The sequence below is a fragment of the Danio rerio genome, chromosome 11, assembly GCF_052040795.2.
Source record: "Danio rerio strain M-AB ecotype USA chromosome 11, GRCz13ab, whole genome shotgun sequence".
Taxonomy (NCBI): Eukaryota; Metazoa; Chordata; class Actinopteri; order Cypriniformes; family Danionidae; genus Danio; species Danio rerio.
Genome location: NC_141031.1, coordinates 15830444 through 15902532, shown reverse-complemented (window position 1 = coordinate 15902532; position 72089 = coordinate 15830444). Strand labels below are relative to the sequence as shown.

The 72089-nt window shown below is 36.0% G+C and overlaps 1 protein-coding gene and 1 pseudogene across 3 annotated transcripts; one reads left to right on the top strand and one right to left on the bottom strand.

Annotated features, from left to right (window-relative positions):
• Nucleotides 1-27355: 27355 nt before the first annotated feature.
• slc1a8a (solute carrier family 1 member 8a) lies at nt 27356-53848 on the top strand. 3 transcript variants are annotated; one of them, XM_087272756.1, is made up of 12 exons: nt 27356-29055; nt 29161-29488; nt 40869-40948; nt 41045-41260; nt 42213-42255; nt 42414-42621; nt 42711-42810; nt 48324-48557; nt 48638-48832; nt 49021-49155; nt 49357-49453; nt 53255-53848. In XM_087272756.1, exons 2-12 carry the CDS (start codon nt 29165-29167, stop codon nt 53417-53419), a joined length of 1797 nt encoding a protein of 598 aa, XP_087128882.1. In that variant the 5' UTR covers nt 27356-29055; nt 29161-29164; the 3' UTR covers nt 53420-53848.
• Nucleotides 53849-55870: 2022 nt separating this feature from the next.
• LOC147834771 (uncharacterized) lies at nt 55871-56849 on the bottom strand (annotated as a pseudogene).
• Between the last annotated feature and the right edge of the window lie 15240 nt (nt 56850-72089).

The following is a 72089-nucleotide window of genomic DNA, read 5'->3' as shown; positions in this document are numbered from 1 at the left end:
GCTCAGCCAGCAGAGAGGTCAAATCACAGTAATGCAAACTCAGTCAGAGACATAGATTTTCACTTGCAACTTGCTTTAACATGTTTAACAGTGCATGAATTGTTGTCTAAAACAAAAAAGAATGATGCATTTTATGGCTGGATCTGTTTTTATCACTTTCTGAATTGGACGTTGAAAATTAGCTTATCTCAGCCAGCAGAGAGGTCAAATCACAGTAATGCAAACTCAGTCAGAGACATAGATTTTCACTTGCAACTTGCTTTAACATGTTTAACAGTGCATGAATTGTTGTCTAAAACAAAAAAGAATGATGCATTTTATGGCTGGATCTGTTTTTATCACTTTCTGAATTGGGCGTTGAAAATGAGCTTTTTTCAGCCAGCAGAGAGGTCAAATCACAGTAATGCAAACTCAGTCAGAGACATAGATTTTCACCTGCAACTTGCTTTAACATGTTTACCAGTGCATGAATTGTTGTCTAAAACAAAAAAGAATGATGCATTTTATGGCTGGATCTGTTTTTATCACTTTCTGAATTGGACGTTGAAAATGAGCTTATCTCAGCCAGCAGAGAGGTCAAATCACAGTAATGCAAACTCAGTCAGAGACATAGATTTTCACCTGCAACTTGCTTTAACATGTTTAACAGTGCATGAAATGTTGTCTAAAACAAAAAAAGAATGATGCATTTTATGGCTGGATCTGTTTTTTCACTTTCTGAATTGGACGTTGAAAATGAGCTTTGCCTCAGCCAGCAGAGAGGTCAAATCACAGTAATGCAAACTCAGTCAGAGACATAGATTTTCACTTGCAACTTGCTTTAACATGTTTAACAGTGCATGAAATGTTGTCTAAAACAAAAAAGAATGATGCATTTTATGGCTGGATCTGTTTTTATCACTTTTTGAATTGGACGTTGAAAATGAGCTTTGCTCAGCCAGCAGAGAGGTCAAATCACAGTAATGCAAACTCAGTCAGAGACATAGATTTTCACTTGCAACTTGCTTTAACATGTTTAACAGTGCATGAATTGTTGTCTAAAACAAAAAAGAATGATGCATTTTATGGCTGGATCTGTTTTTATCACTTTCTGAATTGGACGTTGAAAATTAGCTTATCTCAGCCAGCAGAGAGGTCAAATCACAGTAATGCAAACTCAGTCAGAGACATAGATTTTCACTTGCAACTTACTTTAACATGTTTAACAGTGCATGAATTGTTGTCTAAAACAAAAAAGAATGATGCATTTTATGGCTGGATCTGTTTTTATCACTTTCTGAAATGGACGTTGAAAATGAGCGTTTTTCAGCCAGCAGAGAGGTCAAATCACAGTAATGCAAACTCAGTCAGAGACATAGATTTTCACTTGCAACTTGCTTTAACATGTTTACCAGTGCATGAATTGCTGTCTAAAACAAAAAAGAATGATGCATTTTATGGCTGGATCTGTTTTGATCACTTTCTGAATTGGACGTTGAAAATGAGCTTATCTCAGCCAGCAGAGAGGTCAAATCACAGTAATGCAAACTCAGTCAGAGACATAGATTTTCACTTGCAACTTGCTTTAACATGTTTAAGAGTGCATGAATTGTTGTCTAAAACAAAAAAGAATGATGCATTTTATGGCTGGATCTGTTTTTATCACTTTCTGAATTGGACGTTGAAAATAAGCTTATCTCAGCCAGCAGAGAGGTCAAATCACAGTAATGCAAACTCAGTCAGAGACATAGATTTTCACCTGCAACTTGCTTTAACATGTTTAACAGTGCATGAAATGTTGTCTAAAACAAAAAAGAATGATGCATTTTATGGCTGGATCTGTTTTTATCACTTTCTGAATTGGACGTTGAAAATGAGCTTATCTCAGCCAGCAGAGAGGTCAAATCACAGTAATGCAAACTCAGTCAGAGACATAGATTTTCACTTGCAACTTGCTTTAACATGTTCAACAGTGCATGAATTGTTGTCTAAAACAAAAAAGAATGATGCATTTTATGGCTGGATCTGTTTTTATCACTTTCTGAATTGGACGTTGAAAATGAGCTTTGCTCAGCCAGCAGAGAGGTCAAATCACAGTAATGCAAACTCAGTCAGAGACATAGATTTTCACTTGCAACTTGCTTTAACATGTTTAACAGTGCATGAATTGTTGTCTAAAACAAAAAAGAATGATGCATTTTATGGCTGGATCTGTTTTTATCACTTTCTGAATTGGACGTTGAAAATGAGCTTATCTCAGCCAGCAGAGAGGTCAAATCACAGTAATGCAAAATCAGTCACAGACATAGATTTTCACTTGCAACTTGCTTTAACATGTTTAACAGTGCATGAATTGTTGTCTAAAACAAAAAAGAATGATGCATTTTATGGCTGGATCTGTTTTTATCACTTTCTGAATTGGACGTTGAAAATGAGCTTTTTCAGGCAGCAGAGAGGTCAAATCACAGTAATGCAAACTCAGTCAGAGACATAGATTTTCACTTGCAACTTGCTTTAACATGTTTAACAGTGCATGAATTGTTGTCTAAAACAAAAAAGAATGATGCATTTTATGGCTGGATCTGTTTTTATCACTTTCTGAATTGGACGTTGAAAATGAGCTTTTTCAGGCAGCAGAGAGGTCAAATCACAGTAATGCAAACTCAGTCAGAGACATAGATTTTCACTTGCAACTTGCTTTAACATGTTTAACAGTGCATGAATTGTTGTCTAAAACAAAAAAGAATGATGCATTTTATGGCTGGATCTGTTTTTATCACTTTCTGAATTAGACGTTGAAAATGAGCTTATCTCAGCCAGCAGAGAGGTCAAATCACAGTAATGCAAACTCAGTTAGAGACATAGATTTTCACCTGCAACTTGCTTTAACATGTTTAACAGTGCATGAAATGTTGTCTAAAACAAAAAAAGAATGATGCATTTTATGGCTGGATCTGTTTTTATCACTTTCTGAATTGGACGTTGAAAATGAGCTTTGCTTAGCTATTGCATTATTACAATTTAAAGGTATGCTTGTTAACATTAATGTTAATGCACTGTGATTAAACAAGAGTAACCAATAATTTTATTTCCATTAATTTATGAATACTGCACAGCAAATTTATTGGTGTTAAATTTCAAGTGTTGTGGTAATTCAGAGTAAAGTGTTAAAATTCTAGAGTTAGACAAAGGTAAAGTAACCCTTTCAGCGTTAGAAGCTGATTTGCCTCCTTGTCACACAGAGTAACATGTATCTACCTTTGTAGAAAACCCTTGTATTTGAGAAACTAATCAGAGTGTCTGAAATCTCGCCACACCCTCATTCACCTGGCCCTTAAATTGGTCAATTAGTCTAGTCCACTAGACAGAGGGAATGACCACAAATAAGTGAATTTAGACACCTGCTGTTGAACACCTGCTGTTAACAAGCACAATCACTGAAGGAATAAGAAATTGAAGGAAGAAATAAAACTACAGAAAGAGCCTCACACCAAACCAACTGAATTAAAACAGAGGATTATACAACTCCATTAAATAATAGTATGAGCAGCTTCACTGATTACAGTTTGACTTCATTTCTGTAAGAATATTTGACAATGAACAGAGGCTTATATTTTTTTATTAAAAATATTTCATTTGTCCTCGCCATCATAGAGATCAGAGGCTGCTTATTTGAGCTCTTGAAGCTTTACTCTTGTATTCTAATGTTTCTCTGACTGTTATAGCTGTGTTTCTAAATTGCATCAGCTATAGCAAGATAGGTCAAGAGAAATTATACTGTTTATGCTTTATTGTTATTGATATAATCTCAGGTGTTTAATAAGTTGGTTCATAAAATATGTAAATATAATTGTATTAAAAATGCATGGGATTATACTAATGGTATTCTGCTGCACTTCATAGAAGATTCATCAAACAATTAGGATGCAATTAATAATTAGACTGTCATACACTTAACATTCAAGCTCCAGCTTGATCACTATACCTGCGTCCCAAATGGCACTCTATACACTCATGCACTATGTACTTATGCACTTACACACTCAACAGGAAAGTATATGTATGTAGTGTTGTCCCAAATGGCACACTAATGTTTTTTTACTAAGCGGAAATTCAAACCGTTTCCCTGATGACGTTTGACGGTTGCCAAATCATTGAAATAAATGACCAAACTATCAAATAAAACCTGCCGTAAGTATTGCCGCATTCACCATCAGGAGGCGCTATAATCACTCTCGTAGGAGAACTTTGCTTTCACCATCCAAAATAAATAAAGTTATTCAACATGTGCGTCCGATAGCTCTGCCCCTTCCGCTACGTAAGCAAACCTGCGGTCGTTGAGTGCGTGAAGTGTCCATCATTACACACTTCATTTAAGCGGCCGTAATTGAAGTGCTCTTATTATTTTTAGTGTTTTCAGCGTGAACGCACTACTTACACTATTTATACTACAAAATGGCGTGGAATAGTGCATAAGTATGCGATTTAGGACGCAGCTTATGACACAGGCATCAAGAATGAGGATATGAACCTCAACTGTGGTTGTTGCATAGTTCATGCCGCAATGCATGCTGGGTGCCAGCATAGTACAAAGCTCCCAGCATGCATTGCAGCATGAATAAATTATGAAGCTTTATGTTCTTACAATCTCTTTCTTTTCCTTTATTTTGTGTTGTTTTTTGGGAGGTGATATTTCAGTAAAGTTTTTTTTTTTTACATTTTTTTTATTGAGATACAAAGACTAATTGTTGATGTCTGTGTGTTTTTAAGTTCTGCCATTGATCAAACATTCTCATTGTAAATACTGGTTTAAACCTGCTATAAAGTTATTAATTATTGGAGGTTCAGTGGTTTCATTTATGCATATTATTTACTTCTCACACAGAACTAATATGATACTGAATTAGAGAACAAGCAGGAAAGGATGGCTATGATATCATAAATAATCTCTTCATTCTGACACTTTCATTTTCTTTTGGCTTTCCATGTTATATGTATAAATAGTGTAATTAACACTAATTACAGCAGTCAAAATAAAAGCCATTTATAGCATGAAGTTAAAGAGCCTAACTAAAGTAGACTCTGTCCTCCATCATGGTGACTTCAAATGAACAACAGAAATTTCATTAAGAGCTTTTGTTCACATGACAGAAATAAAGTCAAAGGTCAGTAATAGGTGAAGCCCCATGATGAGTTGTTTAATGTGATGAGTTTTTTTTAAAGATGTTGAAAAAAAATTGTTTTTTTTAATTGTGTAATTAGTTTTATTTTTATTGATTATTATTTTATTTACATTTTTTTTTTTTTCTCAGTTGATTTCATCTTTGGTTTTGGCTTGTGTTTTTCTGTCCTTCAGTGATTCTGCTTGTTAACAGTTGTTCATCAATAATTCTCAATCCTCCTTCAATTAGACACTTAATTTTCTAAGAGTGTTCAGCCCTCTGTAGTGAGGACACTAGTTAGGATTTTGCTCTGGAATTTAAGGTTTAAGTGCGTTCGAATGAAAAATACAGACTATGGGATGTATTTTTAACAGAAATATTCTGAAAACTGAATTTATGAATGTAAAATGTTGAAAACAGCAGATTACTGGCAACCACTGCTGCCAGTATTTTGACATACATTTAACAGATATTTTACACAATAAGAGTTTGCTAATTAACACTCTCTGAGTGTTAAAAATTTTAACACTTTCAAAAGTGTTATTTTAACACTTATAGTGGTTCCCATATAAACACTGAGGGAGTGTTAATTTTAACTCTAAGGTAGTTAAATCTACCAAATCTAAAATTTGCAGTGTGAGTTCGATAAAAAATACAGACTGTTGAATGTGCTTTTAACAGAAATATTCTGTAAACTGAATTTATGAATGTTAAAAACAGCAGATTACTGGCAACCACAACTGCTGGTATTTTTCCGTAAAATCTAAAAATGAAAAAAAAAAAGAAAAATAGCTAAACGGTTTTTGTGTCACCATTGTGGAGGATAATAGCGTCTCTGTTCAAGTCCAAGATGAACTAAGAGTATTTGATGTTATGCTGCATCTTTTTTTTTGTTTAAAGGTAACTGTGTTGTTACTAATGCAGTCAAAATCTGTTTGCTAATTGCAATCACACATGAAAACATTATTGTATCTGAAGACTTTACATTTTTTTTGCACTTAGCTATGATTTTGTGAACTGAACATTGTATTAGTTCATGAAATATGGTTATTTTTTGTAAATTTATACAATTATATAAAACTTCTATGTTTTTCACAGAAAGATTCTGGCAACCACAGCTGCTGGTATTTTTTCGGAAATTTAACAGATATTTTACACTATAAGAGTTTGCTAATTAACACTCTCTTGGTGTTGACAATGTTAACCCTTTCAAAAGTGTTATTTTTAACACTTATAGTGGTTTCTATATAAACTCTGAGGGAGTGTTAATTTTAACTCCAAGGTAGTTAAATCTACTATCTAAAATTTGCAGTGTACAAACACAAATTATATATCATTAGAAAGAAGACACTTTGAGCTTTTGAAGTTACATGTTAAAAAATATAAAAAAAGTTATACATTATGAAGTCATAAGGTAAAAAAAAATGTACTGTGTTCAATATTTGTTTTTCATATAAAAACACAGGAAAACATTAATGTAATGTCCTAGAAAAAAATATGACTTGAAAGCCAAGTATTTCATGAGTTTCTTTTTTAAATTTGATGACGATAGCATGCAAAATTAGATTTCTGTAAAAAGTTTTCTGAGGCTATGTCGATGTCCTTCTCTCCCTCTCCCTCACCAAGAGCACTTTCTCCAAAAATATCTTCCCAAATCTAAAACATTTGCAGTTGCTGAATGATTTGGTCTACATTCACAATTTATGTTTCATTGGAAAGAAGACACTCTGGGCTTTTGTTGCAAAGGGCTCTTTATTCACCCTTCTTAAGGACTGTGGACTGTTGCTGGCCCCTTGTGGAAAGACTGAGTATGTTTAGAATGTTCCAGAAAGTTTACCATGCGTGTGTCAGTCGGTAATAGTCTGCAGAGCATGGAGCACATGAGAAACGTCCTCCTTTTCTAGCGGTGTTATTTAATTGTGTGCGTGCATCTAAATAGCCACACACACACCCTTACCCCAACACTTATATATCTGCTTATACTAATGGAAATAAATCCAAGTGAGACAATAAGCATCTTCATAGCGTTTTGATCAGACGTACCACAGTGATTAATTCAACTTAACCACATATCAGCTACAGTACATTGGTCCTTCGAGCCGGAGTCAGTCATTGCTGTGGATTTAGAAGATGTTTCCAGAACAGAGGTTTAGAGAAGGACAAAGGAGTGATGTGCGTCCTAAACGTCGAATACAACCTCTAGCCTGGTTAGAGGATTATGAGGTTTCTCTTCCTCAATATAACCAACAATCTCCAGCTGCTCACACATTGCCTCATCGAGAACCACAGTAGCCTTACATCGAAAGGGTAGCCGAGATGACCCCTCTCATTTATCAGCCACAAAGCGATTATGCTTTAAGGGCAGACCAGAGATTCATTAACCACTCATTACATATGGGGCCAAGATATGAGAGCACACCTGTATCTCAGCCAGTCACACAGGAAGATGTATCGGAGATTTTGAGAACAGTTCAGGAGCTTAGACGAGAAAATCAACAGCTTCAGTTTGTCATGCAAGATATGCAACAGAAAATGAGCTTAAATAGAGCACCTCCCCTTCAACAAAGAGCAGAGACCTTGCCATATGACAGAACCCAGTCAAAGGCAAGTCCAGCCCCATTACATGATAATGATGAATGGCCACTACCACCTCCACCTGTAGTAGATGATGGGTTTCTCCCTTTGGCTGTGGATATACCACCCCCACTTCGGAGACATATGTCTAATTTTGTGGATGAGTTAACATCTCGACTCAGGAACTTAAAAACAAAGGATCATCTTCTCTCATGCCCATCAACCCCAGAGTACTGTGAACCTGAGAGTTTCTCCATGGCATTACCTCCACAACAAAGGACACGTGAATACCCACTGTCTCAGTACCCTCAAACAGCACCTATCAGCAGTAAGCCATTCTGTATGGACCCTGAACAGCACCCTTATTACCCTCAACAAGAAAGGATGTACAGAGGCCCAAAGCCCACAATCCCTGACTTTACTAAAGGAGACCCCCGGGAATTTGCACGACTGAAAGTCTCATTGGACAATCTTTTACCCGAGGATTCTACGGAAAGGTTTAAATATCAAATACTTCTAGAACTCTTGAAGTTTGAGGATGCTCTTCTCATTGCAGACTCCTACATCAATTCCAGTAGACCGTATTCAGAGACCATGGCCTCTCTCGCAGAACAATATGGGCAGCCCCACCAGCTAGCTTTGAGGCGAATTGCTGACTTAATGGAAGATCCTACCATACGTAGTCAAGATACTAGTGGATTCAAGAGGTTTGCATTGAAAGTAAGAGCTCTAGTAGGCATGCTGAACCAATTGGGAGATAGTGGCCGAGTTGAGCTTAAGTGTGGCTCACATGTAACACGGCTGTTGTCCAAGTTGCCCCATGACTTACGAGCAGATTTCAAACGGTATGTGTACCCCCTAAATGTTCACATTCCCACTCTGTTACACTTTGCAGACTGGCTTGAATATGAGCTGAAAATACAGGCGAGTGGATTTGAGTTTCTTGGTGGAGACCGAAGGGAACGTCCTGACCAGAGGAGAGACAGGAGTAAAGACTTTAAGTCCACAAAGACAGCAGCTGTATTTCATAGCACAGACCCTGCTTTAAATACTACAGCTCCAGGAGAGTCCAGTTTGAGTGCTGCTAAAACTCAGGGCAAACCAAGAATATTTTGCCCCTACTGCACAAATACCCAGCATCATCTGAATCAGTGTCAAAATTTCAGCCAGCTCACCAAAGAACAAAAAACAAACTGGGTGAAAACCAATAAGAGATGTTGGCGTTGTGGTCGAGCTCATCAGGCAGCACAGTGCAATTGAAAGACAAGCTGTAAGGTCTGTAAAGGCAAACATCTAGATGCACTCCATGAGCTGAATGAAAGGCCAGTTTCTGAGAACACTTGTCTTGTCAACAACGCCAATGAAGTTCTATACCTGGACAGACCATTAGGCTGCAGTCAAGTACAGCTAAAGGTTACAAAGGTAATTCTTCGGAATGGGGAACATACCCTTGAGACATATGCCATTTTGGATGATGGCTCAGAACGCACAATCCTTCTGCAAGCGGCCGCCCAGGAACTGAAGTTACAAGGCAAACCAGAAAACCTTGCTCTCAGAACTGTCAGACAGGACATGAAAATCATACATGGTACTACAGTCTCCTTAACCATCTCCCCTGCCTGCCAGCCTCACAAAGTCTTTAAGATACATAGAGCATTTACTGCAGACCATTTGGGGCTTGCTGAACACACATGCCCAGCTACCACCTTACAGCATTAATACAGACACCTCAGGGGACTGCCAATCCCATCCCTTAACAGTGTTCAGCCCCTCCTTCTAATTGGTTCTGACTATCCCTACCTAATCACTCCCATCGAGCCTGTACGCCTGGGGCCTCCTGGCAGACCCGCAGCAATGAAAACGCGACTAGGCTGGACAGTCCAGGGGCCTACTAAGCTTGTGCGGCATCAGCTTTTGACCCAGCAGTGTCTCAATATATCCATCTGTAGCCCTTCTAATGAGCTGTTCAGACACATTGAGAAACTCTGGCAACTAGATGTACTGCCCTACAGAAGCGAGAAACTTGCGACTAGATCTAAGCAAGATCAAGAAGCTGTCGACCTGTTAGAGGCAAAGACAACTAGAATTGATGTCAATGGGACACAACGATATGCCACACCTCTCTTAAGGGTTAAGGATAAGCCAAATTTACAAGCTACTAAACAAGCTGTAATGCCGAATCTGCGCAGCACCGAAGCCCGCCTAGCCAAAGATCCAATAAAGTCAGAGGCATACAGAGCTGAAATTCAAAGACTGAAAGAAGCAGGTTATGTGGTTGAAGTACTCGACCAGAAACTAAAGAAGAAAGAGGAAGAATCATGGTTCATTCCCCACCATATGGTGAGCCATAATGCCAAAAACAGAGTTGTATTCAACTGCTCATTCTCATATCAGGGTAAGAACCTGAACAACCTGCTGCTGCCGGGACCAGCTCTGGGGTCCTCATTACTTGGAGTGTTGCTGCGCTTCAGGGAACATGCTGTAGCCTTTAGTAGTGATATAAAGGGGATGTTTCATCAAGTAAGATTACTGCCCGAGGATAAGCCCCTACTCAGGTTCTTATGGCATGACCTAAAGAGAGAAGAACTCCCCAGAGTCTATGAGTGGCAAGTGCTCCCATTCGGGACTACCTGCAGTCCGTGTTGTGTGACATACGCACTACAAAGGCACATTGTTGACCACAGTCAGCAAGCAGACAATGTCCGCCACTCACTGGAAAGGTGTTTTTACGTAGATAATTGGCTACAGAGTGTCGCAACACCTAATGAAGCTAAAGAGCTGGTAGACACAGGGATGAATCTGTTGGCTGAAGGAGGATTTGAATTGTGTCAGTGGGCATGCAATTTTCCGAATGTCATTGATCATCTGTCAAAGGAAGCCAGATCAGAAAGCAGTGAACGATGGCTTAACCAAACTGAATCCGATCCTCAAGAACTTGCTTTAGGATTACGATGGATGTGCCAGTCTGATACTCTCGGATACCAAACCCGCCTTGACAACTGTTCCACCCCCACAATGAGAAACACATACAAGGTAGTAGCAAGCCAGTATGACCCTCTTGGATTCTTTGTCCCCTACATCACCCGAGCCAAGATCCTTATACAGAGTCTTTGGGCTAAGCAACGAGAATGGGATGACCCCCTACTGCCAACTGAAATCCTCAAAACATGGCATGATTGGCAAGGGGAACTTCAGCATCTTTCCCAACTGACACTGCCACGCTGCTATGTGAGTTCCCAGTTGGATTCCCTGAACTGTAAGCGACAAGTGCATATCTTCAGTGATGCCTCTGAGCGGGCATACGGATCTGTAGCATACTTGCGCTCAGAAGATCTAAAGGGAAATGTTGAGGTAGCGTTCCTCACAACCAGGTCAAGAGTAGCCCCTAAACGCCAGTTATCTGTGCCTCGACTGGAACTTTGTGCAGCTCTTACAGGTGCCCAATTGGCTTCACTATTGTTACATCCCTTGGATGTATTTATTTATTATTTATTTGTGTGTTTACTGTCCATTGGGAGTGGTTATGTTGTGTGTTTCTTTTACTTTCACGGTGTCTCTCTGCCTGCTCACTAGGTAGAGCTGATTGGGCCCAGGTGGTGCTCATCAATGGAGCGTGCTGCAGTAATGCGCTGCTACAAAAGTGCAGTGCGTCTCAAACCACGGAGAGGTTCACTTCTCCCCTGCTCCAGACTCGTGATTGTTGTGGGTGTTGATCTGGTTGTTTGTAAAAAGGAGTTAATGGGCTAGTGAGTTCAATTTTAGTTTCTGTGCTTTGAGAAACTTGCTTATTGTTGCATTGTGTAATTTTACAGGCAGTGTGTCTGTTTTCTGAGTTGTGATTTAAATACATATATTCTTTTGTGTGTGGTACGTAAAAGGTAATTGTATTGTTTCTTTGTCTGACTTTTTGATTTAAAAATTGAAGCTGTAGGGAGAGGTTGCCATTTTTATTTTTGTAATTGTTTGACTGTGTTTATTGATAGTAAGGGAGTTGAGGAAAGCCTGTGTTGTTTCATTTCTTTTCTTTTACCTGCAATTAGGTTATTTAGTACTCCTCCTGAGCTAGACCTGTTTTGTTTGTTGTTTTGGTTAATCCTTCTCCTGAGATTTATGCTTCATTTATTGTTTATTGATTTAAGAACCAAATAATAAAATAATTTAAGTTTACTCTTGTGGTTGTTTCACATTTCTGAGGCAGGATTGAAGTGTTCCCTCAAAATTTGATTATTTAATTAATACACAATTCATTAATTTGGTCTTCTTTTTTTTTCTCAAATTCTAAATTTTAATTTTCTTTGTTATTTTCCTTCCCCAACCCTAGACCAAAAAGGGGAAGGGACGTAACAAGTGGGGGCTCGTCCGATCGGTAATCAAGTGAGGGCTCGTCCGTCTGACTGGTTAACAAGTGGGGGCTCATTCGTCCGACCGGTAATCAAGTGGGGTCTCGTCCATCCAGTAAAAATTAGGGGCTCGTCCAACCGGTATCAAATTGAAAGCTCGTCAAACTGGTAACAAATTGGGGGTTCATTTGACCAGCAACAGTTTAGGGACTCTGCTATCTCTCAAGTGGTTGGTAAGTACTCTCTTTTCTCAAACATTTTGACTGTTTTCGACTGTAGGTGGGGAGGACAGTGCAGAGAAAGCATTGAAAAATGGAGTTTGACTTAACCACTTTTTCTCTAGCACCTACTATTGAGGCTTTTAATAAGTGTAGGAAAAAGGATCTGTTTTTGATTGCAGACTTCTTTAACATTTCTGTACAGAGAGATGTTACCAAGCAAACTCTAAAAGAGGAGTTGTTTGGAAAATTAGTGGAGGAAGGTATTTTGCCTAAAGACTCTGATGATGGTGTTGAAGGGCAAGATGAAGTGGTAGAACAGATGTCTGAAATGGATGTTAACCATGACCCTGTGATTGCGCAAGAAGCTGAAATGGCAGAACAGATAACTGATTTGGGCGTTAACTATGACCATGTGATGACTCAAGATCCAGTAATTGCTTTGAAATTAAAGGAATTGGATCTTTTAATTAAGAAGCAAGAGTGTGAGGCAGAAATGATAAAGCTTCGGGTAGTTGAGAAACAAGCAGACCGTGATATCCAACTAGGTAAATTGGAGTTGGAAGCAAAACGTTTAGCATTGACACCAGTTCCCATGCCACGTTCTAGGCCTGTGTCAGTCTCCACGCCTGTAACATCTGCTAACAGTACTGTAACAGAAGACTTTTCACGAGTACCATCTAGAGAATCTTTTGATATCAGTAAATACATAAGACTTGTACCTCCATTCAGGGAAGCTGAAGTTGACTCCTACTTTGTTGCATTTGAGCGCATTGCAAGTAAGTTAAGTTGGCCAAAAGATATGTGGGCCTTATTACTGCAGTGTAGCCTCACTGGAAAGGCTCAGGAAGTTTGTTCGTCTCTGTCAATTGAAAACTCTCTTGACTATAATGTAGTTAAGGCTGCTGTGTTGCGGGCTTATGAGTTAGTCCCTGAGGCCTACAGACAGAAGTTTCGTAGTCATTCGAAAACAGTCAAACAGACTTATGTTGAGTTTGTTAGAGAGAAGAGAGTCCTTTTTGAAAAATGGTGTTTCTCTAGCAAAATTTCAACCCTGGCAGATTTACAGGAGCTAATTTTGCTAGAGGAATTCAAAAATTGTATTCCCTCTAATATTGCTGTTCATTTGAATGAACAAAAAGTTTCATCGTTATCAGATGCTGCCGTGTTAGCTGATGAGTTTGTGTTGACTCACAGGAATATTTTTCCAAACACGACAGTCAAAAATTCGCCTGTAAATGTTGAAAGTTCAGTAGTTAATCGCTTTACACGTGCTGCTAAAAGTGAAATGTCACCCAAAATGACTCCTAAACCAGCGGGTGCTGATAAAAGAGTGTGTTTCTTTTGTTTAGATCCAAATCATCTAATTGCAGATTGTAGAGCCTGGAAACAGAAGAACACAACCATAAAACCCAAAAATGTAGCTCTAGTGGAAAAGCCACATGAGGGTAATTCTCCTGTTGAGGAGAGCTATCGACCTTTCTTGTTTGAAGGTTCAGTTTCTCTGTCTCCAGGCTCTAAATTTAAGACTGTAACAATCTTGCGTGACACTGGTTCGGTTCAGTCTTTTATAGCAGCAGATGTATTGCCCTTTTCTGCTGAATCTTTTACTGGTAACGATGTGTTAATTCGTGGAATTGAAATGCGCTGTGTGAACGTTCCCCTTCACTCGGTTTATCTAAAGTCAGAAGTTGTGAGTGGTCCAGTCAATTTAGCTGTACGTGAACAGTTACCTGTTGATGGGTTGGGTTTAATTCTAGGAAATGACCTTGCGGGTGGCATTGTTTTCCCTAGACCAGTGGTGTCTCACACCCCAAATTTTATGCAAAAACCTGACTTGGCTGAGAAGTTTCCTTCTGCTTTTCCTGCATGTGCCATAACCCGTGCCCAGTCAAAGAGATTTGAGGATGTGGTGGATGTATCAGACTCCTTTATGGTTAAAGAACCTGACTCTCTTGAATGTGTACTCTCTGTAACTCCAGACCCTGATCCTGATGAAATCTGCCTTGACGACACCCCTACTGTCCCATTGAAAGTAAGCAGAGAACACCTTGCTGCTGCCCAAAAAGCAGACCCTTCCCTTACTAAGTGTGTACTGGCTGCTGATGGTATCAAACATGCACCTGATGTAGGTGTAGTGTACTTCTGGGAAAATGGATTGTTGATGCGCAAGTGGAAACCGCATAAGGAAGATTTGTCCTGGCAAGAAGTACAACAAATTGTTTTGCCCTCTGGTTACCGACAGCAGGTATTAAAACTTGCCCATGAAAATGTGTTTCCAGGACATGTTGGTGTCACAAAAACGTACAACCACATTGTGAAGTATTTCTTTTGGCCTGGTCTTAAATCAGAAGTTGCTAAATTTTGTAAGTCATGTCACACATGCCAGGTGGATGGTAAACCCAACCAGAAGATCCCACCTGCACCTCTATGCCCTATTCCTGTTATAACTGATCCATTTGAGCGGTTAATTATTGACTGTGTGGGGCCATTGCCCAAAGCCAAATCTGGGCATCAGTACATTTTGACTATTATGTGTGCTGCCACCCGTTTTCCAGAGGCTGTTCCATTGCGGACCCTGAAAGCAAAAGCTGTGGTAAGAGAGCTAATTAAATTCTGCACGACATTTGGCCTACCAAGAATAGTCCAAAGTGACCAAGGTACAAATTTCACTTCCAAGATCTTTAAACAGACTTTAAAGGAACTAGGTATAAGCCATCAGACATCCTCTGCCTACCATCCTGAGAGTCAAGGTGCCTTGGAGAGATTTCACCAGACCCTGAAAACCATGCTACGCCGTTACTGTACAGAAACTGGTAAAGACTGGGTTGAAGGTTTACCTTTTCTAATGTTTGCAGTAAGGGAGTCTGTGCAGGAGTCCCTCAGCTTTAGCCCAGCTGAGCTCGTGTTTGGCCATACTCTAAGAGGTCCACTAAAACTGTTGAGTGAACAGATATTGAATCCACGTTCCAATCCTGTACCTGTTGATGACTATGTGTCCTCTATCCGCGAAAAGCTGCAGAATGCCCAAGCCATTGCAAAATGCCATCTCTCTGTTGCCCAATCAAAAATGAAGTGTCATTATGACAAGAAGGCTGTAAAAAGAGACTTTCAGCCTGGAGATTCGGTCCTAGTCTTACTTCCAAATCCTGGTTCCATCTTGCATTCCAAGTTTGCAGGGCCCTATTTAATTGAGAGAAAGCTAAATGAGACCAACTTTCTTGTTGCCACCCCAGACCGAAAATGCAAGAGCCGTGTTTGTCATATAAACCGACTTAAAGCCTATGTAGATCGACATCACCTTGGAAAAGCTCAAGATGAGTCTGCTGTCCTTCCAGTTTCCGCCACTGCTGTTATAAGCTCAAACTTCTCGTTGGAGGAGGATGATCTTGTGAGTAAGGATGTCTCTGCTTCTTGTACAAGACTGAACAATTCTGTTATAATGCAAGATCTTCAGCACTTTCTTTCTCACCTGACTGCTGAGCAGTTTAAAGATATCACTGGTTTGCTGCATGCTTTTCCTGACTTATTCAATGATGTGCCTGGCCGAACTGCAGTATGTGAGCATGACATTGATGTTGGAGATGCTGTACCAGTGAAGCAGCACCCTTACAGAGTGAATCCCAGAAAACGGGAAATCATGCAAGCTGAAGTGAAGTATATGTTGGATCATGGCCTGGCCGAACCTAGTCAAAGTCCTTGGAGTTCCGCCTGCCCCCTTGTCCCAAAGCCAGATAACACTTTTAGATTTTGCACCGATTATAGAAAAGTTAACAATCTAACTAAACCTGACTCCTTCCCCCTTCCCAGAATGGAAGACTGTGTAGATCGAGTTGGTTTGGCCAAGTATGTTACAAAGTTGGATCTACTAAAAGGTTACTGGCAAGTGCCACTCAGTCAACGTGCATCTGAGATTTCTGCATTTGTCACCCCTGACAGTTTTCTACAGTACAAGGTCCTGGCCTTCGGGATGCGAAATGCACCTGCTACCTTTCAGCGTATGATGCTGCAGGTTCTGTCAGATGTAACCAACTGTGAAGTGTATTTGGATGATGTTGTAGTATATTCAGACAATTGGTCTGACCATGTGAAAACCCTTGAAAAGGTGTTTAAGTGTTTGACATCGGCATCATTGACCCTAAACCTTGCTAAATGTGAATTTGCAAAAGGTGTAATCACATACTTGGGCAAGCAAGTTGGTCAAGGATTAGTGAAACCTGTTGATGCCAAAATTACAGCCATAATTGAATTCCCTGTGCACGTAATAAGCGGGAGCTGAGACGGTTCCTTGGAATGAGTGGATACTACAGAAGTTTTTGTCCCAATTTTTCTTCTTTAGTCTCTCCCCTCACAGACCTGCTCAGCACATGCAAAAAGTTTGAATGGACCAACGATTGTGAACTTGCTTTTAATGGTGCGAAAGACCTCCTTTGTCAAGCCCCTGTTCTCTCCGCTCCAAACTTTACCAAACCTTTCAGTCTGCAAGTGTATGCAAGTGCTACCGGAGCTGGGGCAGTTCTGCTGCAAGAGGATGAGGCCGGCATTGACCATCCAGTGTCCTACTTTTCTAAAAAGTTCTCTAAGACCCAGCAGAACTACAGCGTAATTGAAAAGGAAGCTCTAGCCCTGTTACTGGCACTTCAACATTTTGAAGTTTATTTGGGAAACAGTCCTCAGTCCATTATTGTGTACACAGACCATAACCCTTTGGTGTTCCTTTCTCGCATGTCCGGTTCTAACCAACGCTTATTACGGTGGGCCCTTACCATCCAAGAGTACAACCTGGACATTCAGCACAAGAGGGGAAGTGAAAATGTTATGGCTGATGCTCTTTCTAGAGTGTAAATGTGGGGTTCATTTCTGACCCAGGTACCTTAAGCAATGTGATAAGGTAAAACCATCTTGATTACAAACCTTGATTTGTATTCTTAGTGGTGGGGGTGTTACATCCCTTGGATGTATTTATTTATTATTTATTTGTGTGTTTACTGTCCATTGGGAGTGGTTATGTTGTGTGTTTCTTTTACTTTCACGGTGTCTCTCTGCCTGCTCACTAGGTAGAGCTGATTGGGCCCAGGTGGTGCTCATCAATGGAGCGTGCTGCAGTAATGCGCTGCTACAAAAGAGCAGTGCGTCTCAAACCACGGAGAGGTTCACTTCTCCCCTGCTCCAGACTCGTGATTGTTGTGGGTGTTGATCTGGTTGTTTGTAAAAAGGAGTTAATGGGCTAGTGAGTTCAATTTTAGTTTCTGTGCTTTGAGAAACTTGCTTATTTTTGCATTGTGTAATTTTACAGGCAGTGTGTCTGTTTTCTGAGTTGTGATTTAAATACATATATTCTTTTGTGTGTGGTACGTAAAAGGTAATTGTATTGTTTCTTTGTCTGACTTTTTGATTTAAAAATTGAAGCTGTAGGGAGAGGTTGCCATTTTTATTTTTGTAATTGTTTGACTGTGTTTATTGATAGTAAGGGAGTTGAGGAAAGCCTGTGTTGTTTCATTTCTTTTCTTTTACCTGCAATTAGGTTATTTAGTACTCCTCCTGAGCTAGACCTGTTTTGTTTGTTGTTTTGGTTAATCCTTCTCCTGAGATTTATGCTTCATTTATTGTTTATTGATTTAAGAACCAAATAATAAAATAATTTAAGTTTACTCTTGTGGTTGTTTCACATTTCTGAGGCAGGATTGAAGTGTTCCCTCAAAATTTGATTATTTAATTAATACACAATTCATTAATTTGGTCTTCTTTTTTTTTCTCAAATTCTAAATTTTAATTTTCTTTGTTATTTTCCTTCCCCAACCCTAGACCAAAAAGGGGAAGGGACGTAACACTATTAACTAAAGAGCTCACTTTACCCATCGAATCCTTTGTACTCTGGACTGATTCTACCACTGTCCTAACATGGCTTCAGTCAGAATCCTGCCGCTACAAAGTATTTGTAGGCACCAGAATTGCCTAAATACAGGAACTTACAAGTGCACATGCCTGGCGTTACGTGGAATCCAACAATAATCCAGCTGATTATATCACTCACGGGAAAACTCTGAAGGAGCTAGCTACAGACCAAACCTGGAGACAAGGACCGGAATATCTGTGGAACTCACCTTGCTACTGGCCTGTTATCCCTGACATAAATGCAAAGGAGAATCCTGTCGAATTAAAGAAGCCCACTTTCTGTAGTCAAGTAACAGTCGATGTACAGCCATTGCCTGATCCGCAACAGTTTAGCTGCTTTAAAGCCTTAGTTGAAGCGACAGCACTACTTCTGCACGGGGCGGCAGGTAAAGATGGAGATCTTTCAGCCGTGGATTATCAGTCAGCAGAAAGAAATATCTTACGAAAGGTACAAATCGACTGCTTCCCTGATGACATCAATGCCCTAGTCGCCGGTAAACCAGGGGCCTGTTTCAGTAAGGAGGTTCAAACAACTCAGAGTTTAAACTTGAACTCTGAGTTGATTTACCAAGAGATTAAAAACTCAGAGTTTTCGGTTTCAGAACAGCTGATCTGAGTTGGGTCAATCAACTTCGAGTAGACCAACTCAGAGTTAAGTGCGCGCACCGTGACTTTAAAAAGGCATTATCAATGGAGCGCAGACATTACAAGTGACTATGGCAATATCTTATAAAAGAGATCACCATTTCTTTCTCCAGCTGAACTTGATGTTCTCATGCAAAGTTATAGCAAATATGAGTGTGTATATATTTGAAAAGAAGCAACCATCAGTGAAGAAGAGACAGTTAGCGTGGGAAAACAGCTGCTCAAGTTAATGCCTAATTTAACTTTTTAAGTATTTAAATATTTAAGTATAATAAAATAAGTAATGTAATTTGTGACGTTTATATTTTTTTTTTCTAAACTTTTTTATACATTTATTAGTTTTTAATGATTTAACAGTGCACTTGTGTGTCTGCCTTTTTTATTGATCAAGTGATAGAGGTTAATATAACATTTAGAAGGTAAGCAGTACTAAAAATAATTTTTAGAAAGAATAATAATCCCATTAATCTAGTTACAGTGCATGTCGAAGGTGAATTTAATTGAATTATTTATTAAAAAAGGATAAGCCATTCTCGTACAGTTCTTCTGTGTGTGACTAAAATGTAGGCAATAGCTATGTTTCCATCCAAATATATTACATAAATTTATGTGCAAAACTGGAATATTGCATAAAAGATGCGAATAAAATTCCATCCAACGAGTCAAAGAGAAAAAAATTGTCACTTCCTGATTAAACTGGCACCAAATATCAACAGTAAAAACAGAATTTACTGTGGTAGAAGAAGCTGCGTCGTTTATTTAGCCTAATTAATGTACTTGCGCCTCGATGTCAGAAGACAGTGCTGAAACACAATGAACACGTGGGGGCGTCTGAAGCCATGAGACGCGGAGACTCTTGACACGCACCAGACGTTCGGAGGTAATTAATAATATACACTAATACTGAAACAGTTAAGGCATTTTAGAATGACTAAAACAATATTTAAGACGTGTTACAGTGTGCCCAGCCTGCTGGTTTGTCCATTTACACACATTTTTATTATCATATGATCATGATCTTTTTTTTAATGTACATACTGTAATTTGTTCAGTAAAAGTGTTTCCATCGTAGTTTATGCGCACATTTTCTATCGAATAAAAGTTTATCCTACTCAGTTATGCGTGTTTTTTATGCATATTTTAAAAAGTTATGTGCATCATGACGTTTCTATCAATCGTTTTTATGCACGTATCCAAAATGAGCATTAAAATAGGTGTGTGGAGACGTAAGGCTAAGGTGAGAAATACCGCTTTATCTTTAAAAAAGGGGAGGAGACAGACAGAAACTCTGAGTTTAGTGAATAAAACCTGCTTCTGACCAGGTTAGATTCACAGAGTAAGTTACCACAGTAACTTACTCTGAGTTAAAGTTACCTCTCTTTCAGAAACAGGCTTGACTTACCCTGCTTTCTAGAGTTTAACAAACCTGCCATTTTGAAACGGAAAACCCAGAGTTTCTCTCATTTCAGGGTTAAAATACTCTGAGTTTTCAGTTAACCTCCTTTCTGAAACAGGCCCCAGTACCATCCTCTAGCCGCCTCATAACTTTAGCACCTGAATATGACAGCACAGTTGGGCTCATCCGAGTGGGTGGGAGACTATGCCGCAGTCTTCAATTAGACGCAGATGCTGTTCACCCAATTGTTCTTGACCCATCTCACAAAATTACCCAACTTCTCATTCAGAACATAGACAAAGAGCTTCATCACCCTGGGGCGGAACGGGTCTTTGCAGAGATCCGCCGTAAATATTGGATTTTACGCGGCAGAGAAGCAGTTAAACGGCAACAACACTTATGCCCTGATTGTCAAAGGTGGTGAGCTAAACCAACAGTGCCTCAGATGGCAGATCTCCCTCAAGCCAGACTTCAGATTTTCAAACCACCATTCTTCTCTACAGGAATGGACTGTTTTGGCCCCTTTACTGTTAAACTAGGCAGAAGAAGTGAAAAACGTTGGGGCATCTTGTTCAAATGTCTGACAACCCGTGCTATTCACATCGACCTACTAAGTAGTCTTGATACTGATTCATTTCTGATGTCACTAAGGCGCTTCATATCCCGGCAAGGGAAACCTTCAGAGCTATTATCAGATCAAGGCACAAACTTTAAAGGGGGAGAAAGGGAGCTCCAACAGTCATTTACATCAATGTGTCCCACACTGCAGAAAGAGCTTGCTAAACAACAAATTAAATTTCGATTCAACCCTCCCGGTAGTCCCCATTTTGGAGGAGTATGGGAACGCGAGATTAGACCGGTCAAGTCTGCCCTGTATGCCATTGTACAAAGACAAAGCATGACTGAAGAAGTCTTGAACACTGTTCTCACTGAAATAGAAGGAATACTGAATTCAAAACCTCTGGGTTATGTGTCTGTGGGTCCATGATTGTGGACCCACAGTTACCTAGAGCCCTCTGGCCTGTAGGCAAGATTATTAATGTTTTCCCCTGTGCGGATGGACGAATCAGAACTGCTGAGGTCAGAATTAGGTACATATGTCAGACCTGTAGCACGCCTCATTAAGCTACCAGCACTCCCAGACATGGACACAGTTTACAGTTTGGAAATAAATCCAAGTGAGACAATAAGCATCTTCGTCGCGTTTTGATCAGACGTACCACAGTGATTAATTCAACTTAACCATACTATCAGCTACAGTACAGCTTTATTATCCATTATCCAGTGTTTATAATGCTCTAAATGAAAAAAATGTTATGGATGCTTAAGTAATGTAAAAAAAAATGCACTGGACTAAACATTTTATTATTTCATAAAAAAAATATGTGAAATCAGTCCTGGATCAACACAGAAAAGTAATAAGTCAAAAGCCACACATCTCCTTAGTATGTGTTTTGGATTTGATGCCAATATGATACAAAATGAAATTTCTGGAATTATTTTTATGAGACAATGTCTTGTGACATGTCTCTTGAGGCCTGGAACAGCAAGCGTTGGGGTCGCTGGCTGGTTGAAGGCTGCAGAGTAGCGACCTTGACCTCGTCTCTGTTATTGAGCTTGGGTTCTCGCGGTTTCCCGCGACCTTGGTGACCTGACAGTCTGTTGGGGTTGACCTTACGGCTGTGAGAAAGGGTTCTCGCACTTGGGCCCAGATTTTGAGAGGTTTAAAGTTCAAAAGAGGTTCAAAACAATGCAGCAGATCTTTACCAATAAGCAGCGGGTATATGTCCATTGGTGATGTGTACATGGGGTGCGCTGCAGTCATGGGGACAATAGTTAATTGAATGGGAGTGATGTATGTAAGTTGAACCTCAGTCTGGCTGTATGATTGCATATTAAGCCTGCATTGTTGGCATTTAAGTGTTCGGTTTAGTCTCTGAGCTCTTGCTTTGAGTTACTCAAACAGAGAAAATTACATTAAGGTGAGGTCTGCTCCCGTGCTGACCAGCGTTTCTCGTCTTCCTTCGATCTCCAAGGTTACGGCCGAGTAGAGCATCGTTGCCACACCATTTTTGATCAGGTTCCCTAAGAGTTGAGGGGCAGGGACCTGAGCAGTTGCTTGTAAGTAGGTGGGGCTGGTTGGTAGGCTGTGGCCCAGAAGGTGAACAGACAACCAGAACAGTGCTTTCGGGTAATAGAATTGGCATGCATGGTGGCACTGGCGGTTGCTGTAGGGGAAGCATAATGCTGTAATTAGATGCACAGTCTTTGGCTTGTGTTGGACTCGCAGTAATCTTTGTGATTTTAACCTTGAAAACTCATATTACAGCGTGAGAAGCAAGAATACAGCTCCAGAGCTTAAATCCAATATTTTTTCTTTCTTCCTCAAAATAGCTTTCTTATCACTTGAAAGATGTTTAAAAATGTTTAAAATGCATGCAATTGCTGTTTAAAACAAAAACCATGATGAGTAATATTGGTTTAGTCAGTTTTTATTACTTTGTGATTTTGGCCTGGAAAACTCATATTACAGCTTGAAAAGCAAGAATACAGCTCCAGAGCTCAAATCTAACTATTTTTCTGTCTTCCTCAAAATAGCTTTCGTTTACTGGAAAATTGTAAAAACTTTTTTTAAATGCATGCAACTGTTGTTTAAAACAAAAAACATGATGAGTTTCATCAGTTCAGGCATTCTTTATCTTTTTATGACTTTGACCTTGAACACTCATATTACAGCATATGCAAGCATAAGCAAGAATACAGCTCCAGAGCTCAAATCTAACCATTTTTCTGTCCTCATCAAAATAGCTTTCTCTAATTTGAAAACTGTTAAAACACATTTAAAATGCATGCAATTGCTGTATAAAACAAAAAAAATCATGATGAGTTTCATTGGTTTAGGCAGTTTTTATCACTTTGTGATTTTGGCCAGAAAAACCCATATTACAGCGTGAGAAGCAAAAATACAGCTCCAGAGCTTAAATCTTACCATTTTTCTGTTCTCACGCTGTAATATGAGTTTTCCAGGCCAAAATCAAAACGTGATAAAAACTGCCTAAACCAATGAAAGTCATTATGCTTTTTGTTTTAAACAGCAATTGCATGCATTTTAAATATGTTTTAACAATTTTCAAGTGAAAAGAAAGCTGTTTTGAGGAAAACAGAAAAATTGTTAGAGTTAATCTCCTGAGCTGTATTCTTGCTTCTCACACTGCAATATCAGTTTTATTGGCCAAAATCACTAAGTGATAAAAACTGCCTAAACCAATGAAACTCATCATGCTTTTTGTTTTAAACAGTAATTACATACATTTTAAACATGTTTTAACAATTTTCAAGTGTAAAGAAAGCTGTTTTGAGGAAGACAGAAAAATGGTTAGATACTAGCATGACATAAATTGAACTTAGTGTCCAGCCCTCCTGGATTTTTATTCACAAACAAGCTCTGTCTTTGTGAAATTGCTGTTAGAAAGGAAAATAAGTCACTGCACAGCAAATTTATTGGTGTTAAATTTCAAGTGTTGTGGTAATTCAGAGTAAAGTGTTAAAATTCTAGAGTTAGATAAAGGTAAAGTAACCCTTTCAGCGTTAGAAGCTGATTTGCCTCCTTGTCACACAGAGTAACATGTATCTACCTTTGTAGAAAACCCTTGTATTTGAGAAACTAATCAGGGTGTCTGAAATCTCGCCACACCCTCATTCACCTGGCCTTTAAATTGGTCAATTAGTCTAGTCCACTAGACAGAGGGAATGACCACAAATAAGTGAATTCAGACACCTGCTGCTGAACACCTGCTGTTAACAAGTACAATCACTGAAGGAATAAGAAATTGAAGGAAGAAATAAAACTACAGAAAGAGCCTCACACCAAACCAACTGAATTAAAACAGAGGATTATACAACTCCATTAAATAATAGTATGAGCAGCTTCACTGATTACAGTTTTACTTCATTTCTGTAAGAATATTTGACAATGAACAGAGGCTTATATTTTTTTTTTATTAAAAATATTTCATTTGACCTCACCATCATAGAGATCAGAGGCTGCTTATTTGAGCTCTTGAAGCTTTACTCTTGTATTCTAATGGTTCTCTGACTGTTAAAGCTGTGTTTCTAAATCGCATCAGCTATAGCAAGATAGGTCAAGAGAAATTATACTGTTTATGCTTAATTGTTATCGATATAATCTCAGGTGTTTAATAAGTTGGTTCATAATATATGCAAATATAATTGTATTAAAAATGCATGGAACAATACTAATGGCATTCTGCTGCGCTTCATAGAAGATTCATCAAACAATTAGGATGCAATTAATAATTAGACTGTCATACACTTAACATTCAAGCTCCAGCTTGATCACTATGACACACAGGCATCAAGAATCAGGATATGAACCTCAATTGTGGTTGCTGCATAGTTCATGCCACAATGCATGCTGGGTGCCAGCATAGAACAAAGCTCCCAGCATGCATTGCAGCATGAATAAATTATGAAGCTTTATGTTCTTACAATCTCTTTCTTTTCCTTTATTTTGTGTTGTTTTTTGGGAGGTGATATTTCAGTAAAGTTTTTTTTTTACTTTTTATTTTTTTGTTTGTCACCATTATTGAGATACAAAGACTAATTGTTGATGTCTGTGTGTTTTTAAGTTCTGCCATTGATCAAACATTCTCATTGTAAATAGTGTTTTAAACCTGTTATAAAATTATTAATTATTGGAGGTTCAGTGGTTTCATTTATGCATATTATTTATTTCTCACACAGAACTAATATGATACTGAATTAGAGAACAAGCAGGAAAGGATGGCTATGATATCATAAATAATCTCTTCATTCTGACACTTTCATTTTATTTTGGCTTTCCATGCTATATGTATAAATAGTGTAATTAACACTAATTACAGCAGTCAAAATAAAAGCCATTTATAGCATGAAGTTAAAGAGCCTAACTAAAGCAGACTCTGTCCTCCATCATGGTGAATTCAAATGAACAACAGAAATTTCATTAAGAGCTTTTGTTCACATGACAGAAATAAAGTCAAAGGTCAGTAATAGGTGAAGCTCCATGATGAGTTGTTTAATGTGATGAGTTTTTTTTAAAGATGTTGAAAAATAAATTTTTTTTATTGTGTAATTAGTTTTATTTTTATTGATTATTATTTTATTTAGAGTTTTTTTTTCTCAGTTGATTTCAACTTTGGTTTTGGCTTGTGTTTTTCTGTCCTTCAGTGATTCTGCTTGTTAACAGTTGTTCATCAATAATTCTCAATCCTCCTTCAATTAGACACTTAATTGTCTAAGAGTGTTCAGCCCTCTGTAGTGAGGACACTAGTTAGGATTTTGCTCTGGAATTTAAGGCTTAAGTGCGTTTGAATGAAAAATACAGACTATGGGATGTATTTTTAACAGAAATATTCTGAAAACTGAATTTATGAATGTAAAATGTTGAAAACAGCAGATTACTGACAACCACTGCTGCCAGTATTTTGACATACATTTAACATATATTTTACACAATAAGAGTTTGCTAATTAACACTCTCTGAGTGTTAAAAATTTTAACACTTTCAAAAGTGTTATTTTAACAATTATAGTGGTTCCCATATAAACACTGAGGGAGTGTTAATTTTAACTCTAAGGTAGTTAAATCTACCAAATCTAAAATTTGCAGTGTGAGTTCGATAAAAAAATACAGACTGTTGAATGTGCTTTTAACAGAAATATTTTGTAAACTGAATTTATGAATGTTAAAAACAGCAGATTACTGGCAACCACAGCTGCTGGTTTTTTTCCGTAAAATCTAAAAAAAAAAAAAAAAAAGAAAAACAGCTAAACGGTTTTTGTGTCACCATTGTGGAGGATAATAGCGTCTCTGTTCAAGTCCAAGATGAACTAAGAGTATTTGATGTTATGCTGCATCTTCTTTTGTTTAAAGGTAACTGTGTAGTTACTAATGCAGTCAAAATCTGTTTGCTAATTGCAATCACACATGAAAACATTATTGTATCTGAAGACTTTACATTTTTTTTGCACTAAGCTATGATTTTGTAAACTGAACATTCATGAAATATGGTTATTTTTTGTAAATTTATACAATTATATAAAACTTCCATGTTTTTCACAGAAAGATTCTGGCAACCACAGCTGCTGGTATTTTTTCAGAAATTTAACAGATATTTTACACTATAAGAGTTTGCTAATTAACACTCTCTTGGTGTTGACAATGTTAACCCTTTCAAAAGTGTTATTTTTAACACTTATAGTGGTTCCTATATAAACTCTGAGGGAGTGTTAATTTTAACTCCAAGGTAGTTAAATCTACTATCTAAAATTTGCAGTGTGTCGAGTGTACTTTATTGTAGTACACTAAAAATTTATTTACGTATTACTGGTATTTAGTATACTTTTGTCAAGCGTACTAAAGTTCTACTGAAGTATAAAGATACTTTTAATTAGTATATTTATAGTGTTAAACAATCAAACTGTTATTTAACACAAAAAAATAACAATGTACTAAAAATGTATTTGCGGGTATTTAAGTTTATTTTAAATGCATTTAAATATATATTTTTTTTCACCTGGGATCCCTTTAAAATATATTCTTTAAATAAATGTTTAGTATGTTAAAAGCACATTTTAGATCAGCTTCATGGTGTCTCATAATAGCACAGTTGAGTACACTTAGATGTACTTAAGTTTATCTTAAAATGTACTTAATACAAATTTTTAGTACATTAAATACAAAATTAGTTTGGGAAAATAGAGCACTTTTAATACAGTATTTAGCACACTTTTTTACAATTTGTATACTCTTTCAATAAATTACTATTATACTTTAAATTTGTCATAAATATATTTAAATGTTTAAAAGTAGCGTTCAAGTGCATTTCTAGTTGTAACTAAATATATTTTTTAAAATACATATATAGTCTCAAAATAGCATAGTTGAGTACACTTAGATGGTATTAAGTTTATCTTAATATATACTTAATACTATCATTTAGTACATTAAGTACAAAATTTGTGTGCGAAAATAGAGCACTTTTAGTACATTACTGAAAAGTGTACTAAGTATACCTAAATAATGGGCATTTTAGTGCACTTCACTTTTTTTTTTTTTTTTTTTACCTGGGATGTGCAGATAAGCATGAACCTAAAAAAAAAAAAAAAAAAAAAACAAGGTCTATAGTTATTAAAGTACAATCAGTACACATCTTTATTCAGTATTAGATTATGAAATTATTCACTTAAAATTTAATAAAAGGTAGTACAGATACTAAAATAAAATCACCCAGTTGGTGGCAGTACCACACTTAAGCCATTATTGGATCAGTAAATAATGATGAAACTGATTACATTTATAGATGACTTTCTTACCAGATAACATGAAAAGATTTATTAAAGTTTTTTTTTTTTTTTTTTACTCATCCTGGAACATTTACAAATAATAGATAATATAAATGTATATGCATAGCAATATTAAATGAATTAATAAATTCATTATTGAGGAAATAAACTGAATAAGTGAAAAGGTTGAAAATATATACTTTAATTGATAAACGATAGTTTACTTATATTCCAAATAACTTAAACAATATTTTTCAAACTCAGAAAATCACATGCCCAATAATTTAATAGTCTTAAAAATACAATATGCAATGTTCATATTTTCAGTTGTACATTTTCTCAAGTATCCCATTCATTCAAAGGTAAACTGGGACTAATACACTGATACTAAACAGTATGTTATTCATGTTTTGAAAAAATTAAACATCAACATCAGTTACTGCCATTGGTAAAGAAAAATATAATTTATTTTTTTCCTTAAATATCCAAAATATAAAAAGAGGCGCAAGTTATACCTTTCATAGATTTTATGAAATCTCTCATACTGTTCCTGTTTTAAATGTGTACAAATGCGGAAATTTAGAGACACTCACTAAATATGTGAATCTCAAAACTCCACCAAACTTATTATGAAAATTATTTCGCTCAAAAATCAAACCCTTAAGAATTTGTTATGTCTACAGAACAAACCAATTGTTTTCCAATTGCTTTCCCGATTTTTCTTTAACATATTAACCTAGTTAACTATTTAAATTGTACTTTAGGCTGAATACTAGAATCATACAAAAAACTTTATGAAGTTTTAAAACTTTATGAAATAAAACATGATGTAAATTATCATAATGTTTTTAACTTCTTGTAAAAGCAGTGATATTTAAATTTATATTTAAATTCTATAGTTTCTTTGGTATCACAACAACTATAAACATAACCCAATGCTAAAAAAAAAGATGTTCAAAACAGAGGGATTTGTGAACTTCTGATGCATTTTTTGAGCCCTTCTCTTCCTGCAGCAGCATTGCAGTTAAGCCAAGGCAGATGTCAAATGTTGTGATTTAAATGCAGCAAATAACAATTATTCAAATATTTCATCACAGGTTAATGTTTTATTCAGAGATTTGGTAATTTTCGTTTAAGTTAAGTGGTACAAAACAACTCGGTTAAAAGTAACTCACAGCCGCAGTCTCTCTCTCTCTCTCTCTCTTTCTCTCTCTCTCTCTCTCTCTCTCTTCCTTTTTAATGTTAATTATTTAAACTGAAGAAAGGGTAACTGTACAAATCAGTAAATTAATGAATAAACCTTTTTAGTAAATAGAAATTCAGAATCAAGTAGGAGAGATTGACATTTGAGGCAATGGGAAATAATACGAGCACCTTGTAAGAAGATCATGCAAAGTAAGTCACGTGCTGACTTCCTGTGGGTTTAAAGAAACATCTCATGAGGATTAGGTTCACGTAACTCTTCACCTCTACGTTATTTTACATTACATAAAAAATAAGGTATGGGCCAGAGCCACTGTCAACAGAGAATTGTTATATTTTATTACTGCATCTTAATCTTATTAGCTTTCCTAATTCCTTCCGACTTTGGTCTTTTGGTGCTAGATGGATGCATGATGCCCTAATCTCTTGTAAGAAAAGGTTACTCCTTGCCCTTCTGTGTCGCTTGAAGCATCTCACCATGGAGGAGCTACTGATACCCGCCGATGCTGACAAGGCACCACCAGAATCATCTTTCTTTACTTCTATGGGACCAGCTAAGTCTTTGCTGGAGAGAATTAAAGACTTTATGGCACCTACATTCTCTATAAGTGTTCGGGAGTTTATAAAGGAATACATCAAGCGAAATGGACTATTGACGCTGTCTGTACTAGCTGTGATCACAGGCTGTGTCTTAGGATTCATGCTGAGGGGCCTGTCCCTCTCCACACAGGTAGACTTAAGATATTGTTTATTTAGAAAATAACTTGACTTTAACTGACAACAACACTCCTGTTGCTGAGCAGAAACATTTGTCTTAGATTTAAACTGTTCAAAATTATTGTTGTGCTTTTAATTAGTCTTTTCTTCATCTTCTTCTTATGTTATTTATTCTTGCTTTTGGATTATTGAACTTTTCATAAATAACATTTCTCAAATATCAAAATGACTTTAATGATTGCCTATAATGTGTCTGATTTGGGCATAATGTGATGAATGTAGGCATATAACCTAAATTATATGAGGTAAAGGGCTCTTCTTGGAAGTGTGTCCTGCCTAGTAAATTAATCTCAAATGTAGACACTTAATAGTAAATGTACATTGTATTAGTATTTATTCATTTAGCAATCACTTATCAAAATCAAAATTCATTTAATTGAGTTTAAGAATTATAACCCATATGATTATAGTGATAGATTATTGGTTGTTGCTGGTTGAATGTTAAGATGTGCTTAGAGACACCTGTTCTCAGATGTTTAATCCTAGACACACAGCAGACGGCCAAGGCATTTCAAAATTGATGTGAAAAGACAATCACACCACCAGTGTTGTGCAAGTTACTTCCAAATTGTAATACATTACAGATTACTTATTACTGTTATTTAAAAGTAATCCCTAACATTACAATGTTACTGTCTCCGAATTGCAATATGTTACATCACTCTTATATTACTTTTTAGTCACTTTAACCAAAATAACTACAAAATTAGAACTTAATAATATAAAATCCTATAATGTTCTATAATGAGCATTTTACATCCAGTAGAAAGTGATTTGATGTAGCAGAATGACTGTGACCTCTCCAGGCTACTAACAATATAGTATATAATTGGCAATGTGAAGGCTCAAGAAACATCACAAAGATGTTTCCAAATCACAAAAGCCAGAATCACAAATTATCTGTTAAAAGTATGGTGGAGGTAAAGTGATTATCTAGCAATATCTGTGAATGGCTTGGCTATATTCATATTGGACACAACAGGCCTGTATGTAAACTCCAATGCCATGACAAAATGCAGATTCTTGTTTTCTTTTCTTATTGTTGTTGTTGGCTTTATTGTATTTACTTTACATTCAAGTGGTTTACAACACAAAACTGTCATGCACAAAGTGAGCATGATGAACAGCTATCTCAGTATGTTTGTGCACCAATTTCCTTAGTTTGTGGACAAAACTGCTTGCGACTCTCACATACGCTGCTCGCGCACAAATTCTTACAATCTCTCAAATATGCACTGCTCACGCACAAATGTTCTTGTGCGCTCTCTGTACACTGCTCTCTCAGTGAGATTATGTGCAGACTCACAATTTGTGTCTTGTGTTTCCTCTTCCTTTCAAGCTTTTTGATATGATTTATATTAGTAAGCTATTTATTAACAATAACCAAAATACTAAAATAGACTTATGATTTTTTATCTAATAAACCATACAATTTTTGGCTGTATGTTATATGATGAGATATTTCCCGTTTTAAACACTTAAAGATACAGAGAATAGACGTTGGATGTAAAGAATATGTTTTATTTGAAAAACATTTATTAAACATCCAAAAAGTGCACCATACTAATCAAATAAAAAACATTTAGACAAAAATAAAAACTAACGCAAGCAGGAATGTAACTAGAAACACTTGATAAGGTATTATAGCCTACTGTACTATTCCCTCTTTAAATAAATCTCATTATCAACTACATTTTATCATGGCAACTAAAATAAAGGGAACTAGTGTCTGTTGTCTTCCACATTGTTAATGTGATTGTGGAGGACATTTTCCCTGTCATCCTCTTCATTTTGAGAAGAAGCTGTTACACAGGGCCCCTGAACACATATATTGTCATTAAGTACTTCAATTACTCTGTTGTGGTAATACTATAGTTGCTATGGTAACATCCAGTGCAACATGATCCAGTGCTGTAGTTTTTTTTTTACAATATAGGGTATATTGTACTACACTTTATATTTCATTTTATGAGTTCACTATTCTTAATACGACAGTATTATTCATTGTAAATAATACAAGCCTAAAACATCGGCAGTATACCTTACACTTAAAAACACTAGTATTTATTATAGAATTTATCTTAACCTGTTGGTAAATAGAGTAGCAATATAAAAACCATATAAACATTCTTGGGATAACTATTAAATAGGAGGATCTCTGGAGAGCAACAGCATGAAAAGAATAGGAAACACAAGGCATAGATTGTGAGTCTGCATCATCTGAAGGAGCGAGAGCAGGTCGTTAGCACGTGAGCAGCCCAGCCAGTGTTGAGTGAACGTAAAGAGTTTTGTCCCAGAGGAAACCGGCACATTCACTCACTCGTATTACATGAATGAGCTTACGACATTTGTCAGTGAAATAACGCTATATGCACTTACGTCCATCTCGCGAATGCACTGTCTTCTGCCATTTTCATATATTTGCCGCTTTTCCGCTGCGCGTCAGGACTTAACCTTACTGCGAACTGGGCTGAGCTAATAGCCCGGACCTCTGCTTGAATTCAGAGGCTGAAATCCTTTCGCGTTCTAAGTAAAAAGGTCCCATAGCCAGAGGGAGATTAATGACAACATGCGCATATATTCACTAGCCACGAACAGGAAAAAGAACCGCGGTATTTTTTATATGTTACTGTCTTGAGGGGGAAAAGTTTGTTGTAACGCACGCGTTACTGAACATGTACCAAGTTAAATATTACTAAAATGAATTACTAATGCCTTACATTACTGCGTTACAGGAAAATGTAATACATTACTGTAATACATTACTTTTGTAACACATTGCTCCCAACACTACACACCACACATGATGTGTGACCTTGTTGTGTACTAATATAAGGAATAGTGACTGACGGTATATATGGTGACTATTGACACAGAACTAGCACTAGTTATACTTTGGTCATTTATGAGCAAGATAATAACGGTCAAGTAAAGATAATAAACTGTCTAAAAACATTGTTGCTAAGCTAAGTTAAAAGTGCTCCTGCTAGACTCAGAGATTGGCTGAACAGAGATTGGAAGAAAAAAAAAGAAAGAAAGAAAGAAAGAAAGAACAGGATTCCTTCTTTGTCCCTCTTTCAAGAGAGAGACAGAGAAATAAATAAACAAAAAGAATAAAATATGAAAGAAAGAAAGAAAGAAAGAAAGAAAGAAAGAAAGAAAGAAAGAAAGAAAGAAAGAAAGACATAGATGGATTCACAAAACAGACACCTAGTCTGTGTGAAGATACGATACACTGTTTTATCAGGAAGTTGATTCACGTTGGAGGATCTAACACTTTGGCAATTCATAACTGATTGGTTTAGGAGTTAATCCTTATGTATTTGTAAGATCTCATACATACAGTTTGGTACAATTTGCTTATCCCTAATGACAATTGGGTTTAGGGGTGGGGTTGGGTGCCACGCCTCCTTTTAAAAATCTGACTGAACACATATGAATTAGCCACTGAACTGACAAAGCATAAAGTAGTTATGTTTCCTTGTGAGATCAGACTGGAGGATCAGCACATAAGCTCGTAAAGAGATGTGCACCTGCAAAAGACATTGTTCAGTCTGAAATGAGTGAGTGAGTGAGTGAGTGAGTGAGTGAGTGAGTGAGTGAGTGAGTGAGTGAGTGAGTGAGTGAGTTGGGGTAGTGTGTGGGGGGATGTTTTCTGTATGATGAATGAATATAGCCTGGATACCCATTAATTTCCTATGGCGGTCACTTTTGACCGGGAACACCACAGGTGTAACAAGTTGGATTAAAACACTGAAAATTCAATGAAAGAGATGATTATCACTTTTACATCTTCAAGTGCAAAGTGTGGAGGATAGCATAAGGCCTTGAGGCAATCAGATGTAAAACACAATATTTATGAGTGATTAAGTTGTAAATTGGTCAGATTTGACCCGAACACGACACGAAGGATATCAACTTAGTTTAAATATTCTATCAATTGATCAGTGTGCAGACATTCATTATGTATGCATAAATTAAATAAAAACGTAAATTAGCAGTATTATTAGACATTTGTCATTAATATAAGATCATAGTTCACTGCCAAACGTCCTGCTGCTGTGCACCTGATGTTGATCATAAATTAGCCATTTCTGAGCAAAACCTGGTTTGCATGATTTCTTCCAAACAAGGTCTATATAATGATAATAATAATAATGATAATATAAAGGGACTAAGCCAAAAAGAAAAGGAATGAATAATAATAATAATAATAATAATAATAATAATAATAATAATAATAATAATATTAATAATATGCCTATAGTTTGCCACCAAACTTCTTGCTCCAGTGCACTTGATGATGAGCAAAGAAAACCATTTCCAAGCAGCACTTGCATGATTGTTTCAGAGCTACTGTAGGCCTAAATAATAATAATAATTATAATAATAATAATTATATTATTATTATTAATAATAATAATAATAATAATATATATATAATTCTGACTTCAACTATATATATATATATATATATATATATATATATATATATATATATATATATATATATATATATATATATATATATATATATAACTCTTACTTTAAGGGTGAAGTCACAAGGTCAAATTTGGTTGGCCAATCAGAGGAAAATGAGCGTTTCAGCACAAAAAAACAAAAAATCAATTGTGAGCAAAAGAAAAAAATGGCGGTTTCCTTAGTTTTTCTTTTTTGTTTGAAAACGGATATGGAATGGACGAAACCCTGATTAACGATTCACCATGCACAGGTTTTATTTTCAATGACTAGTAAGAACTTTCCAAATGATTATTTGATGTATTTGTTGGGGAGTTAATTCAAGCCTCAAACAATTGGTAGTACACAATGTTGTAATAAAGTTCATGCGCGCGCGCACACACACACACACACACACATACACACACACTGTTATGGTGATGTACAAAAAAAACCTGATCTAACATCCACAAACAGAAATTGAAGCATCTTATTTTAAAATTATACTGACATGCAGCGGTGGTGATGAATTACATATCGATTTTACTGTCTGTACTTTATTACAAACATGGCAGGGAGAACCATTCCCCCTCATTACGTTGGGGCTCAAAATTGCAGATTTGGATCCTATTTTAATGTCAGGAAGAGAGTTATTGTGTTTATATCACTCCAATATGAGTGTGGACACACAATACCTGCACACAGTTCTGTCCAAATAGCTTTCAAAAGTAGATTTTTATCATAGGTGATAACATTATATTAGTGAGATAAAAATTGTTCGTCTCCCTCTTTCTCTTCTGCATTGTCAGCCACGCCCTCCTTTCTACTCACTGCGGTCCACGCCCATCATGTAGCATTTAAAAAAATAAATTCTGAGGTAGACTTGAACTGAAAGACTATTAGCTTAATAAACTGTTAGCTTAATAAACTGTTGTTTTAGCTATTTATTAATAGTTATATTAATAGTTATTAATATTAATAGTTAACAAGGTAGAAGTTGGGTTTAGTGGTAACACTTTAGATTAAGGGTCTGAAATAATGCATTAACTAAGCATTAATTAATGGATAATTTGTTCACAATTAAGCATTAGTTAAAAACAAAAGCACTAGTAATTAATTGTTAACTAAAAAATCTTCCCGAATTATGCATTAGCTCAGTTAAATTTGTAAATCAAGATTAACTTGTTCACAATTATGCATCAGTTAAGCATGACCAAACACATAATTCATGATTAACTGAACATAAGGTAAAGCCATTTTAACCATTTTTTACAATTTGATGAGCCATATATTATTAATTTGATTCGTTGTGTAAGTTAACTGAACAACAAGCCAGTAAGTGTGCTTAATTATTGCTGGTTTGCAATTATAAATAGTGTAATAAGCACAGTTAGCAGCTAATTAAGGCTAAAATGTCATTAATACACAACTAATAAAGACAATTTGACCCCCTATTCTAAAGTGAAAGTTGTATCCATATTAAATATGGCACTTATTAGGTGTGATTAGTAACAGCCACCAAACTTACAATATACAAGATATATAATAAAAGAAGCAATCAAATACATTTTATTTAACAACCAAATAAATAAACCCTTTGCTCTAAGATACTGTCTGCATTTTTATTAATTGCATGGCACATTCTATGAGCTCCTCTTGCTGGATCAAAAACTTTACATGTTGAACATGTTTTGTTTAAAAAGTGTTTTCTCCATTATCCATGTTACAAGATTCTCTCCCTGAAGAAGTTTGTTTTTAAGACTTGTGTTGTTGTTCTTAAACCTATTTTGTCCTGTGGAAAAAAAAAATCTACCCATCTTCCATTTCGTGTGCGCATGCTCAATAATCAACTTCCTATAAACTGATTTCATGTGATCGCCATTTTTAAAAGCACAATCGAGACTGCGTTGGGAAGAAACCCAGAAGTACAGCCTGACTCACACAGGAACGTAGTGAACCTGGCTGTATTTCTTATCAGCAAAGAGAAAGTTACAAATTTAATTTCAATGCCTTCTGAGTGACCTGAAAGTCCATTCTGAATGGATAATGAAAATAGAAAGGCATTTTCTGCTACGTTAAGGTAAATGTCACTAGTTAGCTAGTTAGCTAACATTTTCTTTCCCAAGCACACGTTTTAGATGCCATTTATCTAGCTCAAGTTAACAATCTGATTTTTTTCACTATATTAGACTTAATTGCAAAACTGAATTTCGGTACTGGTGATGCAGTGGTGCAGTAGGTAGTGCTGTCGCCTCTTAGCAAGAAGGTCGCTGGGTCGCTGGTTCGAGCCTAGGATCAGTTGGCGTTTCTGTGTGGAGTTTACATGTTCTCCCTGCATTCGTGTGGGTTTCCTCCGGGTGCTCTGGTTTCCCCTCAGTCCAAAGACATGTGGTACAGGTGAATTGGGTAAGCTAAATTGTTTGTCGTGTATAAGTGTTTGAATGAGTGTGTGTGGATGTTTCCCAGAGATGGGTTGCAGCTGGAAGGACATCCGCTGCGTAAAAATGTGCTGGATAAGTTGGTGGTTTATTCCGCTGTGGCGACCCCCAATTAATAAAGGGACTAAGCCGACAAGAAAATGAATGAATGTATTTCGATACAGAAATTAAAAAAAAATAAAGTTCATTTCCTACTAATCAGTAGTATTCAACAGCGCTCTACAAAAATGACTGTGGTTGGCCATGAAGGTAATTTTACCACTGTTTACCAATTGGAAACACAGCTGAGCAATTGACTGATCTTTATGGCTTTAAAACTCTCCAGTTTCCATGTATCTGTGTTTGCACTCAGTGAAGTGCGGTGAACTGATGACCTTCATGGCCAATCACTGTCATTTCTGTTGAGCACTGGCAAATACTATAGCAAATCAGCACTGTTTAAGAACACACTCAGTGGCACTTAAATGTTAGTGGAAAGTGGAAGTTTTTTAAAATTTCAGTACCAGAACAACACTATTACAGACAACATGAGGGTGTGCTACAGAGGACTGCATCGTTTTAGCTCTCACCGGGTTACATGGACTGAAACAGGGAAGAGTCGTCAAGGTGTTTACCTGGTGCAATGGCCGAAGCCTAGGAGAACAATTAAGCGTATTACCCTTAAAGAGATTGTGATTTTGTTTGATGGCTAATCTGTTTTTATTGGTTTAAATTAAACTTAACTGAATGATATTAAAGTGATGTTTTACACTATAAATTTTCAAACCGCACACTGCAAATTTTAGATAGTAGATTTAACTACCTTGGAGTTAACACTCCCTCAGAGTTTTTATGGGAACCACTATAAGTGTTAAAAATAACACTTTTGAAAGTGTTAACATTATCAACACCAAGAGAGTGTTAATTAGCAAACTCTTATTGTGTAAAATATCTGTTACATTTCCGGAAAAAACAAAACAGCAGCTGTGGTTGCCAGAATCTTTCTGTGAAAAATATGGAAGTTTTATAGAACTGTATAAATGTAGGAAGAATAACCATATTTCTTGAACTGATACAATGTTTAGTTTACAAAATAATAGCTTAGTGCAGAAAAATGTAAAATCTTTAGATGCAATAATGTGTTCATGTGTGATTGCAATTAGCAAACAGATTTTGACTGCATTAGTAACTACACAGTTACCTTTATACAAAGAAAGATGCAGCATAATATCAAATACTCTCAGTTCATCTTGGACTTGAACACAGACGCTACTATCTTCCACAATGGTGACACAAAAAAAAGTTTTGCTGTTTTTTTTTTTTTTCATTTTTTGATTTTACGGAAAAATACCAGCAGCTGTGGTTGCCAGTAATCTGCTGTTTTTAACATTTATAAATTCAGTTTAGAGAATATTTCTGTTAAAAACACATTCCATAGTCTGTATTTTTTTTTTTTTTATCAAACTCACACTGCAAATTTTAGATTTGGTAGATTTAACTACCTTAGAGTTAAAATTAACACTCCCTCAGTGTTTATATGGGAACCACTATAAAAGAGTTAAAATAACACTTTTGAAAGTGTTAAAATTTTTAACACTCAGAGAGTGTTAATTAGCAAACTCTTTTTGTGTAAAATATCTGTTAAATATATGTCAAAATACTGGCAGCAGTGGTTGCCAGTAATCTGCCCTTTTCAACATTTCACATTCGTGAATTCAGTTTGCAGAATATTTCTGTTAAAAATACATCCCATAGTCTGTATTTTTTCATTTGAACACACTTAAGCCTTAAATTCCAGAGCAAAATCCTCACTAGTGTCCTCACTACAGAGGGTTGAACACTTAGACAGTGAAGAAGTTAACGAGACAATTAAGTGTCTAATTAAAGGAGGATTGAGAATTATTAATGAACAACTGTTAACAAGCAGAATCACTGAAGGAAAGAAAAACACAAATTACAGCCAAAACCAAAGATGAAACCAACTGAGAAAAAAAAAACTCTAAATAAAATTTGAATGAATAAAAATAAAACAAATTACACAATAAAATGTTTTTTATTTTTCAACATCTTTAAAACAACAACTTTTCATCACATTTAACAAGTCATCATGGAGCTTCACTTACTACTGACCTTTATTTCTGTCATGTGAAAAAAAGCTCTTAATGAAATTTCTGTTGTTCTGTTGTTATCTTGGTTGCAATAGCTATTAGTGTAAATCATACTATTTATACATATAGTAAGGAAAGCCAAAAGAAAATTAAAGTGTCAGTCTGAAGAGATTATTTATGATATTAATGCCATCTTTTCCTATTTGTATTCTAGTTCAGTATCAAAAATTAATAATCTACATAAATGAAACCACTTAAGCTCCAACAATTAATAACTGTTTAACAGGTTTAAAAACACCATTTACAATGGGAATGTTTGATCTACAGCAGAAATGGAAAAAACACACAGAGATCAACAATTAGTCTTTGAATCTCAATAATGGTGACAAACAAAAAAGTCAATTAAAAAAACAACCCAGAACAAAAAACACTCTAGTGAAATATTACCTCCCAAAAACAACACAAAATAAAGGAAAAGAAAGAGATTGTAAGACCATAAAGCTGCATAATTTATTTATGCTGCAATGCATGGGAGCAGCGGGAGCTTTGTAGTATGCTGGCACCCACCATGCATTGCGGCGTGAACTATGCAGCTTTATTCTTTTTAGTAACCATGGTTGAGGTCCATATCCTGATTCTTGATGTCTGTGTGTCATCAATTATCGCTCAAGCTCAAAGGTTTAGTGCATGACACTCCAATTATTAACGGTATCCTAATTGTTTGTTGAATATCTATGAAGGGCAGTAGACTGCAAGCAGGATTGTCCCATGCAGCTTTAATACAAGTATATTTGCATTTTTTTTATGAATCACCTTATTATACACTTGAAATTATATCTGTAACAATTAAGCAAGAACAGTATAGTTTCTCACATCATTTCTTCCTATAACTAATAAGTTTTTAAAACACAGTTATAAAAGTCAGAGGAACATTAAGACAGAAGTGTAAAGCATCAAGATCTCTACTAAACAGCCTCTGATCTCCATGATGGTGAGGTCAAATTAAATATTTTTAATAAAAAATATTCTTACAGAAATGACGTCTGTAATCAGTGAAGCTGTTAATGCTGTTATTTAAATTGAGTTGTTTAATCCTCTGTTTTAATTCAGTTGGTTTGGTGTGACGCTGTCTTTAGTTTCATTTCTTCCTTCAGTTTCTTTTTCCTTCAGTGATTGTGCTTGTTAACAGCAGGTGTTCAACAGCAGGTGTCTGAATTCACTTATTTGTGGTCATTCACAATGGCTGCGTCCGAAACCGCCTACTACTCAGTAGGTACTGCATTTGAATTTAACCGTACTACTCGGCCGTTAAAAAGTACGTTCTATACAGTATGAATGTGAAAAGTATGAATGGAATTCGGATGTACTACATCCGCCATTTTGTCATGGTCACGTGACCTACCTGCGTCAGTTGCGCCGCCTCACTTCCATTCATGAATTCTCTCACGGGGCAATATGGGATAGCGCAGCGTGCATGGGATGCACACTTCAGAATCTCGCCGGAAGTAGGAAGTCATCCGAGTGCTTCTCGCGTACTGATTTTCGAATTCTATGAATTCGGACATACTACTCGGCTCGCATACTGATTTTAGCGTACTATATAGTATGGAAGTATGCGGTTTCGGACGCAGCCTCTGTCTAGTGGACTAAACTAATTGACTAATTTAAGGGCCAGGTGAATGAGGGTGTAGGGCAAGATCAGACACTCTGATTAGTTTCCCAAAAACAGGGGTTTCTACAAAGGTAGATACATGTTACTCTGAATGACAAGGAGGGAATCAGCTTATAATGCCGAGAGGGTTATTTTACCTTTATCTAACTCTAGAATTTTAACACTTTACTCTGAATTACTTCAACACTTGAAATTTAACACCAATGAATTTGCTGTGCATAGATCATGGAAACAAACACATACAATTCACTACAGGTCTGCCCATATGGGTCTGTCATTGGAAAGGACAGGCTGTCAAGAGCAATTAAGAAGTAGGGTCTTCTGATAGGATGGGAAAACTCAATCTGTGAATAATAATGAGAAACTGACTAGACTGTTTGCTGGATTGACAAATGAGTGCTACGTCACCAATTTTAATACTGCCCCAATAATGATTTTTAAACTCGGAAAATAAAATTAGCAGACAAAAGCTCAAATGTATCCCGTTTTCCCTACAATTAAAGCTAACAGGTGCTAATGTTGTCTTAATTGATGCTCAGCACACACACACACACACAAACATATCATAGCTTTGCCATCATGTCACAGATCAAGTATTTAGAATACAGTACTCTGAAACTTTGAAATTGTACAAAAGTCTTTTTCTATTAAAACCTCTTTCTCTGTTCTTGAAATCAGGCAAAAATTTATTTTTCCTTTCCTGGTGAGCTGCTCATGCGAATACTTAAAATGTTGATTCTCCCCCTAATCACCTCCAGGTGAAGTTATAATTCTTTCTCATTTGCATATTTATACATTTTAAAAATACATTGTATGAATGTCTCCCCTTATCAGTTCTTACTGTCTATCCATAGCTTAATGTCTGGACTATCATCTATGGAGTCAAAAGCCTGCTGCAAGATGGGGGTTTTGACTGTCACCTACTACCTTTGGACCACCTTCATTGCTGTAGTGGTTGGCATTGTACTTGTTTTAATCATCAAACCTGGATATGGTACAGACATGGAGAGTAACAGACTGGGAAATGGACAGGTCATGACGTCTGCAGATGCACTGCTGGATCTGGTCAGGTTTGACTATCCAGAATAGACAGTTTGATAATTTTTATTTGCCAACAAATAATCCTTATTGGCCCTGGACAAATTTGCCTATTAGATTTAATATTGTAAAAATTAAGATGGTTCACCCAAACAAAAAAATATATATATGACCCATGTTTTTTTTTTTAAACTGCAGTGTGATAATTTGTCTTCAATGTGACAGAAAAAAAGAAATGTTCAACTTAAATAATAATAATAATAATAATATTAAAAATACATGTAAAAGAAAAAATAATTGTAAATTCAATAAGCACTAAATCATTTTAAAATGAATCTTAGCTTTTCTTGGAATATTAATGATTGTTATTAGTTTGAATTGGAACTTATCCTCAAATTGGTTGACCAGATTTATCAGTTTAAATGATTTGTTTATGAGTCAGACTGCTCTGGGTTCTGAAATATACTGCTCTTTAAACAAACCTATATATTTGACTTTATGTACTACATAGAAATGCAATATCAGTGTAATACATTTGACACAAATCAAGAAATGGTTTTAGAATGGCCTCAGGGTGAGTAAATGCTGACAGTATTTCACTCTTGGGTGAACTATCTTTGTAATATCAGCTGTATCATTTTCAATATGTAATTGCCCCTTTTTATTTAGTACATAAGTCCCTCAAAAACACACAAAAAATTTCCACACATAACTTAACTGTCATTCAAAGGAAAAAGTTCCCCATGACTGGGGAGTCTAGGCCATCCTATATAGTGCAATCCTATTAAACAGTGGAGTGATTAGGATATTTTTAGTAATCTCTACAAAGTAAGAAGCAGAGGACCCTCCCACCCCCTATGAACAGAGTGAGCTGCTGTTAGTCTTATGCTACCACACTTGACAATAGCTGTTAATATGTACAACATGTCAAAGGGGATGCATATACTGGTCACTTTATGCTTATACTTTTTTTTTCATCCCCAGAAATATGATCCCCTCCAATCTCATTGAAGCCACATTCCAGCAGGTATGTAAACTAGATAAACATGTATTGAAAAATGAACAATACCAAAGTTCCTTTCAACTATTCATTACCAGTTAATTGTAACAACTCCATATACAGCTTTTGATAATGTAAAAAACAAACACACACACACAAAATTAATTTTCTTTTTGTCATTTCAGTATAAAACAGACCTTATTCCAATTATAAAAACACCATTGAACCCTGGAACCCAAAATTTCTTCTACTTGATGCCTGATGACAACAATCCCAAGGGTCGAACAGTCTTGTTGGAACTTACACCTGCTCCAGACATTGAGTATAAGACTCGTCCAGGCAGCAGTCAGCAGATGAATGTACTTGGCATTGTTATTTTCTCTGCCACAATGGGTAAAACATCTGCCCTCACCAAACTAAGCATATTTACTTAGTAAAATCATAATCATATGCATAAATATAACAAAAGGGTTTTCATTTAGGTCTCTTACTTGGTAAAATGGGTGAACGGGGAGCTCCTCTGGTGAACGTTTGCCAGTGCATCAATGAATGCGTGATGAAGATCATTAATGCAGCAGTTTGGTAAGAGAAAAAAAGGTAGTACAAATACTTGCTCAAAGAGAGTTTTTAGTATAGATTACAGGCAACCACAGCTACCAGCATTTTTCCGTAAAATCAAGAGGAAAAAAAGCAAAATAGTGTTAAACCTTTTTGTGTCACCATTGTGCAGGATAGTGTGATCAAGTAAAAGATGAACTGAGAATGGCTGCTGTTATGCTGCATTGTCTTTTATTTTAAGATAATTGTTTAGTTACTAATGCAGTAAAAATCTATTTGCTAATTGCAATTACACATGAACATATCAATGCAATTACTGATATTATGTTTTTGTGAACTGAGCTATAACAGTACTCAATACCAAAATGCTCACATTATTCTTGTGTTAAGAAATTTATTTTAAAAGCAAATGACAGTTGTTTAAATTAAGTTTAATTTAACTTTCAGCTTCAGAAAATAAAACTATCTCAAATGTATATGTAATAAATGAATATTGTATCAGTTAATGAAATACGATTATTTTTCGTAAATTTAAACAGTTCTATAAAACTTTCAGAAAAGTTCTGGCAACCACAGCTGCTGGTATTTATCCGTGAATTCAACGGATTTATTTTAACTATGTAGGTGCTATATAGCAATAAAAAGGTACTAAATAGCCCCATTTGACAAATATAGCACCAATCTTTTTAAGGTGAATAGGTAAACAAGGTAAGGTAAATAAATGTCCGAATGATTTGGACATTTTAAAACAGCACTGTTTCTGTCAACTAGCAGCTTCAAAAATGAAAAAAATAAATAAATAAAATAATAATAATAAAATAAATTTTAACATTCTTTAATAAAGGGACCAGTGATTTATACTTTGTATCCTTCTGAAGTGTTTGAAACATTTTCTATAATTTTATTTTTTTAATATCTAAATTCCAAAAGCAAAAAACCTGCAATGAAATGACACTAAACAATAATTAATAATGCATTACTTAATATTAAAATATATTTTCGGACTCAAAAACAAGATCGACTCAACAAGAATGCAAAGATCAATCTAAAAATAATAAAACCAATAATCAAATAATATAACTATGAAAAATATTACTATAAAAACATATAAGAAAAAGGGAGGCAACAAATACTGGGTTAATACCCAAACACAAACTGTATTATTCCCTTCGGTCTTCTTCCCTGTTCCTTACAGTTGAGATGCAAGGTCCAGATCTTATGTAAACTATGATTAATGACATGTCTAAGGAAAAATATTACCAGTGTGCAAAATACGTCAGTGAAGGACACTTAAGTACTATTGCATTTCATTAAAATGTGTTTTGGACAAAAAATAAATAAATAAATAAATAAATAAATAAATAAATAAATAAATAAATAAATAAATAAATAAAACAGGTCTGCAGGGCTTAAAGTAAAAAAAAATCCTGAGCCTTACCTTTTTTTTGGGGTGGGGGAGGTGAGGGGAGGGGTACTGTAATAACAAGTGCTTAAATAACAAGTGCTATAAAATGGTAAAGAACTGAACTGCTAAACTGAAGATTAGAAGTGAAATCAAGGCCATTATCACTCATTTTTTCTGGGATGTGTAAGCAAAGTCTTGCAAACTCTTTCCTTTTAAGACTTTTAAACCAGAAGATGGAGCTGGTCCAGTGGAGGAGGCTGAGGGTCTGCTGTTTGTCCAATCATGTTTTTTGCTTCTGTCAAATAAAAGTATCATGCTACCTCAAATCGATCGCTCCACAGAAAATATGCATTTAATTAATGCTCCGCAGTTATTATTTCACAAAATTATTGTCACATAAATGACAATGAACCTCAAGGGCTCTATTTTGAGGATCCAGGCCCAAAGCGCAGGGCGAAAAAGCATTAAAGGCATGTCCGAATCAACTTTTGCTCTTTTAAGTAAGGAAAAATCCTCTTTGCGCCACAGCACATTGTTTAACATGTTGAGCTTAATCTCTTAATAAGTTATAGGTGTGTTTTGAGAATAAACCAGTCTCATCTCCTATTTCCTTTGTGCCATAGGGCATTTGCTATTTACATGACGGACTTTGTAAGTGGAAAACTGAGCGTTTCACTAGTAAGAAAACAGTTAAACAGAGCATCTGCAGCAGGAGAATGAGACAAGCCCAGCTCCAGCTTTGAACTTTGGGGTGGGGCAAATAAGCGCAAACTAACTTTTATTTTAAAACTATTTGTACTGCAGACTTGCTTTAGTGATGTTTGCCAAGTTTTGCAAGAAAACTCCAGAAAACATGTTGCTCTCCATGAGCTATATGGGTGAGGTACATTTAGTGACCAAAGCCATCCTTTTTTCAGCTTTTAAAAATGTTTGTTATATTGTTACATTTTTGATTATTTATAAAATGTGTTCATCATTTTCAAGATCATATAACCAAAATTCATGATTTCCTGAGGTTCGAATTAGTCTGTGTATTTTTTTTTATCATGTATCATTGTGCAATCAATAAACTTTAAACTGTCAATACTATTACCACAATTACAAAAGGAAAACTGAATATTTCATTAATCACATATTGGACAATTTAAAAATATTTTAATCCTGATTTCATTAGTATATGATCTTTGCAGTTATAGCAAGTAGAATGCTTGGCTGAAAAGTTGTAAAACTGTAATTTGTTACTGTCAATTCAGTTCCAATTTAGTAACTACCCATTAGGATTTTTCTTGCTATGATTTATTTTTTATTTCTAAACATTACTAAAACCATCCATGACAGAGTTGACAAACAATAAAACAAAAACTTTTTATTCCCTTAAATTAAAACACTTAATCATTTATGTTTGGCAAAAGCTGAATTATAAAAAAAATTAATTTGCTTTAAACTTGAAATAATTGCTGTTTTTAAAAAGTTTTATTAACTTTTTAAAATGTAAAATACGCAATAGAATCACCTATATTGCTTTTAATGCATATAATAATCTTTACAATAACTGTATTTTTGTCACTATGCTGGAATTTACAAATTTGAAAAAAATATCAACATTCCATACCATTTTGTGATTTTTAAAAATATTAATGTTATTATCAATTGTTATGTAATGCACCAACGCCAATATGGGCATTAGTATTTTTCTAACTAACAAACTAATTTTTGAATAGCAGATTTTCTTTGCATATTAGCCTACTTGTTAGTGGTAGATAATATACATTACCATTTATAGCCTATCAAAAAAAAAAAAATTCTGATTTTATTTCGCATATAACATGTTTTAATCGACACACAAATGACGTTTCGCGTGCTTTATCACAGTGTTCTTTGTGTGTGCGTTGGCCTGCTCCCTAAAACACTGAATTATCAATATTTATTCTATTCATTATTGAATTCTGAATTTTTTATTTTTTATTGCACTATTGTTAAGCACATCAGTGAACAGTGACAGCTTTAGATATCTTGTGTATGATTTTAACGGTTTTCCCTCATCAGTTAAAAAGTCCAATAACAAAGGAGATCACATATGATCATTTGAGAGATTTAAAGGGAAAAAAGGACAACACGTCAGTCGACAGCACATTACATGTGAGTCAGTGATATTGAAATGAGTTCAGTTACTAACTTCTCTATATTGATTAACTTATACAGATGAGGGACACGCAGCAGCGCGCGTCGAGAGAAGAGCGCGCGTTTGGAAAGACCAAGCGAAAGCAAGATTATGTGTGGATATGTGTCAAAATATTGATGTTTTTGACACAAACTGCAACAAAGTGCTTTGCAATCGTGTTTGAATTTTGTGTTGCACTTTCCACGAACTTTACTACTGAAACTGCCTGTGATTTGTCAGTTTCTGTGAGTCATTAACAGATAGTGAACTTAAAATTTGCTCTTTCCATGAGAAAAATGCTATAATGTTCAAGCTGGCTCAGTATATCTCCCGATTATCCGACTTAGTGCTGCTGAACTTTTTGTGTTTTTAAGACTCTCTATTGTATGAACTACGACTGCATGGTAATGCGTTTGGTAATGCGCGCTCAGACGTGTGATGCGCACAGAAACCTGCGCTCTATGCTGAATTAGTTTCTCTTTCATCTTTTGCAGCCTGAATTGATTAATTTTTTTAAGCTCACGGTCACATCTTATGCTGCTTTCTCAGTTATGAAACGCATCGCAAAAAAAAAAATTGTTGTTATCTGATGTAGGGCCAGGGTGGGCCAAGCTTCTGATTATTCCTCTCACTTTAGACTTTACCTTTTAGCTTGTTTTTATCGGCGCAATATGGGTTTATTGCATGTAGGCTACGAATCAGATTATGAAGATTGATTAAGAGCATGATTTTCCTTCAATGCATCCTATCCATAAGTTGTTTTATTTTTTTATTTTTTAATGATGGGGACAATATTCACTGGCAACAATTTCAGAAGATGACATGACCGGAGCTGGCTCCGCATATGGATCTAGAGATTCGACGTGTTTGTCTATTTAACCTTTTTTTTTTAAACAAGCCCCACAAATAGCTAAATTCAAATGATTGGTTTGCCTTTCTCGTTTGCCACGAATGCAAAATGTTCCCAGATTGGTGATGTAATAGGTTTTCCACCGAGGCTGAACTTGAACTTGCTGAATCGCCCCTAACGTCATAAATGTAGTCTTTGGCAACATAACAGAAACGTTGTGACAAGATAAAAAGAAGCCCGGTGCTTTTTTGTATGTCAGTAGAAAACGACTGAATCAGCTGGTTTATTGTGCGCGAGTCGTGTTGCTGTTGATGTTATAATTGTAATTTGAATAATATTGTGATATTCAAGATCTGTAAAGTACAGCTCTGGATAACTTGAAACAGCGACCACAAGTCTCTCCTCCTTCATTAAAAGTTTGCCATAGTCGCCTAACCCAAACCCTTTCATTTGATTGAAGAAAGAAAAAGACGCGACTGAGGTAACACGCTTTTTCCGCTCGAGCACACAGAGCGCAACGGCAAAACACTCGCGGCCGTTAGTAAATCATTCAAAAATTGCCCCATTTGCAGCCAAACTTTAAAAATATCTAAAGTATATTTTAACTGATACCATTACCATTAACTGATACCATTAATCTGCTACAAACGCACCCTTTCGGTTAATGGTTAATCAGTTATTTTGAGCATCCCTGATTAAATTGCATGCACAGGCTCTAAAATATTTTTTTTCCCTCACGGCCGCACGCCGGAGATCCGGCATGGTGCTGGAATACTTTAAGCCCTGGGTCTGTAAAACCAAGAAAAAATTCAATATTTCATATAAGTAGATCGCGTTATTAATCTGCAATTGTCTTTTTTCAATAAATGTGCCATCAGATATTTTCAAATATATGGAAAAAGTCATCGACCTTTTCTAATCATGAATCAGGTTAACTTATTAATCTATTTTAGTTGCCAAATTAAAAAGAGTTTTTCATACAGTACAATAAAAAATGTGAATAACTGTTTAAGATGAACATACAAAGTCATCGATTTAGGCATTTGAAGAATCACAGACTTGTGAACCATACAGCTAGTACCTAACATGCTGTTTCAACTTCTATTTTCCATATTTGATAGGTATTTTCCTTTTGGGATCATCTTCCTTGTGGCTGGCAAAATACTGGACATGAGTGATCCGTCTACACTTGGAAAGAAACTAGGCTGGTATGGGGTGACAGTTCTGGCAGGCTTGTTTGTGCACGGGCTAGTCCTGCTTCCACTTTTTTATTTTATTTTGACTGGGAAAAATCCTTTCACATACATTAGAGGGCTTTTGCAAGCCATGGTAATTGCCCTAGCCACATCATCCAGGTAAAATTAACTCTTCTAAAAAAATGTTTTAATTATAAATTTGCGCTCGTCAATGTGAGACTTTCTTCTCATTCCTACAGTTCAGCAACACTTCCCATTACAATGAAATGTTTGTTGGAGAACTGTCGAGTGGACAGGCAGATTGCTCGATTTGTGCTGCCAGTGGGAGCAACCATTAACATGGATGGAACTGCACTTTATGAAGCAGTTGCTGCTATTTTCATTGCCCAGGTCAATGAGTACGAACTGGATTTTGGACAATTGATCACCATCAGGTACTTATAAGACAGCAGAGTTGTAGCCACATGTAGTCAAGACTAGATAATCAGCCATTTAAAATTATTTTCTAATTGACCATTATTCAGTATATTGAAGGGAGAATGCATTACAAACTAGAAACTAAATCAGCTCATCTGACATAATCAGTTCTGTCATGAAAACATGATATTGTGATTTCCAACAGTATAACCGCGACCGCTGCCAGCATAGGTGCTGCTGGAATTCCTCAGGCAGGCCTTGTAACCATGGTGATAGTTTTGACATCTGTCGGATTGCCACCAGATGACATCACTCTGATTGTGGCCATTGATTGGATCTTGTAAGTTGAGATAACATTTATCTTTTGAAAAAAAGAAAGATCATATCTTATGGTAGATATCAGTTTCATTATTAAAATGATTCCATTGATAATTAAAATATAAAATATGAATACATATTATAAAACGCTTAAGACTAATTATTATTAAACAGTAATTTGCATGAGAAAAAAATATAAATATTTTATGCCTATTGTTTAAAGAGATCGCTTCCGAACTATGATCAACGTACTAGGAGATGCTCTAGCAGCTGGAATCATCGGTCATTTGTGTCGGAAAGACTTTCCACCAGACAGAGCGGTAGGTTCATTTTATTAGAAAACTTGTCGATAATGTCATTGTTTAAATCTTAATAAATTCCTTAAATGGTAAATATTATATAAAGTTACTGTTATATTATTATTATTTTATTATTATTATTATTATTATTATTTTAAAAAACTTGACTTAAATAGACTCATAGACTCAATTTTTTTTTTTTTTTTTTTTTTTTTTTTGCTAAGTATGGGTAAGATTATTTCTGATTGTACAGTAAATGTTAAAGGGATGGTTCACCTAAAACTGAAAAGTCTATCATTCCTTACCCTTGGCCAATGAGTTTTTTTTTTGTTTTTTTTTCCTGTTAAATACATAAGAAAATCTTTTGAAGAAGGCTAGAAACCTGTAACCATTGACATCCATAATTGGAAAAACAAATGTTGTGGAAGTCAATGGTTATAGATTACTAATGGCTCTTTCCACTGTGTAGTTTGGTACAGTACAGTTTGGTGAAATTTTATGATAATTTCTGCAGTCAAAAGAGACAAAAAATTTAACCGTACTATGTGACTCTTTTGGAACCCTTTCCAAAGGGTAACTAGCACATAAAAGGGTACCAAAAGGCAAAGCTAGACGCCAGCTGAATGCTATTGGTTTACAGAGAAATGTCACTAGCGTGTGCAACAAGCCAGGAGAATAAAAACACAAGAAGCTCCAGTTTTAAATACACAGCCGAGACTTACATTGTATTTATATATACATATTATAACAAGCCATGATCGACCAGAGTACAAACATATCTTGTCATCTTGATGAACAGCCATAAAGCCATGAAGAGGAACAGAATCTGCCCTGTGTCCTGTTGTTGTTTATGAGGTTGTTTTAAAGTGTGAGTGGTATCATTTTCTCTAGAGAGCTCTATTTTCTGCACTTGCTGACAATAATGTATATGTGATTATTGACAATGACAAAAAACTTTTATCAGGTACACTGTAAAAAATTACTGTTAAAAAACGGTCAGATTCTACGGTAAAATAATGTTTTTTCACTAAAACGGTAATATTCTGTTAAAAACAGTGCTTTCTGGGTAACATTTTTGTTTTCGAGAAAGTAACCAACTGCAGAAAACTGTGAGCTAACAGAGTTCAGATTCGATGTTTTGAAGTCAGTGTTTGAAATCACGCTTTGTGTCCTTGTTCACTATTTCATACACTAGTTAACTAATATAGTTCACCTGACAGTTTTAATGAACACTAATGAGTGAATTCAGACACTGATGAACACCTGCTGTTAATAATTACAATTACTGAAGAAAATAAACAAGAAACACAAACAGTGACTTGAGTTACAACATTAAATAAAATCAAATAAAATAAAACACCTTCAGTCTCAGCAGAGGATCATTAAACAACTCCACAAACAACAGCAGACACACACTTATTACTGACTGATTTGACTTTCATACTATTCTCATTGAGATCCAACAGAAATTAATGTGTTTTTTGTGTCACCGTAATGGAGTGAGGGGCTGGTTTAGTTGGGCTCTTCACCCTTGAACTTATTAATTCAGACTGTCCAATTACTATAATAAAAAAATATTACAATGCTTGTATTATAGCAATCAAGTTGGAAAGTCAATAAATAGAGAAATCTATTTGTCTGAAATTAGTTCTGATATATGATTTGTTATAAATCTGGAAGAAGGGCCTCATACAATAGATTTTATGCTTAGTTGCAGGTATTAATTTAATTAATGAGAAGTGGAAACAGAAAAGATTCCTCCGTAATTACTTAACAGTTAAGAACTAACATACAAAAACAGTTCAGTTATGACAAATACACACTCAGACCTCATGAATCTGACCTTGTATCTCAACAATGGTAACATCTCAAATGTTTCATGCTGCAATGCATGCTGGGAGTGGCACAGTACAAATATCCCAGCATGCATTGCGGTATAAATAAATGTTGTATAATGGTCTAACAGTTTTGTTTATTTGTGTTTGATTCTGCTGTTGTTTATGTTTAGACTTTCAGTTGCCTGTTTGTGAGTTAAACTGTTAATTTTGTTAGTTGTCACCATTATTGAGGTTCATATGCTGATTATTGATGTCTCTTTGAGTGTGATTTACACCATAGGGCAGTGTTATTGTCCAAGATATTCTTAAAAACTTCCAGAAATCATTGCCATATATAGACATGTAATGTAAAACAATAGATTTAACATTTAATAGGAGCAGTAATTTTTATTATACTAAATGAGAACAGACTCTGCCATTTAATAGCAACATGAACATCACCAGATCTTATTTAGGTTTTAGGCTGGCTTGCCACAACAAAGGAGCTTTTTAAACAAAGTTCTTAACAATGGCAACCGAAGATATATAAATGTTAAAAATAACAGGGCTAAGAGCCCAACTAAAGCAAACTCTGTTCTCCATGATGGTGATGTAAAACTTTAACTTTTTATCAAGAAGAAATTTAGTAGATGTTATACAAAAATACATGTATTAAGTAATAAGTGTAGCTGGTGATGATGTTTGTAGAGTTGTTTAATCATCCGCTGATCATTTAAATGATTTAATCATTATAAAGCTGTGACTAAAGTTGTAGTTTTGTATGTTCTGTTCTTGTTTTTTCCCTTCAGTATTTCTTCATTTGTTCATTGTTAATCCTCAATTATCATTTAATTAGTCAGTTAATTAATGAATTTACTTCAGCTTTGCTACATGTTTCTTGAACACTCAGTAGTGTGGACACTTCAATAAAAACTGAAGTATTTGCTCTGGGGTTTAAAGGGTTAAAGGTGTGAGAGGTAAAAACACAGTGTAAAAATGTATTTTAACAGTAATATACTGTTAATTTACACTACTGAAATAGACTGTAAAAAAACAGTAGATTGCTGGCAACCACAGCTGCCAGTAGATTACTGTTAAATCAAGGAAAAAACAGTATTTTACTGTAAAACCTGAAGCTAATTTCTTCTGTCTGTCACCGTTGTGGAGGAGAGTAGAGCCAGTGTATGAGTTAAAGATGAACAATGAACTGCTGATGTTATTCTGTATGTTTCTTTATTTAAAGATAGCGGCTGTTTAGTTGCTGATGCAGTCAGAATCTCTGTGGTGATTCCAGATTTACATGTATGTGTGCTGTTGTGAAAAATAAGACATTAGAGTTAAACCGAACTTTTCTAATTAACTAAAATAAGTTATCATTATAAGTATGCTTCTAAGCATATATAGCACATTACTTCATAAACTCAATCAGCAGTTGACCAAGTTGAGGCAGTTGCTTTCAGTGAGCAAAATGAGTTCACTTGAGTATTGTGTAAATCAATGTAGTCCATGTATTTTTACAGCAACATACTGTAAAATAACAGTACATTGCTGGCAACTGCAGCTGCCAGTATTTTACTGTTTTTTAACGGGATAATTTTTAACAGTGTATAAAACAAGTCAAGGGTGAGTAAATAAGAACTTAATTTTTATTTTTGGGTGAACTATTCTTTTAATAATTATATATAACTTAAATAGATATTTTTAAAGACTGGTGCCTGAAATTAAGTATAAAAAAGTGATAGTAATTATGTGTTTTTGTGTTGTTGTTTTTAATGTTTTTCTGTTTTAATGGTAATTTTGGAACATTTTTAAAGTCAAATTTATAAAGTATTGAGTGACATGTAATTACATGTTTTGTGAGGTGCACATTAGGGTATAGTTTAGGGTATGGCAAAATTTTACTATGCGGAGGACATACTGCATGCACTCAACACGGGACCTTAAATTGGACTTAAATTTTAAGAGCAATAAGCTTGTTGATGCTTTATGACTTTCTTTTTTTCAGGCAAATGAAAATGGAGGTGCAAAAGACCCCCGGGCTGACCATGACATGGAGAATGTGCCTTTGACTGAAGTACCACTGCTTGCTGGCAAAGATTGTATATTCGAGGTGGTTGGGGACACAGTTTTTGAACGACCCACAGTCTACTACAATATATGTCAAGTCTGAGTCATATACAGTAACTGTTGCCTTGCAGATATCCAAGAACCTCTTTTTGGAGCTGCATTTCTGCCACTGTGCCATAAAGAATGAACACTAGTTTACACACTTTTTATATTGACAATAGAGTCTTTTTTTTTTCTTTTTTTACAGCCTAATACATTCAGGCATCTTTTCCTATTGAAGTGAAATACTTCTATTTACAAGGAAAGACCTATACTGTTGAGGGAAAAATTATTATAATTCTTTATTCTTCTTTAATTACTTCTCAAGTGATATTTAAAGGATCAAAGACATTTTGGCAGTATTTACATTTTTTTTCTTGTGGATAAAGTCCTGTTTGTTTTATTTTGGAATAAAAGCAGTTATTACATTTTTAAGTTGTTTTTAAAAGTTTTCTTTTTTCAGTTGGCTACAAAATAAACTATTGTTATACAATGACTTTCCAAATTATTCTAACTTGCCTAGTTAACCTAATTAACCTAGTTAAGTCTTTAAATTTTAAGCAAAATACTTGAAAAATATCTATAATTTTTTTTTTCTTTCTGCTAAGTCCATTTATTTATCAGTGGTTGCCACAGCAGAATGAACCGTCAACTTTTCCAGCATAGGTTTTATGCCCTTCCAGCTTCAAAACAGAACTAGGAAACATCCATAAACATTTATTCACACACATACACTACAATTAAGTTTATTCAATTCACCTATAGTGCATGTCTTTGGAATGTGAGGGGAAACTGGAGCACCCGGAAGAAACCCATTGGAATACGAGGTCAACATGCAAACTCCACAGGAAAATGCCAACTGACCCAGCCAGAACCAATGAGCTTCTTGCTGTGAGGCAACAGTGCTAACCACCAAGCCACTGTGTCGCCCCATTTAGAAGTGTATTTTCCTGGCTCAAAATAAGGTTGAGGTGGTCCAATCTTAATCAATCCCGAAACATTATGTATGTATTATTATTTCTATAATATTAGATTATTCTATAATATTATTAATATTAACTGTCCGATATGATTGTTTTTTTTTTTTTTAAACATATAACACATACAAAATTGTTGAAAATGTGTGATTACTTAGTCCACGAGAGTGCATTCTTTTGTTTGGTACTGGCAACCAGCCAACATTTTTGGTCAGTGGAGCAGTAATCAAGCAGTTCTCACGGTAAGTTGCTAACTATTTTATTACTGTAAAGTTCAGCTCCACTTTTATTTTGAATATGGCCACCCATGCACTTCCAATGAACTTTTAAACTTACTGCATTTATTATGCTTTATTAACTCTGCTTATTATGCTTCTTTTTACAAGATGAAAAATAAGTATCTGATGTTCCTAGTGTGTGCATATTAAGTTTCAGTTCTGAAACTGCCCCTTTGATTCAAATTGTGCCATTTTGGTGACAGTCACTTTAAATTCGAAGGAGATTATGCTCTTTTCAAAAGGGGTAAAGGTACAAATACCTAATCATTACTATAGCAGCAGATACAAAACAAGATTAACGTTATCTGTGTGCCAATCTGAAGGATAATGAGACCATTTGGCTTGTAGAGCCTTTTTCTGTATCAACACAAGGAAGTCACAATTGAAATAAATGTGTATAGGCGAGTGATGTAAGTGATTAAGTTAAGGTAAGGTTAACCTTATTCTACAATAACAAAGAACAGAGGAAGTTATTTTATACTGAAACACACTACACCAATGTCTAATTTAGAGGATTGGAAAGTGGAATATTTACGTTTTTCTGCCTTTGATGCTCTGGTTGGAAGAAGTTGGATCTTCTTTCATATCTGGAAGCATGAAACGACTAGACTTGGCTCTCTTGAGCTTTGGGAAGAAGAAATCTGTAGATTCTGGAACACGCAGACTGGAGATTTCTGGAGGTGGTTGTTCTGATGTCTGGAACACGCAGACGTATTTATCCTTGAGCGTAGAAATCTGTATATTCTGAAACATGCAGAAATTGGAGATTTCTGGTGGTGGTGGTTCGATGTTGGGGACACGCGACATCTTTTCCTTAAAGGTAGAGTTCCTGGAAATCTGGGACACGCAAATTTCTAGAGGTGGTGTTCTTGAAGCTATGGTTTCAGATGCCTTGGAAAAAGCACTGTGAATCCAATTACTAAATCCTTGCTGGAACACACAGCAAAAGTTCTGATACAACTCTCGATACCACTCTTTGTTACTATCATGCTTCTGCACCACTCTTGCTCTGTATTGAACCCCATTTCTAAACAGAACTGAACTGAACCACACTGAACTGAACCACTCTGTTTGAGAGATTGTCTTTAATACTTTCTCTGGAAGGCGGGATTGAAATGATGTCACCTTTCAAATCCAGCATTGTGATTGCATGATCTTGTGAGTTGGTCACTGGGAGGTGTCATCCATCATGTGGCCTGCATTTGCACTGGTCCACCGGTTAACTATTATAATATGACGGGACGGGGGGTTGCTGGCTGACTGAAGCAGCGCTGCCTGACTGGCTGCAGTCATTGTTATCAGTAGAAGTGGAGAGGGTGGGATGGTTGGGAAGTCACTCACAACTCTAGAGCTTGGAGCATCAAGAAACTCAGGAACCAGGAATTTGTCTGGGAACTGTAGACGCGGAAATAGAGGGGGAGAGAAGACTTCCCTCCAAAAGTCAATGAGCAACTTCCCAGTGTCTTCCAAGTGGAGTGGACAGGGCTCTCGTTCAGCCCCTCAATGTCCACCAGGATCCCCACAATGAGCAATGTTGCTGGCTCATGCACCTGGTCAGACGGTTGGCTGAGCTCTTCCTGATTAGTGTTATTCGGCTCTGTCACTCTTAATGGCGATGGCTCACACACTATGGGTGGCTCCCCATCTGCAGTGCTCCCTGCAGATGGTGTTGGGTTGGTCACTGGGTCAGGAGTGGCACTGATGAAGTCTTCTTCCGCATAGCTGGTGAACATAGATCCGTTCCTTACCAGAGTCCACTCCGCGTAATCAGCAAAATTACCTTGAGAAACATATTCGGAAGATCATGCTCTGCAGGTGTTGTTTAGGCTTGTGTTGAAGAGTCCAAAGAGCTTGTCGTCCGGCTAATGGGTGATGTTCACTAGTAGCAGAAACATACGGTCCTCAAGGCTTCTCTCTACCTGCTCCAGCAGGAGAAGGTTTTCAGGGCGGTGAGTGGGTTCTATAAACACGAAGGGAGGGGCAAAGGAACACTGCGGGACAAAAACACTATAAATAGAAATCAGAGGGTCAGGGGGGACACTGCACTTTACTGTATTGGTCCTGTATTGCTCATCAGCAAAATCATTTGTTGAAAAATACGCGAGAGAGGAAAAATTGCTCATAAAAAGTGCAAAGGTGGTACTGAAAAGGCCAGAATTAAAACAGCAGAGTATTTTTCGTTAAAACCACTGGCAGCGAGAACATCACATGAAGATGATGAAACAGCCGGTAAGTTAACATTAAGGTAGATAGGAGCAGTGCAAAACAACAATGTCTGCAAACCACCATTTATGTACCGAATGGTTTCTTGTACTGTAGCTCTTTAGCAGCAGCAGCCTCCTGTTCAGTTTGCTGCTACAGTAAAGAGCCAGGCCCCGTAATGTTACCAAGCATCAGTCATGAGCCCAACAATGTTAAATGGATATTATAGATTTGGACAATGGATATTTATGAGCACTAATACAGGAAATAGATTTGAAACCGTTAACATTACAATGTGTTAACTGTTCGAACAAATTTTCACTGAAGTACTGAATTGCAAATGGTTATTTTAACATATTCAGTCGTTAACTGAAGTGGGCTGATTTAAAGCTTAATACTCCATGGCTGAAAAGGAGTCCCACTCCGGCCCTGGAATACACAATGTACAGTCCGTAACTTGCATTCATATATTTTTTTTTTTTGTGCAGTTACTTTGAATAATTTACTATACGTTAAACAACAACTCCATTTCACGAAAGACGAAGATAAGGTGTCGTTCTTTTATCCCACATGGATGCTATGAGGATAAACAGACGGAAAAGAGACCAAGACCATGAGTATGGCAAGAATTAACGACTGACATGAGACTTTTGACTTTGACCCTTTTTGCCCAGTATACTTTGTGTTTTTTTCTTAAGTAAGCTATTTTTAAATGATAAATTTAATGTATAAAACTATATATTGTTTATATTATTTCTAGTGCTGTCAATTGTGTAAAAAAAATTAACTAATTGATCACAATTTTTTTTATTAATCGCAATTAATCACATTTAAAAGACTGAATCTTGTAATTTTGGCTACTCAAATGTAAAATTAATGTAAACCCAAGACAAAAACTAATTAAATTCAAAATGTAATTGTTTATTAGAATTTTTGTTTAACTTGTAACTACGGTAGGGTACTGAAACCCTTAGAACCGGTATGCACCGGATCGAATCAGCATATGAATTTCATGCCTAATTTCGATGCTGTAATAAGATAGTAAAGCAGGTCGCACACCAGAAGTGCCGCTCAGTGACGCGCAGCACCATGCATTTTAGAATTCGCAAGTCAGTGGCTGTCCGCGGCACCCAGCCACGACTCATGACTGTTCATATTTCTGTTGTGCCACAAAGAGCCATCTAAATAGTTTTATTTTAAATAATGTGCAAATGTGCACGTCTGGTGTGTGATACTATCAACTGTTATGTGCGCGCTGTGCTGCAGCTCCGAGCAGCGTATCACTGTGTGACGCCCTTAAGAAGCATAAAGGGATGCATTAAAGGCACACATGGTAGCCTACGCATTGTATCAAACCATTTCTAAATGTTTATTTCTAAACAGCTTTGAGGGATATGGATGTCAGCGATATCAGGCGTTTGTTATTGTAGCTTAAAGAAGGCAAAGCGCGCAGTATGGCGCATGCGGCGAGCTACTCACTTCATCAACACACATGATCGCGTTCATCTAATTTGCTTAAACTAAGCATTCTACAGTATGGCTACATTTTACAAGCAGGGATTCTGACACAACAACATGCAGCAGATGTTTTACAAAATTTGCATGTAATGGAGAAACACGTCAACCTTATGAAATGTGAGGGCTCATGGAATCAACTTAAAGGTGAGGAATGGACTGTCTTCAACAGCTTGTGACATCATCTGGGATATTATCCGAGTATGTTTACATGGACACCAATACTCTGATTTTAATATGATTAAGATAGAAGTATTTAATACAAACAATTGTACTCGTTGTAAAGTTGTATTGCTGTGAGTTGAGAACATTAATTATAAAGTAGAAACAATTTTGCTTAGTCCTCCTTTACATTCATCCAGTTGTTAAGACTAGGAGTATTCCACAAATGCACAGAGACTCCCGGATACCCGCAAATGAATGATAATCTTCCGGAAATTGAGCATCTCCTACCCGGTCCTTAAATACGTTGCACACCCCTCTCCACCGCTTCCCTTCTAGCTCTTCCGGTACGTCGCGCGCAACTCACCCCAACTGCTCTTCAGGTACGTGGCTCGCAACTCACCCCCACTGCTCTTCAGGTAAGTCTCGCGACACCAATATTTAAATTTTAATATGATTCAGAAAATACTCTTATTAAAAGTCTACCATGTGAGCAGCGATTTGATCTTAAAGGACCTTAAAGGACCACCGAGTCACTAAATGTGGAGGTTTTTCTTTCCGTTCGCCATGCGGTATTAAATTATATTAAAACAGAAGTCGAAAGTTAAAAATGAAACACCCGAAATTACATGAAACTCTGGAGAGCCTGGTAATGCGACATTAATTGTTTTATTCTGAAACTTGCCTTCTAAAAGTGCTTCCTTGGACTTATCCATATTTCTTTGCATGTTGAACACGTCCACCACAACAGGAAGTAAAACAAAAACCTGCAACTGCGTAATTTGTAAAAAAAAATTTTTTAACGCATTAAAATTTTAAAATGAATCGCATGGGTTATAATATATATGTATTAGGGGTGTAAGGGTTCACAAAAATCACGTTTCGGTTCAATACGACACAGTGGTGTCATGGTTCGGTTTGTTTTCGATACAGCAAAAAATGAAAGAAGCCAGAGCATTTCTGATTAAAACAAATGTATGTATTGAAACTAACATCATACAAGTATGATCTTGTTTTTTTTTTTTTTTTTTTTACTTTAAACAGTGATAGAGCTATTTCTGCTCAGCAGCAAATAAAACAAATCCTTCTTTATACTCAAAACCAAAAAGCTTCCTAAAAAAATAAATATAATATTGTAGTAGTTAAACAAATAAAAAAAAAGAACAATTTAGTTTTTATATGAAATTCAGTTTAATCTATTTTTAAGAATTTTTTTTATTTTCAGAAAGATGAGTGTCCACCTTTTCTTCAGACAGCACGGATCTGCTTGATTTTACTGTCACCTGCCATTTTAGTGGATCTGAAAGCAGGAATTATCTGACTGAAATGGGCTTATAAAGGAATAATCTAACGGGGCCCTATTACATTTAACATTTTCTTAAAACCCAACATTTTCTCTACCGTTTAAGGCAGGGGTGTCAAACTCAATTCCTGGAGGGCCGAAGCCCTGCACAGTTTAGTTCCAACCCTGCTCCAACACACTTACCTGTAGGTTTCAAACAAGCCTGAAGGACTCAATTAGTTTGATCAGGTGTGTTTAATTAGGGTTGGAACTAAACTGTGCAGAGCTGCGGCCCTTTTGGAACTGAGTTCGACACCTGTGGTTTAGGGTATCTCATATGCACAGCTATAAATGTGCTGATCGCCTTGGTGATTTGTTTTGCCCTGTTCGAATCTGTAGGAATTGCTTGTTGGAATGTTGTTCCAGTTACAGTAACTGATTTCCTGATGTCAGTGTAAATTAGTTAATATGCTCAAATATTACCGCTAAAATAGCTTACTGTCAAAGGAGATGTCATTGTTTTTTTCCACCACTCTCTAGATGGCGGTGATGGTGCGTGACGTATCTGAAGAGTGGTGGGGGCGTGTGCGCACGACGTATCTGAAGAGCGGTGAAGGTGTGTGCGTGCGATGTACCTGAGTGACGGGGTGAGTTGTGTCCAACGTACCTGAAGAGCTGGGAGGGATGCGGTGAAGAGGGGTGTGCGACGTATTTAAGGACCGGGGGGAGATGCGCGATGCCGTTTTTGCAACTGTACACAATGGTGACAAAGAGGAGACAAAACAAGAGCAATCGCCATCAGCTGGACAGGAGTGGGAATTACAGTTAGCTACAAATTACAATTTGCAATTAATTTAAGTCAGAATTATTCACCCACTTGTTTTTTCCCTGAATTTCTGTTTAAAGGAAAGATTTCTAAAATATTTCTAAACAGAATAGAGTGGAGGAACTATGACGTCACTTTGTAGGCTAATCGGCTGCTAGCATAAAACTGGTTTCCTCGTGAAAATCCCTATAGGATTTTCCCATAGGGTTTTCGAAGATTGCAGATTATAAGCTCTGTGTTCAAACACGGTTTAGTACACTTACATGTTTTGTTCAGCCAGATAATTGTCACACGAAAATTCAACTTTGAGCACTTTTGGATCTTAAATGCAAACGCAAGACTTGAAAAGCTAACATTAGGCTATAAACGGACTACAGTAACCTCGGGGCGCTCGTTAGTGACGTCAGCCCCACCCTGCTGAAGACGACTTATCAAGCTTATTTTTTAGAAATAATGTCCATTACAAGGAGTTAATCTCTCTTTTTATCATATTATAATCAACACTATATATTATAAACTAATAAATAAGCAAAAACACATAGACCTTTGTGCCTTTTGGATCGTTTTTACGTGGGAAATGCATCTGTTTTGCTTTGCGGTTGTTCTAAAAGTTTTAAAAACCTGTATGAATGTGCCTATATAGTATTATTATGAGACATATTTAAATAAGTTTATCGCTGGCGTGCACACAGCCCGCTTACCTTAACAGATGACAGAAATGAGGCGTGAGGAGAAACAAGTCAATCAAATGCCTGCAAGTTCCATCATGGACACAGAACAACATTCAATATTTCTTTTTTGTCACGAAGTACAGCGAAAAGCAGCCCATACAGTCACATATGCTGAACGTTTTATGGAGGAGTGTAAATACTGCAGTAAAATGTGTTCAGATGAAGAAAAAAAGACGAGAAATCACTTGATCACGTTAAAATGACAGTTAACATGCACATATTTTTACACACTTATTCACACATTTGCATTACTGAGAGCAGGAAAGAAACAGGCTGCTGCACTGGTGAGCAGTATCTTCATAATATCATTTAATTAAAATAAATGATCAACAAATTAGTCTGTCTCAACAGCCTTTACATGTGAAGGAATTATCTACACACAATTTGAATTCTCAATTAGAATAATACAACAAACTATAAAATACTATTCATGAAAATACCTAAATCACAGACAAATCCAAACGCCCAACACAAGCGAGCTGCGCTCCAGACCAGATCAGCTCGATGACGTATATTGTCCTCGACACCGCCTGTGGTCCCATTTAGCAACTTGATAGCAACTGTCTTTTTAAAGAAGCATAATCGATTTAAAAGTTAAAGAGTGTGCTGTAACTGATGTGTTTTATGTCGTAGAACAAAACAAGAAAGTATCTTGAGTTGGTGTTCGCCACGGACCTTATTTAAGCGATTTTACTGAAACCCCATTCAAAAAAACCCATTGACTTTGGGACGAGGGAACCGGAAGTGCTAAAATGCTAACTCGCTTCCGGGTTTTTGCATACAAATTGACGTCATAGTTCCTCCACTCTATAGTTTTAATAACTTATTTCTAATAAATAAATACTTATTTGATCTTTGCCATGATGACATTAAGTCATCAAGTTAATCGTACAGTAATTGACAAGTTATTTTATAATGATAGTTTGTTCTGTAGACTTTCAAAAAAAATCTAGCTTAAAGGCGCTAATAATATCCTTAAAATGGTTTTTAAAAAAAAATTTAAAACTGCTTTTCTTCTACCTGAAATAAAACAAGATTTTTTGCAGAAGAAAAAAATTATATCAGACATACTGTGAAAATTTCCTTGTTCTGTTAATCAGCGTTTGGTAAATATTTTAAAAAATTTGAAAGGGTAGCTAATAATTCTGATTTCAATTGTATATATGTGTGTGCGTGTGTGTATTTAATGAACAGACAGTATAAGAAAATATTCATGTGTATGCATGTGTAAAATTTTGAACAATATCTCAATATCTCAAACATCAGACCACCACTAGGCTGTTCAGCGCTGACACCATACCTGTAAAAGATCCACAAAGCAATAGAACACGCACACACACACACTCAAAGTACAATATGGTTCTCACTTAAGGACATCCATCACAAAACACATGCCAGTGTAATGACCTTACATTTGTAATAAAAATAGTGAGAAAACGAATTGCCATGTCTTTGTGATATTACAATACAGACTACATGCATGAGAACAGATGGGTTAAGTCTTAACATCGGATTTAGTTTCACAGATAATCAACAAACTAGCAGAGCTTATGTCTAATTAGATAGAGCTACTTGCCTCAAGTTTAAAAGCTCAGGATTATCATACAAAGAACTATGACAAATTAGCCATTCAGAAATGTAAAAGCTGCATGTAATGTAAATACAGCACATAATGTAATAATTACCTTGTTATTATTGTAGTGAAATGCTCATAATGTAAGAATTTCCAAAATGTAACAAAACAAAAATGTGACAAAAATTTTTATCTTATATTGTGATTGTAGCGAGCGAGCGTGGAGCACATAAAGAAAGAGAGCATCAAAGTATGATTTGATAAAGATTTGTAGTGACTACGCCACCCCAACTCAATGGGGAATACCTCCAAACAAGGACATGGGTTTACTCCCTTTAAAATGAGTGCAGGCAGAAATGTGGGAGACAATTTATAAAAAGACAAAATTTATTAAGTTCAGACAATAGTGTGCACTTGCTTAAAATTGACACCAATTAAAAACACATTCCCTTACCATGACCAACAGTAATCAAATAATAATATTAATAATAATACCACTACACTAACCCAGGAGCTGGGCTCTCGCTAAGAGGGTATTCCAGAAAGCAGGTTATGTGCCACACCCAGGTAAGTTTGAGCATAAGTAAGAAGATAACCTCAGCGTTGGTTCCAAAATCGGAGGTAAGCCATAGCAACTTACTCTTTGAAGATAAGAGCAGGTTATCTTCAGAGTTTAAGTTGCTATGTTCCAGAGTTTGTCTGTCTCAGAAAGTTTACTGAGCATTGCATGCTCTTTTGATGAGACTATGGACATGTAATGTAATGTATTTTTTATTCATTGCCCCACCCTGCTGAAGATGACTTATCAAGCTTATTTTTTAGAAATAATGTCCATAACAAAGAGTTAATCTCTTTTTTTTATTATATTATAATCCACACTATATATTATAAACTAATAAATAAGCAAAAACACATAGACATTTGTGCCTTTTGGATCGTTTTTACGTGGGAAATACATATGTTTTGCTTTGCGGTTGTTCTAAAAGTTTTAAAAACGTGTATGAATGTGCCTATATAGTATTATTATGAGACATATTTAAATAAGTTTATCGCTCGCGTGCACACAGCCCGCTTACCTTAACAGATGACAGAAATGAGGCGTGAGGAGAAACAAGTCAATCATATGCCTGCAAGTTCCATCATGGACACAGAACAACATTCAATATTCCTTTTTTTGTCACGAAGTACAGCGAAAAGCAGCCCATACAGTCACATATGCTGAACGTTTTATGGAGGAGTGTAAATACTGCAGTGAAATGTGTTCAGATGAAGAAAAAAAGACGAGAAATCACTTGATCACGTTAAAATGAAAGTTAAGATGCACGTATTTTTACACACTTATTCACACGTTTGCATTACTGAGAGCAGGAAAGAAACAGGCTGCTGCACTGGTGAGCAGAATCTTCATAATATCGTTTAATTAAAATAAATGATCAACAAATTAGTCTGTCTCGACAGCCTTTACATGTGAAGGAATTATCTACACACAATTTGAATTCTCAATTAGAATAATACAACAAACTATAAAATACTATTCATGAAAATACCTAAATCACAGACAAATCCAAACGCCCAACACAAGCGAGCTGCGCTCCAGACCAGATCAGCTCGATGACGTATATTGTCCCCGACGCCGTCTGTAGTCCCATTTAGCAACTTGATAGCAACTGTCTTTTTAAAGAAGAATAATCGATTTAAAAGTTAAAGAGTGTGCTGTAACTGATGTGTTTTTTGTCGTAGAACAAAACGTGAAAGTATCTTGAGTTGGTGTTCGCCACGGACCTTATTTAAGCGATTTTACTGAAACCCCATTCAAAAAACCCATTGACTTTAGGACGAGGGAACCGGAAGTGCTAAAATGCTAACTCGCTTCTGGGTTTTTGCATACAAATTGACGTCATAGTTCCTCCACTCTATAGTTTTAATAACTTATTTCTAATAAATAAATAATTATTTGATCTTTGCCATGATGACATTAAGTCATCAAGTTAATCGTATAGTAATTGACAAGTTATTTTATAATGATGGTTTGTTCTGTAGACTATCAAAAAAAATCTAGCTTAAAGGTGCTAATAATATCCTTAAAATGGTTTTTAAAAAAAATAAAAACTGCTTTTCTTCTACCTGAAATAAAACAAGATTTTTTGCAGAAGAAAAAAAAATAATATCAGACATACTGTGAAAATTTCCTTGTTCTGTTAATCAGTGTTTGGTAAATATTTTAAAAAATTTGAAAGGGTAGCTAATAATTCTGATTTCAATTGTATATATGTGTGTACGTGTGTGTATTTAAAACACAGACAGTATAAGAAAATATTCATGTGAATGCATGTGTACAATTCTGAACAATATCTCAATATCTCAAACATCAGACAGCCACTAGGCTGTTCAGCGCTGACACCATACCTGTAAAGATCCACAAAGCAATAGAACACGCATACACACACACACACTCAAAGTACAATATGGTTCTCACTTAAGGACATCCATCACAAAACACATGCCAGTGTAATGACCTTACATTTGTAATAAAAATAGTGAGAAAATGAATTGCCATGTCTTTGTGATATTACAATACAGACTACATGCATGAGAACAGATGGGTTAAGTCTTAACATCGGATTTAGTTTCACAGATAATCAACAAACTAGCAGAGCTTATGTCTAATTAGATAGAGCAACTTGCCTCAAGTTTAAATGCTCAGGATTATCATACAAAGAACTATGACAAATTAGCCATTCAGAAATGTAAAAGCTGCATGTAATGTAAATACAGCACATAATGTAATAATTACCTTGTTATTATTGTAGTGAAATGCTCATAATGTAAGAATTTCCAAAATGTAACAAAACAAAATGTAACAAAATTTTTTTATCTTTTTTATCTTATATTGTGATTGTAGCGAGCGAGCGTGGAGCACATAAAGTGACTACGCCACCCCAACTCAATGGGGAATACCTCCAAACAAGGACATGGGTTTACTCCCTTTAAAATGAGTGCAGGCAGAAATGTGGGAGACAATTTATAAAAAGACAAAATTTATTAAGTTCAGACAATAGTGTGCACTTGCTTAAAATTGACACCAATTAAAAACACATTCCCTTACCATGACCAACAGTAATCAAATAATAATATTAATAATAATACCACTACACTAACCCAGAAGCTGGGCTTTCGCTAGGAGGGTATTCCAGAAAGCCGGTTATGTGCCACACCCAGGTAAGTTTGAGCATAAGTAAGAAGATAACCTCAGCTTTGGTTCCAAAATCGGAGGTAAGCCATAGCAACTTACTCTTTGAAGATAAGAGCAGGTTATCTTCAGAGTGTAAGTTGCTATGTTCCAGAGTTTATCTGTCTCAGAAAGTTTACTGAGCATTGCGTACTCTTTTGATAAGACTATGGACATGTAATGTAATGTATTTTTTATTCATTGCCATGTCAGCAACCAGGGCTATTTACATGGCAAGAAAATTTCAATATTAAATAAAAAATTAAGAACAACAAACAAATTAATACACGTTAAATAAAATTTTGATAAGAATTCTAAAACCTTTTCTGGTGTCACTTTGCTAAAATTTCCGTAAGAGAGTTAATTTCATAAAAAAGTCCTCTGGAATCATTAAAAGCAGGACAGTCCAGTAAAATACAATCAGGGGAGTTTTGCAGCACAAACATTGAGTTGGGTCTTCATCTTTAAGTAAAAAGGTGTGAGTTAATCTTGTATGCTCAATACGACATCTGGTAAAAATCACTTGATCAAATCGAGTCTTAAAATGTCTAAAAATTCTGTTTGAGATTTCAGGTTGGATTTCATGTAATTTATTATTTTCTAATGCATCCCATTCCTCTTGCCACTTATTTAAAATGTAAATGTTGATAAAAGGTCTCATCTCTGATTGAGGAATCAGGCATTTGTTCACCACTTGCTTCAAAGCATCTTTAGCAGCTGCATCAGCTCACTTATTTCCTGAAAGCCCAACATGTCCTGGAACTCAGAAAAAAATGATTTGATAAAAATTATTTTGTGGATGGTGAACTTTGGTTAAAATATTATCAATCACAGGATGATCATTTTTTGTAGATTCCATCACTTGGAGGCATGATTTGGAGTCAAAATAATAGATTTATTTTGTTGGGCATTTTCTATATACCCCAATGCTAAAAGTAAAGCATGGGGGGTTCAGCTCTGAATATGAAGCATTCTTTAGGCAGACTGACTCCATAACTTTGTTTCCCAGTCACCATTGCTGCTGCTATGCCATTTTCCACCTTTGAACCATCTGTAAAAATTAGTGAGTGCTGAAAATATTGGTTTCTAATATCCACATATTGTTGTCTGTATACACTGGGATGAGTTGCTCTTTTCTTCTGATGTACTAAATCCATATTGTTAATGGACGTCTTTAAATTCCAATGAGGCAGGGAGCTGAAGCGTGTTTGATTTAAAATTTCCAGGTTTAGGTTTAAATTGTAAATGTGAATTAATATGCAAACCAAATGGTCTGATGGTTTTTGGCTTACTCCCATACAACTGCACAAACTGTGGGTTAAAAATTGCAGATACCTCAAGTTCTTATTCGCTTTTTTGTTGTTGTTGTTGTTGTCAAAATGAAGGCCTAAAAACTTGATGAAGAGATCAGCATGATGAAGAGATAGATGGATGCAAAAATGTGTACAAACAGTTTTTGTTCTAGAGAACTTAAAACTATTTTCAACAGATCACTGGTTAATTTTATGAATACATAGTTGTAGTTGCCTTTTAATTGTGCTCATGTTCTTCCCTCTGTAACAGATACAAAGATCATCCATGTAAAGGATGCAGAACATGCTTGGTCCAATGATTTCAACAATGCTATTTATCTTGATGCTGAAAAGTGTGACAGAGCGTATACTTCCTTGAGGAACTCCGAGTTCTTGTATGTGGGTATTTGATAGAGAATTTCCCACTTGGAATCTGAAGTTTCTTCTTGTGAGAAAGTTTGAAGATGGGAAGCCTTCCTCTAAATCCCATTAGGTGAAGATCTTTCAAAACTCTATTCCTCCATGTTGCATCATATGCTTTTTTCCAAATCAAAAAAAGACAGTAACAACATGTTCTTTCCTAATGAACCAGTCACTGAAATAAGTTTCCAGTCAAATCAACTGATCCAACATGCTCTTTCCACGTCTAAATCCACACTTGTAGTCATTTAATTGTTTATTTGATTCCAGAATCCAGACAAGACGGTTTTTAATCATTCTCTTCATAGATTTACATGGGTAACTAGGTGGGAGCAATTGGTCTATAGTTATTTGGATCAGAGTGGTCTTTTCCTGGTTTAGGTATAGCTATTAATGTTGCTTCTTTCCAAAAAGCTGGTATTTTACCAGAAGACCAGACAAAGTTGAAATTATCCAATAGAAGACATAGTGAACTATAAGGCAAGTGCTTTAAGAACTGGTAATGAATTTCATCTGGACCAATAGCTGTAACATGTACACATTTTAAAGAGTTCATTAATTCTTCCAACCTAAAAGGTTGGTTGTAAACGTTCTTGTTGTGAGAATAAAAATTCAGTTGTTTACATTCCTGCTGAGCTTGTATTAGTTGAAATTCAGGGAGGCAGTTCTCTATTGAAGAGTTCTTTTTAAAGGATTCACCGAGTGGATTTGCTATATCCATTTCCTTTGTCTAAAGTATGCCTTGCTTTGTAATATGTTGTATGTGAGATCCATTGTACATTCCCTTTATTTTACAAATCATGTTCCAGACCCTTTCCATGGGAGTATAGCAAGTTAAACTTGATACAAATCATTTCCAACTTTGTTTCTTTGCTTCGTTTATGATTCTGCGAGCTTGGGCTCCGCAAGTTTTAAAACGAATAAAATTTGTAGTTAATGGATGTTTATGAAAAACACGTTCAGCCTTTTTCAGTGTTTCAATAGCTTTTTTACATTGCTAACTAAACCATGAATTAGTCTTTCGTTGCAGTTTTGTAGATGTCTTTGGGATGGTTTCATCTGCTATTGCAATTAACTGCTGAGAGAAGGATTCTATAAAGATTTGTTTATCTTGAGCTTCTGAAATAAAATTTTGCGCAACACATAGTTTGAAATGTGAGCTAGTCTACTTTCTTGAATTGCCACCTTGAAGGTGTAAGCTATACATCTATTTGTGGAAATGTCAATCAAGGAAAAGATTAGCAGTTTTTATTCCATCATTCAACAGCCAATAACAATTTTTTATATAAAAACTTCCATCCTTCTTCACACATCGATTTTCACCTCATAAATGATTGTGGCTGTTATCACCCATTAGCATTTATGGAGTTGGTAATTGTGAAACAAGTTTATCCAGTTCTTGAGGTATCACAGCTTCATGAGGAGGAATATAGATAGAGCATAATGTGACAGCTCTATGAAGAGTAAGTTGAACTGCTGTTACTTGTAACTGGTTATCCAATGCAATTTGACTGTAGATTATATCATTTTCACCTAGATAGCTGATCCCCCAGAAGGTTTGGATGTTTGGAAATTTGGTCCACATATAGTAAACATATTAAATCAAAGCATCATTTGGAGATAAGTGGGTTTCCTGAATACAATAGGCAAGTGTGTTAAAAACAGCAGTTAAGTGCTGTAATTCTGCAAAGTAAGTTTTTAGTCCCTGACAATTCCACTGTTTTATATGATTGTTTATCCTCAAGTAGGAAATACAGGTGCAGGTCCTTTGTTTTTACACTTTAGTGAGAGACTACGACTATGACTAGGCATAGTCTCAGTCATTTCAATATCTTCAGGATTTTAATTTTTTTGAGATCAACATATATCTTGAATTGATTGTTGAGTTACTATTCTCTCTGTTCCAGATATGAGCCTTAAATTGGACCAGTTTGAATGTACACGTTCTTTGTTTTTTTGGGAAGTTTAAATTTTTGTGTTGTTTATGGTTTGAGGTTTGTTTTTTGGTAACCAAGTTACATTTGTCTGACAACTTGTTGTTTGTGTCTTTGGTGTGACTACGGCAGAATAGGGCTTACTCAGTCTAAAGGCAGGGAGTCCTTCAACTATTTTACGAGCTTCAAGATAGCTCATCTTCCTTGTATGTTTAATTTTCTGTATTTCTTTCTCCTTAAGCCAGATGGGACGATTCTTTGATGAAGCTGCATTATCTCCAAGGCAGTTTTTACATTTAGAAGGTTTTGTGCTGTTAATTTCATGATTACCCTTACCACAATTTTGAAACACAGTCTTATTCTAGCATCCTGCAGATCCATGACCAAATTTCTGACATTTGAAACATCTCAGAGACTTGGTATGAATATGTCCAATTAAACAATTAACTTATGTTTGTCTATTCAAACCAAAAGAGTTGTGTTTGAAAAAATAGAAAAAGTAGATTTTCAAATTTAAACAGCTCACTTAAGACGAATGAAAGGGAGTTGTGTTGCTTCTGCAGTAACGTTAGTTGGTTAGTTGTTGTTTCAAAACAACAGAGAAAGGAAGATTTAAACCACAAAAATCACTCTCATTATATGGGAATCAAAAGAGGAAGATTACAGTAAAAATTTTGAATGTTCAATGCACTGAAAAAATATGGGTGATTTTTCACAGTAAAAGTCTGTACAGTCCACAGTGAAAATCTGTTCAATAATTCTCACTATACCCTCATTCACTAGTCCCTAAATTAGTCGATTAGTTTAGTCCACTAGACAGAGTGAATGACCACAATGAGTAAATTCAGACACAGATGAACAGCCACTGTAGACAAGCTCAATCACTGAAAGAAAGAACAAGACCTAAACACATATAGACAAAGCCTCACACTAAACAAACTGAATTAAAACAAAGGATTAAACACCTCCATTAAATAACAGCATTAGCTGCTTCACTGATTACAGTTTGAACACATTTCTGTCATATCTGCAAGAATATTTGATAATTAACAGGGGTTTATATATTTTTTGGACATTTTTTCATTTGACCTCACCATCATGGAGATCAGAGGCTGCTTTAGTTGAGCTCTTGATCCTTCACTCTTCTATCTTAATGTTTCTCTGTCTGTTATAACTGTGTGTCTGAAACTTATCTGATATAGCAAGAAAGGTAATGAGAAAATGTTCTAAACTAAATTTTAACAAATATATTTTCTGGTCTTTTGTAAGATGTAACAAAAAGAATTGTGAATTTATATCAATGCTGTTAGGGACAATACTTGAGGCTTTTCACTGAAGGTTAACAAATACAAAAAAAGGAAATAAATTTAAAAATAAAAGAGTGTCATGAGCAAAACTTTGAAAGCTCTAGCAACTCCTTAAGACATGCAGAGATCAAGAATCAGGATATGGGAGTTCCGGCAAGATGGTGGACTGAGCAGTCAAACTTTCTTATTTGTGTTGTATATATGTCCCAAGTTTAGTCCTAAATGGTTTAAATATTTTCATCTCGTTAGTTTTGAAGTCTAGAGTCGTTATACCCGAAGTTTTTTGTCTCAAGTTCTTATAAAATTTCCCGTTAGCATCCGTCTAATTAGATAGTATGGAGGAACACGGTTACTCGATGGACTCCGAGCTTTCCGGTAAAAGAGAACGGGGCACAGATTCTGACCCTGCCACCCCGTCAAAGCCCCAGGGTGGAAAAAAGGCGGAAAAAAAAAAAACGTTGGAAATGGATCCAAACTCACCTGATGCTGGTGTGTCGAATGTCGCTATTTTAGAAGCAAAAAAAGCTCTCGATGTTAAAGTGGATGAGCAGCATGAAGAAATTAGCACACAATTACAACAACATAGCGCCATAAACGCAAGTGTGGCAAAGGCGGTACAGTTGAATGCAGCAGAAGTTAAGGAGTGTAAAGGAAAAGTAAACACGTTAGAAAAGCAGATGGAGGTTCTCACAAGAGAAAACAGCAGCTTGAAGAATCGAGTTCTAGAACAGGAAAGATACAAGAGAAGATGGAGCCTTCGCATCAAAGGTATGATAGAAACGCCAGGAGAATTAATTCGAGAAGATGTGATTCAGCTTCACCTAAATTTTCATCCAGCATGAGCGAAGCGGTGGATGTGGTACATCGAGTGGGGAGAAAGGAGGCTGACAGGGCCAGAGAAGTGAACATCCTCTTCACGCGAAGAGGAATGAGAGAGGAAATCTGAAAGAGAACGAAAAACTCAACAGTGTGCAAAGTTGCGGGGATTAGATTTGCGGAAGATTTG

Coding starts and splice junctions, on each gene's coding strand:
- slc1a8a (XM_087272756.1), top strand. CDS start 29,165: ATGCATGATGCCCTAATCTCTTGTAAGAAAAGGTTACTCCTTGCCCTT. Junction 42,622..42,710: donor TATTTTCTCTGCCACAATGG/GTAAAACATCTG, acceptor GTTTTCATTTAG/GTCTCTTACTTGGTAAAATG. Junction 49,156..49,356: donor GTGGCCATTGATTGGATCTT/GTAAGTTGAGAT, acceptor TATTGTTTAAAG/AGATCGCTTCCGAACTATGA.